The sequence below is a fragment of the Anser anser genome, assembly GCF_964211835.1.
Source record: "Anser anser genome assembly, chromosome: 3".
NCBI lineage: Eukaryota > Metazoa > Chordata > Aves > Anseriformes > Anatidae > Anser > Anser anser.
Genome location: NC_139722.1, coordinates 124201130 through 124271230, shown reverse-complemented (window position 1 = coordinate 124271230; position 70101 = coordinate 124201130). Strand labels below are relative to the sequence as shown.

At 51.0% G+C, this 70101-nt stretch overlaps 2 protein-coding genes and 3 long non-coding RNA genes across 14 annotated transcripts; 1 reads left to right on the top strand and 4 right to left on the bottom strand.

The window, feature by feature from the left end:
• The first annotated feature begins 17402 nt into the window (after nt 1-17402).
• Nucleotides 17403-19680, top strand: LOC310897916. Its single transcript, XR_014582790.1, has 2 exons — nt 17403-17919; nt 18074-19680. It is a non-coding gene; the product is annotated as an uncharacterized lncRNA (long non-coding RNA).
• Nucleotides 19681-21725: 2045 nt separating this feature from the next.
• Nucleotides 21726-31893, bottom strand: LOC310895936 (uncharacterized protein; the record flags this gene model as incomplete). Its single annotated transcript, XM_083827652.1, has 8 exons — nt 21726-22207; nt 23809-23908; nt 24134-24207; nt 27400-27544; nt 27638-27744; nt 30438-30588; nt 31206-31329; nt 31862-31893. 8 exons carry the CDS (start codon nt 31891-31893, stop codon nt 22071-22073), a joined length of 870 nt encoding a protein of 289 aa, XP_083683778.1. The 3' UTR covers nt 21726-22070.
• Nucleotides 31894-32973: 1080 nt separating this feature from the next.
• Nucleotides 32974-38724, bottom strand: LOC310897910. Its single transcript, XR_014582784.1, has 2 exons — nt 37982-38724; nt 32974-36415 (listed from the first exon to the last, which is right to left on the bottom strand). It is a non-coding gene; the product is annotated as an uncharacterized lncRNA (long non-coding RNA).
• A 2078-nt stretch (nt 38725-40802) lies between these two features.
• Nucleotides 40803-49393, bottom strand: LOC310897907 (uncharacterized protein). 10 transcript variants are annotated; one of them, XR_014582771.1, is made up of 7 exons: nt 45381-49393; nt 44665-44815; nt 43079-43225; nt 42029-42106; nt 41647-41715; nt 41499-41572; nt 40803-41069 (listed from the first exon to the last, which is right to left on the bottom strand). XR_014582771.1 is itself a non-coding variant. In XM_083832066.1 (6 exons), the coding sequence occupies exons 1-6, from the start codon at nt 45594-45596 to the stop codon at nt 41562-41564; spliced, it is 672 nt and encodes a 223-aa protein (XP_083688192.1). In that variant the 5' UTR covers nt 45597-49393; the 3' UTR covers nt 40803-41561. The 10 variants fall into 10 exon arrangements, 4 of the variants coding, with proteins under 4 accessions (XP_083688192.1, XP_083688194.1, XP_083688193.1 ...); XR_014582772.1 differs by having other exon boundaries at nt 40803-41044; XR_014582773.1 differs by having other exon boundaries at nt 40803-40965.
• A 14889-nt stretch (nt 49394-64282) lies between these two features.
• Nucleotides 64283-69231, bottom strand: LOC310897912. The gene is made up of 3 exons (XR_014582786.1): nt 68852-69231; nt 66509-68795; nt 64283-65891 (listed from the first exon to the last, which is right to left on the bottom strand). It is a non-coding gene; the product is annotated as an uncharacterized lncRNA (long non-coding RNA).
• Between the last annotated feature and the right edge of the window lie 870 nt (nt 69232-70101).

Here is a 70101-nt window from a genome sequence, read left to right as displayed (position 1 = left end):
GGCCCGGACTTCTATTTCAGAAGCGTCCTACAGAAATTGCCAGAGCAGGAATTCCCACGTTAAGGAAAATAACAGGAGGTAAGAAAAGAACTAGCGGACACTTGATTAAGAAGGCTTAATTAAGGAGCGTTAAAACAGCTTTTTAAAGCGAGGTCATACTTTATAAAGTAGAGCGTATTTTCGTGTTCTTTGAAAAAAAGTGACACACGCGAGGAGATAAGAGTTCATTTTAAAAAGTTACCTGACTATTTCAAGTGTGTTTTGGAAGACAGAAGACAAAAGAAAGAATGGGAGTAACCACGTTCCATGGTAGAGGAAGGGTCGCAGTAAGATTTCACCTTTACTTTTGCTGTTCACCATACTTGTAATTGTCTGAGACGTGGGGTTACAAGATGAAAAGCTTTATAGCTGATACAAATTTATTGCAGTAGGACAAAGTGAAAAGCGCTGATATCGCACTTTTTCCCAGAAAGGAACTTCTCGGAAAAGGAGCTAAGTTTCCTGGTGGACGCCAACTTGAACACGAAACAGCAATGTGCCTTTGCTGCAAAAGCAGCTGAGGGTATCCTGGGTGGCATTAGGCAAAGTATTGCCAGCAGGTCAAGAAAGGCGATCCTCCGCCTCTGCTCAGGAACGGTGAGGCCGCACCTGGCGTGCTGGGCCTGGGCCTCCCAGTACAGGAGAGACCTGGACACACTGCGAAGAGTCCAACGGAGGGCCACGAGGACGGTAAGGGACTGAAGCACCTTTCCTATGAGGACAGGCTGGGAGAGCTGGGACCGTTCGGCCTGGAGAAGAGGAGGCTTGGAGGGGATCTCATCGATGTCTGTAAATACACGAAGGGAGGGTGGAAGGAAGACAAAGTCAGACTTTTCTAACTGGTACCCAAGGAACAAAAAAGGAGGCAACAGACACAGGCCGAAACATAGGATGTTCCCCTCCTGTGGTTTCCTGAACATCAGTAAATACTTTTTCGCTGTGAGGGTGACTGAGCACTAGCGTAGGCTGCCCAGGGAGGTCGTGGAGTCACAGTCTTTGTGAGGTTTCAAAACCTGTCTGGACGTGGTCCTGGAAAACCAGATCTGGGTGGCTCTGCTTGAGCAGGGGTGTTGGACCGGGTGACCTCTGGAGGTCCTTCCGACCTCAACCAGCCTGTGATTCCTTTGCAGCCGCTATGCAACCAAATAGCAAGCACAATTCAAAGCAGATAAACGTGAAGAAATGCAGAGGCAAAAGGGGAAATCAGGCCTCGGTACTGCACATAATCCTATGAAAACATCACCTCAGTGCTCATCAGCGTCGAAGAGCAACTTACACGTTTAAGCTTTTGGAAAAGGCCTAGGAAAGGCAACAAGAAACATCACCAGTCTAATCAAAACTCAAAGTTAGCCTTGCTATCTCATAAACTGAAGGTTCATTTGCATCTTGGATGCTACACAGAATTTTATTTTTGCCTATCTTAAAAAGGTCACAGTAGAATAAAAACAGTTTCAGCCAAGAGAAACAGGGATCGCCAAACTTTTGGAACAGTTTCTATCATTTTTGTTGTTTTTTTTTCCTGAGGCAGTCATTTCAACTAGAATCAACCATGAAATCCATCTGAAACAGCTGGAAGAAACTGTGGTTATGAAAAGCCAACCTCCTCCTTCCTTCTCGGGGCCTACAATATGGACCAAAGTCCAGAAGCCACCGAAGGAAACACGTCTGGAGATGATAAAAAGAGTACGTGATTTTGTTGATGGCCTGGTGTGAAACTGTACCAACCACCTTCCTCTTTCTAGAAAAGTACCTTCAGCATCAACAGGTGACAGACTTCACGGCAGCACAGCTCACAAGACTAGACCACTACCAGCCACACGTCTGGGAGACAGAAAAGCTAGCAAGCTCCAGGTATCTGGAAAGCAATATCCAGGACATGTAAAGTACCCATAAATCACTGAAAGACAGAATCCACTGCCGGAAGAAGCGAACGATTGTAGAATAGCGTTCGGCTTATATGCAGGGAAAGACTATGTATTTAGAATCAGGAGTGTTACTCGTGACTATATACAATTCCGAGGAGCTAGCAGAAGTACCGTAGCGTCCACACAGGGCGTGCCTTCCAATCCTTTTACCGGCTTTGTTGCCCTCCTCTGTACGCTTTCAGGGATCTTAACGTTCTTTTTATATCGTAGAGCCCAGAATCGCACACAATATTGAAGGAGAGGCTTCGCCAACGCTAAATACAGTGGGAGAATCACCTCTTTTGACCAGCTGGCTACGCTGTGTTTAATATATCCCAAAATGCTAGACGATAACCCGTGCTTCTGAATCCTTTAGCTATCTTCCCAGGGCCCTGAAATTTATTTTGATTGAACACAGACTTCTTGCTGCAACTTTGTTGGTACCCACGTGAAAGAGCAGAAGTAGGGAATAATCTGAAGTTTGAACTAAGCTCGTAAGCTCGCTAGCAATGTCCCTGATCCAAGCCCCAGGCAGGTAGAAAAGCTCAGCTGTAGAGTCACGTGTATTTGTACCCGCTCATTTCTTCACCTGCCAGTTTATTGTGCTACAGACGTTACAGAACACACAAACTGCAAGGTTACTACTACCTTTTGTAACCGATGCGACCTTTGGTAGGGCTAGCCGTCTAAGAGAGCCACCAAAATCCCCTTCACGCCCGGATTTCACCCGGAGGTCGCTGCGACTTACCCGGACAGCTGGGACAGACGGGCTGCTCTTTCTCCTGGGAAACCTGCGACTGCAGCACGCCAGCTGCAGCTTTCCTCCCTTCAGCTGCCGCGCCACCTTCGCTCGGCGACAAACCCCGCGGGGGTCCCAGCGGCGGGGAGCTGCTTCTGCCCTGGTGAGCCGCAGGGAAAGGAGAGAGCCGGCCGTCAGCGCGCGGGGGGAGGAAAACCTCCGAGGCGCAGCCCGACGATCGGGCGCAGCGAGGACCCGCGCCCGGCCGCCGCAGCCCCCACCCCTCCCGGCCCGACGCTCCGGGGAAGCGCCCCCGAAGGCTCTCGCTCGCCTCACCGCCGGCAGCCGCGCTCGCAGCCAGCGGCAACCTGCGCCTCCCGGCCGCGGCCCCGGCTCGGGGAAAGACCGGCCGCGCACCACAGAACTACAGCTCCCAGCATGCCGCGGGACGGAGCAGTCCATCCGCCCCAGAGGGGAGTCGGCCAAGCGCACGCAACCGCCCGCCCCCCGCGCCGCTTCGCCCCCCTCTCCCCCAGCCCTCCGAAGCCCCGCGCAGTGCAGACCCCGCCGCACGCCCGCTCCGCTCCGCCCGCTCCGGCGCGGCGCCGCCCCCGCCCCGCACAAGGGCCGTTTCCGCAGAAGCCGCCGACCGCGTGGCGCCCCAACCGCCCGCCGCCTCGCCCCCTCCCGGCCCGGCCCGGCCCGGGGCGGCACCGACCACCAACCTCGTTGCGGCACCGCGCCGCGGCGGCCCGGCGCGGCCGCTGCCGCCCATAGCGCCGGCAAGCCCTGCACGGCACCTCCGCCCTGGGCTCCTCCGAGCCAATCACGGAGCGTTTCCGCCCTGAGTTAAGGCTAGCCGTGACGCCGCTTCCGCCCTGGGTTCCCAGCCAATCACGGAATGCTCCCGCCCTCACTGACGGCTCGCTCGGACACCGCATCCGCCCTCACGGTCCAGCCAATCACGGAGCCGTTTTGGCCCTCAGTGAGGGCACGCCCTGACGTCACTTCCGCCCTCGGTTCCCTCGCAGGTAACGGGTCTCAAGGCAGTTTGTTCCCTTTAAACAATAACGGAGCGCGGCTGTGCTTCAGAACGATTGCATTTCTTGAAATCTCTAGGAAGCAGTCCGTGAAATGTGATCTCGGACCCTCGCCTTTTAAGCATCAGAGGCAAACGTGCTATCTGTAGATGCTCCTTAGAAGCTAAACTGTCAGTCTGCAATTGTTTTACCTTTACTGCAACTCAGGACCGCACTCGGAGCGCTGACTCAATGCCGTGTGTGCTGTCTCCAGCTAGCTGTCAGGCACACGCTGCTCCACGGAGAAGTCAAATTTCCTCTGAAATTGCTTACCCAAACCAGTATGGGACGCAATAGGAAACCAGGGAGGAAGCAACCTCTCCTCTGCACTCAGAGTCCGTCCTGCCGTCAGCTACAGCATGGGACAGAAACCGTATTATTCAGATGCGGAGGTATCAAAGATGATCCTCTGAAGTCGCATCGGAGAACTTGAGGCTGGGGGCTGGCAGGAAAAAAAGTAACTAACAAGACAAGCCATCCTAAGTCTGTAAAAAAAAATAGAATAAAAGGAAAAAAAAGAAAAAGGTCGGAGGGTGGGGGTGGGAAGCCAGTAAGAATCAGCCTGATAAAAGGTTTACAAATGAGATGAAGAAGAAGAGGAGAAGGGGAGAGATTGTCTATGCAAGGCAAGAGACCCAGGAGGCAAAGGCTGAAGTCTAGGCAGGCAGACTAGAATGTGACGAGGAAACATACTGGCTTTCTATGAAGAACAGAGCTAGCAGCAAGGAAGTAATAATGGCAGACGAGGGAGACTAGTGCCTTTTCCTTTCACGTGAACATACTCCCTTCACTAGAGCCTACTCCCCTTCAGTATGAAACGAGGACCAACGCTCACAAAATTCAGTTATAAAATAGGAAGCTGCCCTTTGGCAGTCTCTTTCTAAGTGCCCATACCCATCACTTGCTCCTCAAACACTTGCTCATATGTTAGAGAAATGCTCAATCAGTCTTGCTAAAAATACTAGCAGTGAGAGCCTAGACTCATCGCTCCACAAGCGAGTGAAAGCAATCATTCTGCCTCGGTGCAAACATGCAGTATCAGTATGGGACAGACCACTCACAGCCTAGAGCTTCTACTTTCTGTGCTAATTTTTTTTAGCATATATTCTTAACAGTTGCGATTTGCTATTAGCAATCTATATCAAACATTTGATGTTTAATGGTAGCCTGCAACTCAGCTGCGTTCGGCATGGACAGGAAAGTGCTCATTGGTAGGAACCTCATAAATTGCAAGTTAAGCAGGGAACCTACGTTATAAGACACGTGCAGAAACCGCAGCACCTGAACGTAAGCTAACTCCTTCTCTACGCTGGGTATCAAAAACCAACCCTGAATAACTCTCGACATTGCAGAAGCAAGTCCCAAGAATGTGCCCGTAGGAAAAAAAAAACTGGGATGGCAACAGAATTCATTTCAGAAGAGTCTTTTGAGGCAAGACTTCTTGCAGCCTTCCAGTAACTCACCAACAGAAATACACTTTTGTTATCAAAGATCTCTCTGCATTACAGTTTGCGACGTGCCAGTTTCACACATTTTCTAACCCAAGACCAGCTTCTCGATGCACCCCTCGAACGCAAAAGAACGGATTTAGTCTATGCTGCCTGAACTGTACTTTCCTCGGTCAGAAGGTAATATGGTTCGTTCCGGAAAGCATCATTTTTCAGTAACAACCTTCCCCACAGGGGCCAAACATCACGTTAACCAGCCCGGGAGATACTCATGCTATTTCATACATGACGATAACAGGGCAGATACTTGCTATATTCAATTCCTAAAGCGAGCCTCCTTTGGCAAAAGGAAACGCTATTTATTTATTTATTTAGATTTTTTTTTTTTTTTTTAAACAATGCCGTGGGTTGCTGTTTTCAAAGGCCTCTCTGTCTTCTCTGATGAAGACATCTCTCATGTAATTATGGAAGCTGCAGCTGTTTCCACCGACAAGCTCTCAAAGTCCTGGGCTCACTAACCTGTGACAGCCGTAATATCCAATTGCAGGTGACGGAATATTCTAGTTCTGCTCATTTCCTTTGAGGCCCAGAAAAGCTCACGACAACAGGAGTACCATGAAAGGACCCATAATATTACCTTTATTTTCAGCTTCTTCTAAGTCCTTCTCGTTTGCCAAGAGAATTTCTTCTCTCTGATCAGGTAACAAGTCAGCAAGACGATAATCAATCTCCGCTCTCTGAAAGAGAAAAGTTTCTGAACTGCATCCTTATATGAAGTCCGTGGTGTTTGACATCTGGCTCACTTCAGCTCATTTCTACTGACACATCTTCCCGCCGTCTTGACTCCCTGGATGCTTGGAGCCAGCTGATTTTTTCCAGGACCCATTTGTGTTATAAACCTGTATTTTAAGGCTTGCCACGTGTTCCCAACCTTAAAGAGTGAGCACATACTGTTCTCTCACCTGCTCAGGCTGCAGAGCTGCCAGGGTCCTGCCACCAGCTCGAGCCCTTTCACCCTGCTGCTCTGCTGGAGGGCCTGCCAAAACAAACAAACAAACAAACAAAACACAACCACAAGACACGCAGACAAAGGTTACAGCCCATGTGGGAGGAGACGAACGCTAACCTTTCATCTTCCAACTCTTTACTCAAAGCAGGAAAACAGGTACGGTCCTAATAGACATATCAAAGAAATTCACTGTATGCCAGAACAGGAAAATCTGTATCAGATACCAAAATGCTGCCACGGTCCCCGAGCACAGCCCTTTTCAAGGCATCACGGAGATTCAGCAAGATCATCCAGGTCACAGGGGACAAACAAGCTCGTATCAAAGCTGCACACAGCTTGTATCAAAGAGACTTGACAAAGAGCAAAAGAATACAAGGACGGCTAAATCTCAGGAGAGATTTAGGAGAAAACTGAAAACAGGGAGGCATCCTTTGAAAAAGTTTAATTAGACAACTAACGAAAAGAGAAAAGATTGCAAAACAACACGGGAATGTACAAACAGCGCTGGAAGCCAAAAGCGGCCTGAGTAACAGCTTGCAGAATAGCTGCTCTCTCCACGCCTCTCCCTGTGCACACTGAAGGGTTCCTACAGAAGAAAGGTTTTCTTCTTGGCGTGGATATCAAAGAACCTGTCTCAAACTGAAACGATACAGAACAAGTTTTGAAACAGAAGCAGAAGTAACAAGTCAAAAGGCTCACGCAGCATTTCACTAAGGAGTTCTCAAGTAGCTCACGGATAAGCTACGTTTTCATTTTTAACTCTCTTGAAATTGTCTGTAGGACAGATGACTTGAAATGTGACTAATAGGCCCGGACTTCTATTTCAGAAGCGTCCTACAGAAATTGCCAGAGCAGGAATTCCCACGTTAAGGAAAATAACAGGAGGTAAGAAAAGAACTAGCGGACACTTGATTAAGAAGGCTTAATTAAGGAGCGTTAAAACAGCTTTTTAAAGCGAGGTCATACTTTATAAAGTAGAGCGTATTTTCGTGTTCTTTGAAAAAAAGTGACACACGCGAGGAGATAAGAGTTCATTTTAAAAAGTTACCTGACTATTTCAAGTGTGTTTTGGAAGACAGAAGACAAAAGAAAGAATGGGAGTAACCACGTTCCATGGTAGAGGAAGGGTCGCAGTAAGATTTCACCTTTACTTTTGCTGTTCACCATACTTGTAATTGTCTGAGACGTGGGGTTACAAGATGAAAAGCTTTATAGCTGATACAAATTTATTGCAGTAGGACAAAGTGAAAAGCGCTGATATCGCACTTTTTCCCAGAAAGGAACTTCTCGGAAAAGGAGCTAAGTTTCCTGGTGGACGCCAACTTGAACACGAAACAGCAATGTGCCTTTGCTGCAAAAGCAGCTGAGGGTATCCTGGGTGGCATTAGGCAAAGTATTGCCAGCAGGTCAAGAAAGGCGATCCTCCGCCTCTGCTCAGGAACGGTGAGGCCGCACCTGGCGTGCTGGGCCTGGGCCTCCCAGTACAGGAGAGACCTGGACACACTGCGAAGAGTCCAACGGAGGGCCACGAGGACGGTAAGGGACTGAAGCACCTTTCCTATGAGGACAGGCTGGGAGAGCTGGGACCGTTCGGCCTGGAGAAGAGGAGGCTTGGAGGGGATCTCATCGATGTCTGTAAATACACGAAGGGAGGGTGGAAGGAAGACAAAGCCAGACTTTTCTAACTGGTACCCAAGGAACAAAAAAGGAGGCAACAGACACAGGCCGAAACATAGGATGTTCCCCTCCTGTGGTTTCCTGAACATCAGTAAATACTTTTTCGCTGTGAGGGTGACTGAGCACTAGCGTAGGCTGCCCAGGGAGGTCGTGGAGTCACAGTCTTTGTGAGGTTTCAAAACCTGTCTGGACGTGGTCCTGGAAAACCAGATCTGGGTGGCTCTGCTTGAGCAGGGGTGTTGGACCGGGTGACCTCTGGAGGTCCTTCCGACCTCAACCAGCCTGTGATTCCTTTGCAGCCGCTATGCAACCAAATAGCGAGCACAATTCAAAGCAGATAAACGTGAAGAAATGCAGAGGCAAAAGGGGAAATCAGGCCTCGGTACTGCACATAATCCTATGAAAACATCACCTCAGTGCTCATCAGCGTCGAAGAGCAACTTACACGTTTAAGCTTTTGGAAAAGGCCTAGGAAAGGCAACAAGAAACATCACCAGTCTAATCAAAACTCAAAGTTAGCCTTGCTATCTCATAAACTGAAGGTTCATTTGCATCTTGGATGCTACACAGAATTTTATTTTTGCCTATCTTAAAAAGGTCACAGTAGAATAAAAACAGTTTCAGCCAAGAGAAACAGGGATCGCCAAACTTTTGGAACAGTTTCTATCATTTTTGTTGTTTTTTTTTCCTGAGGCAGTCATTTCAACTAGAATCAACCATGAAATCCATCTGAAACAGCTGGAAGAAACTGTGGTTATGAAAAGCCAACCTCCTCCTTCCTTCTCGGGGCCTACAATATGGACCAAAGTCCAGAAGCCACCGAAGGAAACACGTCTGGAGATGATAAAAAGAGTACGTGATTTTGTTGATGGCCTGGTGTGAAACTGTACCAACCACCTTCCTCTTTCTAGAAAAGTACCTTCAGCATCAACAGGTGACAGACTTCACGGCAGCACAGCTCACAAGACTAGACCACTACCAGCCACACGTCTGGGAGACAGAAAAGCTAGCAAGCTCCAGGTATCTGGAAAGCAATATCCAGGACATGTAAAGTACCCATAAATCACTGAAAGACAGAATCCACTGCCGGAAGAAGCGAACGATTGTAGAATAGCGTTCGGCTTATATGCAGGGAAAGACTATGTATTTAGAATCAGGAGTGTTACTCGTGACTATATACAATTCCGAGGAGCTAGCAGAAGTACCGTAGCGTCCACACAGGGCGTGCCTTCCAATCCTTTTACCGGCTTTGTTGCCCTCCTCTGTACGCTTTCAGGGATCTTAACGTTCTTTTTATATCGTAGAGCCCAGAATCGCACACAATATTGAAGGAGAGGCTTCGCCAACGCTAAATACAGTGGGAGAATCACCTCTTTTGACCAGCTGGCTACGCTGTGTTTAATATATCCCAAAATGCTAGACGATAACCCGTGCTTCTGAATCCTTTAGCTATCTTCCCAGGGCCCTGAAATTTATTTTGATTGAACACAGACTTCTTGCTGCAACTTTGTTGGTACCCACGTGAAAGAGCAGAAGTAGGGAATAATCTGAAGTTTGAACTAAGCTCGTAAGCTCGCTAGCAATGTCCCTGATCCAAGCCCCAGGCAGGTAGAAAAGCTCAGCTGTAGAGTCACGTGTATTTGTACCCGCTCATTTCTTCACCTGCCAGTTTATTGTGCTACAGACGTTACAGAACACACAAACTGCAAGGTTACTACTACCTTTTGTAACCGATGCGACCTTTGGTAGGGCTAGCCGTCTAAGAGAGCCACCAAAATCCCCTTCACGCCCGGATTTCACCCGGAGGTCGCTGCGACTTACCCGGACAGCTGGGACAGACGGGCTGCTCTTTCTCCTGGGAAACCTGCGACTGCAGCACGCCAGCTGCAGCTTTCCTCCCTTCAGCTGCCGCGCCACCTTCGCTCGGCGACAAACCCCGCGGGGGTCCCAGCGGCGGGGAGCTGCTTCTGCCCTGGTGAGCCGCAGGGAAAGGAGAGAGCCGGCCGTCAGCGCGCGGGGGGAGGAAAACCTCCGAGGCGCAGCCCGACGATCGGGCGCAGCGAGGACCCGCGCCCGGCCGCCGCAGCCCCCACCCCTCCCGGCCCGACGCTCCGGGGAAGCGCCCCCGAAGGCTCTCGCTCGCCTCACCGCCGGCAGCCGCGCTCGCAGCCAGCGGCAACCTGCGCCTCCCGGCCGCGGCCCCGGCTCGGGGAAAGACCGGCCGCGCACCACAGAACTACAGCTCCCAGCATGCCGCGGGACGGAGCAGTCCATCCGCCCCAGAGGGGAGTCGGCCAAGCGCACGCAACCGCCCGCCCCCCGCGCCGCTTCGCCCCCCTCTCCCCCAGCCCTCCGAAGCCCCGCGCAGTGCAGACCCCGCCGCACGCCCGCTCCGCTCCGCCCGCTCCGGCGCGGCGCCGCCCCCGCCCCGCACAAGGGCCGTTTCCGCAGAAGCCGCCGACCGCGTGGCGCCCCAACCGCCCGCCGCCTCGCCCCCGCCCGGCCCGGCCCGGCCCGGGGCGGCACCGACCACCAACCTCGTTGCGGCACCGCGCCGCGGCGGCCCGGCGCGGCCGCTGCCGCCCATAGCGCCGGCAAGCCCTGCACGGCACCTCCGCCCTGGGCTCCTCCGAGCCAATCACGGAGCGTTTCCGCCCTGAGTTAAGGCTAGCCGTGACGCCGCTTCCGCCCTGGGTTCCCAGCCAATCACGGAATGCTCCCGCCCTCACTGACGGCTCGCTCGGACACCGCATCCGCCCTCACGGTCCAGCCAATCACGGAGCCGTTTTGGCCCTCAGTGAGGGCACGCCCTGACGTCACTTCCGCCCTCGGTTCCCTCGCAGGTAACGGGTCTCAAGGCAGTTTGTTCCCTTTAAACAATAACGGAGCGCGGCTGTGCTTCAGAACGATTGCATTTCTTGAAATCTCTAGGAAGCAGTCCGTGAAATGTGATCTCGGACCCTCGCCTTTTAAGCATCAGAGGCAAACGTGCTATCTGTAGATGCTCCTTAGAAGCTAAACTGTCAGTCTGCAATTGTTTTACCTTTACTGCAACTCAGGACCGCACTCGGAGCGCTGACTCAATGCCGTGTGTGCTGTCTCCAGCTAGCTGTCAGGCACACGCTGCTCCACGGAGAAGTCAAATTTCCTCTGAAATTGCTTACCCAAACCAGTATGGGACGCAATAGGAAACCAGGGAGGAAGCAACCTCTCCTCTGCACTCAGAGTCCGTCCTGCCGTCAGCTACAGCATGGGACAGAAACCGTATTATTCAGATGCGGAGGTATCAAAGATGATCCTCTGAAGTCGCATCGGAGAACTTGAGGCTGGGGGCTGGCAGGAAAAAAAGTAACTAACAAGACAAGCCATCCTAAGTCTGTAAAAAAAAAATAGAATAAAAGGAAAAAAAAGAAAAAGGTCGGAGGGTGGGGGTGGGAAGCCAGTAAGAATCAGCCTGATAAAAGGTTTACAAATGAGATGAAGAAGAAGAGGAGAAGGGGAGAGATTGTCTATGCAAGGCAAGAGACCCAGGAGGCAAAGGCTGAAGTCTAGGCAGGCAGACTAGAATGTGACGAGGAAACATACTGGCTTTCTATGAAGAACAGAGCTAGCAGCAAGGAAGTAATAATGGCAGACGAGGGAGACTAGTGCCTTTTCCTTTCACGTGAACATACTCCCTTCACTAGAGCCTACTCCCCTTCAGTATGAAACGAGGACCAACGCTCACAAAATTCAGTTATAAAATAGGAAGCTGCCCTTTGGCAGTCTCTTTCTAAGTGCCCATACCCATCACTTGCTCCTCAAACACTTGCTCATATGTTAGAGAAATGCTCAATCAGTCTTGCTAAAAATACTAGCAGTGAGAGCCTAGACTCATCGCTCCACAAGCGAGTGAAAGCAATCATTCTGCCTCGGTGCAAACATGCAGTATCAGTATGGGACAGACCACTCACAGCCTAGAGCTTCTACTTTCTGTGCTAATTTTTTTTAGCATATATTCTTAACAGTTGCGATTTGCTATTAGCAATCTATATCAAACATTTGATGTTTAATGGTAGCCTGCAACTCAGCTGCGTTCGGCATGGACAGGAAAGTGCTCATTGGTAGGAACCTCATAAATTGCAAGTTAAGCAGGGAACCTACGTTATAAGACACGTGCAGAAACCGCAGCACCTGAACGTAAGCTAACTCCTTCTCTACGCTGGGTATCAAAAACCAACCCTGAATAACTCTCGACATTGCAGAAGCAAGTCCCAAGAATGTGCCCGTAGGAAAAAAAAAAACTGGGATGGCAACAGAATTCATTTCAGAAGAGTCTTTTGAGGCAAGACTTCTTGCAGCCTTCCAGTAACTCACCAACAGAAATACACTTTTGTTATCAAAGATCTCTCTGCATTACAGTTTGCGACGTGCCAGTTTCACACATTTTCTAACCCAAGACCAGCTTCTCGATGCACCCCTCGAACGCAAAAGAACGGATTTAGTCTATGCTGCCTGAACTGTACTTTCCTCGGTCAGAAGGTAATATGGTTCGTTCCGGAAAGCATCATTTTTCAGTAACAACCTTCCCCACAGGGGCCAAACATCACGTTAACCAGCCCGGGAGATACTCATGCTATTTCATACATGACGATAACAGGGCAGATACTTGCTATATTCAATTCCTAAAGCGAGCCTCCTTTGGCAAAAGGAAACGCTATTTATTTATTTATTTAGATTTTTTTTTTTTTTTTTAAACAATGCCGTGGGTTGCTGTTTTCAAAGGCCTCTCTGTCTTCTCTGATGAAGACATCTCTCATGTAATTATGGAAGCTGCAGCTGTTTCCACCGACAAGCTCTCAAAGTCCTGGGCTCACTAACCTGTGACAGCCGTAATATCCAATTGCAGGTGACGGAATATTCTAGTTCTGCTCATTTCCTTTGAGGCCCAGAAAAGCTCACGACAACAGGAGTACCATGAAAGGACCCATAATATTACCTTTATTTTCAGCTTCTTCTAAGTCCTTCTCGTTTGCCAAGAGAATTTCTTCTCTCTGATCAGGTAACAAGTCAGCAAGACGATAATCAATCTCCGCTCTCTGAAAGAGAAAAGTTTCTGAACTGCATCCTTATATGAAGTCCGTGGTGTTTGACATCTGGCTCACTTCAGCTCATTTCTACTGACACATCTTCCCGCCGTCTTGACTCCCTGGATGCTTGGAGCCAGCTGATTTTTTCCAGGACCCATTTGTGTTATAAACCTGTATTTTAAGGCTTGCCACGTGTTCCCAACCTTAAAGAGTGAGCACATACTGTTCTCTCACCTGCTCAGGCTGCAGAGCTGCCAGGGTCCTGCCACCAGCTCGAGCCCTTTCACCCTGCTGCTCTGCTGGAGGGCCTGCCAAAACAAACAAACAAACAAACAAAACACAACCACAAGACACGCAGACAAAGGTTACAGCCCATGTGGGAGGAGACGAACGCTAACCTTTCATCTTCCAACTCTTTACTCAAAGCAGGAAAACAGGTACGGTCCTAATAGACATATCAAAGAAATTCACTGTATGCCAGAACAGGAAAATCTGTATCAGATACCAAAATGCTGCCACGGTCCCCGAGCACAGCCCTTTTCAAGGCATCACGGAGATTCAGCAAGATCATCCAGGTCACAGGGGACAAACAAGCTCGTATCAAAGCTGCACACAGCTTGTATCAAAGAGACTTGACAAAGAGCAAAAGAATACAAGGACGGCTAAATCTCAGGAGAGATTTAGGAGAAAACTGAAAACAGGGAGGCATCCTTTGAAAAAGTTTAATTAGACAACTAACGAAAAGAGAAAAGATTGCAAAACAACACGGGAATGTACAAACAGCGCTGGAAGCCAAAAGCGGCCTGAGTAACAGCTTGCAGAATAGCTGCTCTCTCCACGCCTCTCCCTGTGCACACTGAAGGGTTCCTACAGAAGAAAGGTTTTCTTCTTGGCGTGGATATCAAAGAACCTGTCTCAAACTGAAACGATACAGAACAAGTTTTGAAACAGAAGCAGAAGTAACAAGTCAAAAGGCTCACGCAGCATTTCACTAAGGAGTTCTCAAGTAGCTCACGGATAAGCTACGTTTTCATTTTTAACTCTCTTGAAATTGTCTGTAGGACAGATGACTTGAAATGTGACTAATAGGCCCGGACTTCTATTTCAGAAGCGTCCTACAGAAATTGCCAGAGCAGGAATTCCCACGTTAAGGAAAATAACAGGAGGTAAGAAAAGAACTAGCGGACACTTGATTAAGAAGGCTTAATTAAGGAGCGTTAAAACAGCTTTTTAAAGCGAGGTCATACTTTATAAAGTAGAGCGTATTTTCGTGTTCTTTGAAAAAAAGTGACACACGCGAGGAGATAAGAGTTCATTTTAAAAAGTTACCTGACTATTTCAAGTGTGTTTTGGAAGACAGAAGACAAAAGAAAGAATGGGAGTAACCACGTTCCATGGTAGAGGAAGGGTCGCAGTAAGATTTCACCTTTACTTTTGCTGTTCACCATACTTGTAATTGTCTGAGACGTGGGGTTACAAGATGAAAAGCTTTATAGCTGATACAAATTTATTGCAGTAGGACAAAGTGAAAAGCGCTGATATCGCACTTTTTCCCAGAAAGGAACTTCTCGGAAAAGGAGCTAAGTTTCCTGGTGGACGCCAACTTGAACACGAAACAGCAATGTGCCTTTGCTGCAAAAGCAGCTGAGGGTATCCTGGGTGGCATTAGGCAAAGTATTGCCAGCAGGTCAAGAAAGGCGATCCTCCGCCTCTGCTCAGGAACGGTGAGGCCGCACCTGGCGTGCTGGGCCTGGGCCTCCCAGTACAGGAGAGACCTGGACACACTGCGAAGAGTCCAACGGAGGGCCACGAGGACGGTAAGGGACTGAAGCACCTTTCCTATGAGGACAGGCTGGGAGAGCTGGGACCGTTCGGCCTGGAGAAGAGGAGGCTTGGAGGGGATCTCATCGATGTCTGTAAATACACGAAGGGAGGGTGGAAGGAAGACAAAGCCAGACTTTTCTAACTGGTACCCAAGGAACAAAAAAGGAGGCAACAGACACAGGCCGAAACATAGGATGTTCCCCTCCTGTGGTTTCCTGAACATCAGTAAATACTTTTTCGCTGTGAGGGTGACTGAGCACTAGCGTAGGCTGCCCAGGGAGGTCGTGGAGTCACAGTCTTTGTGAGGTTTCAAAACCTGTCTGGACGTGGTCCTGGAAAACCAGATCTGGGTGGCTCTGCTTGAGCAGGGGTGTTGGACCGGGTGACCTCTGGAGGTCCTTCCGACCTCAACCAGCCTGTGATTCCTTTGCAGCCGCTATGCAACCAAATAGCGAGCACAATTCAAAGCAGATAAACGTGAAGAAATGCAGAGGCAAAAGGGGAAATCAGGCCTCGGTACTGCACATAATCCTATGAAAACATCACCTCAGTGCTCATCAGCGTCGAAGAGCAACTTACACGTTTAAGCTTTTGGAAAAGGCCTAGGAAAGGCAACAAGAAACATCACCAGTCTAATCAAAACTCAAAGTTAGCCTTGCTATCTCATAAACTGAAGGTTCATTTGCATCTTGGATGCTACACAGAATTTTATTTTTGCCTATCTTAAAAAGGTCACAGTAGAATAAAAACAGTTTCAGCCAAGAGAAACAGGGATCGCCAAACTTTTGGAACAGTTTCTATCATTTTTGTTGTTTTTTTTTCCTGAGGCAGTCATTTCAACTAGAATCAACCATGAAATCCATCTGAAACAGCTGGAAGAAACTGTGGTTATGAAAAGCCAACCTCCTCCTTCCTTCTCGGGGCCTACAATATGGACCAAAGTCCAGAAGCCACCGAAGGAAACACGTCTGGAGATGATAAAAAGAGTACGTGATTTTGTTGATGGCCTGGTGTGAAACTGTACCAACCACCTTCCTCTTTCTAGAAAAGTACCTTCAGCATCAACAGGTGACAGACTTCACGGCAGCACAGCTCACAAGACTAGACCACTACCAGCCACACGTCTGGGAGACAGAAAAGCTAGCAAGCTCCAGGTATCTGGAAAGCAATATCCAGGACATGTAAAGTACCCATAAATCACTGAAAGACAGAATCCACTGCCGGAAGAAGCGAACGATTGTAGAATAGCGTTCGGCTTATATGCAGGGAAAGACTATGTATTTAGAATCAGGAGTGTTACTCGTGACTATATACAATTCCGAGGAGCTAGCAGAAGTACCGTAGCGTCCACACAGGGCGTGCCTTCCAATCCTTTTACCGGCTTTGTTGCCCTCCTCTGTACGCTTTCAGGGATCTTAACGTTCTTTTTATATCGTAGAGCCCAGAATCGCACACAATATTGAAGGAGAGGCTTCGCCAACGCTAAATACAGTGGGAGAATCACCTCTTTTGACCAGCTGGCTACGCTGTGTTTAATATATCCCAAAATGCTAGACGATAACCCGTGCTTCTGAATCCTTTAGCTATCTTCCCAGGGCCCTGAAATTTATTTTGATTGAACACAGACTTCTTGCTGCAACTTTGTTGGTACCCACGTGAAAGAGCAGGAGTAGGGAATAATCTGAAGTTTGAACTAAGCTCGTAAGCTCGCTAGCAATGTCCCTGATCCAAGCCCCAGGCAGGTAGAAAAGCTCAGCTGTAGAGTCACGTGTATTTGTACCCGCTCATTTCTTCACCTGCCAGTTTATTGTGCTACAGACGTTACAGAACACACAAACTGCAAGGTTACTACTACCTTTTGTAACCGATGCGACCTTTGGTAGGGCTAGCCGTCTAAGAGAGCCACCAAAATCCCCTTCACGCCCGGATTTCACCCGGAGGTCGCTGCGACTTACCCGGACAGCTGGGACAGACGGGCTGCTCTTTCTCCTGGGAAACCTGCGACTGCAGCACGCCAGCTGCAGCTTTCCTCCCTTCAGCTGCCGCGCCACCTTCGCTCGGCGACAAACCCCGCGGGGGTCCCAGCGGCGGGGAGCTGCTTCTGCCCTGGTGAGCCGCAGGGAAAGGAGAGAGCCGGCCGTCAGCGCGCGGGGGCAGGAAAACCTCCGAGGCGCAGCCCGACGATCGGGCGCAGCGAGGACCCGCGCCCGGCCGCCGCAGCCCCCACCCCTCCCGGCCCGACGCTCCGGGGAAGCGCCCCCGAAGGCTCTCGCTCGCCTCACCGCCGGCAGCCGCGCTCGCAGCCAGCGGCAACCTGCGCCTCCCGGCGCGCACGGCCCGGCCCCGGCCGCGGCCCCGGCTCGGGGAAAGACCGGCCGCGCGCCACAGAACTACAGCTCCCAGCATGCCGCGGGACGGAGCAGTCCATCCGCCCCAGAGGGGAGTCGGCCAAGCGCACGCAGCCGCCCCCCCCCCCGCCGCCCTCTCTGCGCCCGCCCGCCCCCCCCCCCCGCGCCGCTTCGCCCCCCTCTCCCCCAGCCCTCCGAAGCCCCGCGCAGTGCGGACCCCGCCGCACGCCCGCTCCGCTCCGCTCCGGCGCGGCGCCGCCCCCGCCCCGCACAAGGGCCGTTTCCGCAGAAGCCGCCGACCGCGTGGCGCCCCAACCGCCCGCCGCCTCGCCCCCTCCCGGCCCGGCCCGGCCCGGGGCGGCACCGACCACCAACCTCGTTGCGGCACCGCGCCGCGGCGGCCCGGCCCGGCCCGACAGCTTCCGCCCATAGTGCCGGCAAGCCCTGCACGGCACCTCCGCCCTGCGTTCCTCCGAGCCAATCACGGAGCGTGTCCGCCCTGAGTTAAGGCTAGCCGTGACGCCACATCCGCCCTCGCGGTCCAGCCAATCACGGCGCCGCTTCCCTGTGGGAAGGCGACCCTGAGGCTGCCCCTGTGCTGCCTTTTTTTTTGTTTGTTTGTTTATTTTTTTTTTAAAGAAGGCGCGGGTGTTCTTGGTCCTCTCTCGTCAAGTCTGTCTGCGAGAAACATCTCAAATAATTTTCTTGACACGCGATCTTCTCTGAGGCTATTTTATTCGCGGTTGCAGTGGCGGGCGTCCTGCCGATCAGGAGCGCATTGCAGTAAGCACAGCATCAACTTTTATTCCCTGTTCCCCGACACCTGATCCCCTCCCCTGTATGTACCATGTATGTACAATTTTACTTCTTTTTCAACCCTTTAATTTCTCCCTTCTTATTTCCTTTTTTTTTTTTTTTCCCCTTTCTTATGTTTCAGGAACCTGTGATCTTTGTTTTACCGTGCCCACGCTGCTCAACCTGTTTTTCCTCAAGCTTCTGCCTTATTTCGGAACAGTGAGGCCGCCTACTGTCCGCTTACCCACGTGGCGTTTCTCCTCATTATGACTGCACAACTACCTCGGAATACAGAAAATTAGTTCTCTACTGCAAAAACACAACTTAGTTTCTCACAGCTCCCTCCTCTCCTTTCCTTACTCCTACTGTTGTTTTTGCACCTCTTCACGTACCGCGCTCTTGAGTTTCTCCAACGTTAAGGCGCAATAGTCTTCTTCGGATGTCACGGGGGATGGGAGGCGTACAACGCCATTATTTTTACAATACCAACAAATAGTTGTTTGAGCCAATTCTGTTCAGGTAACCACGAAGTTAGTTTCTCCCACATGTTTCTAAATGCCCAGGAACTGTCACATTGAGCTACTCTATGTAGGATCTTTCCCCCCCCCCCCCCACGCCCCCCCAGTATACCTTTTTTTCCCCCCAAATATCAGTCAAATCCGTCCCGTTTGATCTACATCTATACAGCAACTAGCATTAATTACAGTGCACGCTCCTCCTTATGAGGTTATTAATGAATCTAATACTATTCGATTCTACGGTGCTATTTTTGCAAACTTATCAAACTTATTTTCTAGTTCTTCAGTTATAGCGGAGATATTTGCAATAGCTTTTTCTAATTCACCCACCCCTCACCGAGGTAAAAACCACCTTGCAAAGCTGTGAAATACTAGAGAATTTTACTAGAGAATTGTCTGGAGTCCGCTTAATCCTGCGTGTGGTCTCAAGGGGGCTTTGGCTTTGTGGGTCTTCAATAATAGTCACGTTTGGAATTACTGCCTCCAGGGTGCAAGCTCCCTTCCATCCCAGGGGCAACACCTTCCTGGCTTTATTGCCACGTAGCCAGTACCACCTCTCGCCATTTGGGACAGGCCATCCAGTTGCAGGATTCTCACGTCGCATCTGGCACGCGCTATGTATATTAGCGTTCCTGTGGCTACCATATTTGGTGCAGCGTGGATTATTCCCTGCGTGGATAATTCCACACCCAGGGTCAGTACTATCGCCCCCTGAGTTTCTATCACTGTTGTTTAAAAGGCACCTTCGATAACGCGGTATATTGTAGCCAGGATTACGCGCAGGGAGCGTGAGAAACACTCCGTAGCCAGTAGCTTAGGCTCAGGCGAGGATCTCAGTGAAGTAGTAATTTATTCGCGATCGCAATGGCACGCGTCCCACAAGCAGGAGCGCGCCTACTAGTCACACAGTACGGTTTGTGTACTTTCTTTCTCGACGACCGGGACCCTCCCCTGTTTCCCCACTGACTGGGTATTCCGGGTTCACAACCTATCCGACGCTTCACAGACACTACGTGGCCTTCAGTTGCCGGCCTGTTCAATTTCAAATTTCTTTTGACTTTTTTACTGTTTGAAGCGGTAATGTTTCTTCACTGATCTGACTTGACGCCGTGATTTTCACCTAGCTGCTCTGAGGGGTCCGGTTGTCTGCATTTTACAAGGTTGTCCGTTAAGCTTTCTTATCACTGCGAGCCTATCTCAACACCGCATTCCTTCCCTCTAAACAACGTAACTCTGCAAAAACAACATTTTTATTCCCACAATTCCCCCCTTTTCTTCTTTATAAACTGTTGATTTTTGCAAAACTTTTCTCTGCGGTGTAATTTGGTAGATCTCTTCCTCTTCTTCACCTTCTTTGCTTTCCATCCCCTCTAATATCATTGGTAGATCTCTTCCTCTTCTTCACCTTCTTTGCTTTCCATCCCCTCTAATATCATCGCCTTACGTGAGTAAGGTGGTGGCTCCACGGTCATTTGTTTCAACAGCGCAGTTTCAGTGAGCCGCTGTACCAGTCCTTTTACACAGGGGATAATGCAACAACCAAGGGCCGTCAAAACTCCTGCTACTACGATCAAGGATGCAGATACGGACGCCAGGGTCCCTTTCCGTCTAGCCAACCAAAACTGCGAACATCCCGTGACGGAAGGGCCCGGTCCTAATTACTCTGCCGATTCACCGGCAGGCGCCGGAAGCCCCTGCAACGCCCCGCTTACTGCGCCACCCTCCGCGCCACTACTGCCGGCCCTTGAAGCGCAGCGGCGCTCACTCACCCTCGCACACACGCACCCCCTCCCGCGCCCACCGCCCCCACCTCACGGCCGCTGCTCCACCGCCCGCCCCCGCCCTCCCGGGGCTCAACCCGCCGCCCTCGCCCACTCTCGGGCGCTCCGCTCGCAGCCGCGACCCCCGAGCGCCCCGCCGCCGCGTCGCCGGGGCCTCCCAGCGGCCCCTTCGGGCCCCCGCGCGCCCGATTCGCTCGGCCCCGCGCGGAATTTGCATGCCCCGCCCCCGGCACCGCCTCTCCCTCCCCGCGGCTCGCCGCCCGCGTGCCCCGCCCACCGAGCCCCTGCGCCCGACCTCCGCTCCGCGCTGATTGGCGCAGCTCGGCCTCCTCTGGGCGTTCGCCCCGCCCCTTCGCCCGCCCGCCCTCCCTCCCCTCCCCTCCCCTCCGGCGTGATTTGCATGCCCCGCCCCTCTCCCCGGAGCCGCGCCGCCGCCCGCCGCCTCATTGGCCGGGGCCCCGGGCCGCCCGCCCCGGCGGCACCGAGCAGCGCCGCGGGACCTGCGCGCGGCCGGCCGGGCCGGGCCGCTCTCGTCGGCAAGGAAGGCCCGGGCGGCCGGCCGGGCGCGGCAGAAGGGGGAGCGGAGCCGCCGCACGAGGAGGGGCTGCGAGCGCTGAGCGCGCTCGGGCCGGAGGGGAGACGCTTTGTCTGCTCCGGGAGCCGGGAGGAGACGCGACCGGGACGGCGACCCGAGCTGGCCGCGAAGGGGCGTCCGGAACTGGGAAGGACGGCCGCTGCTCAGGAACCGGCCGGGCAACCGGACACGCGCGCGGCGGTAGCTTTGCGTGTGCGTACACGCTGTTGTCGTTACTTTCTCTTAATTTGCTGTCCTATTAAACTGTCTTTATCTCAACCCGCACGCTTTACCCACCCCACCCCCGATTCTCCCGCCTTTCCCGGAGGGGGGGGACTCAGGCGGCGAGGAAACGGCTGCGCGGCGCTGAGCTGAGCTGTGCGGCAGGTTGAAGCTCGGCAGCCGGAGAGGCTCCCGCTGCCCCGGCATCGCGGCCAGACCCCGTCGCCTTCCCCTCCCCCGACAGCTGAAGCTGTTCTGTGTTATGTAGCCCCGCTACATAACCTGCTCCCGTAAAGCTGGCAAGCGCCGTGTGCTCGGGGTGCGCGCTACTCCGTGCCCGGGGCGGCACCGGCACCGCGCCTCGGCGGCCCGACCCGGCCGCTGCCGCCCATAGCGCCGGCAAGCCCTGCACGGCACCTCCGCCCTGGGTTCCTCCGAGCCAATCACGGAGCGTTTCCGCCCTGAGTGAAGGCTAGCCGTGACGCCGCTTCCGCCCTGGGTTCCCAGCCAATCACGGAATGCTCCCGCCCTCACTGACGGCTCGCTCGGACACCGCATCCGCCCTCACGGTCCAGCCAATCACGGAGCCGTTTTGGCCCTCGGTGAGGGCACGCCCTGACGTCACTTCCGCCCCCGGTTCCCTCCCAGGTAACGGGTCTCAAGGCAGTTTGTTCCCTTTAAACAATAACGGAGCGCGGCTGTGCTTCAGAACGATTGCATTTCTTGAAATCTCTAGGAAGCAGTCCGTGAAATGTGATCTCGGACCCTCGCCTTTTAAGCATCAGAGGCAAACGTGCTATCTGTAGATGCTCCTTAGAAGCTAAACTGTCAGTCTGCAATTGTTTTACCTTTACTGCAACTCAGGACCGCACTCGGAGCGCTGACTCAATGCCGTGTGTGCTGTCTCCAGCTAGCTGTCAGGCACACGCTGCTCCACGGAGAAGTCAAATTTCCTCTGAAATTGCTTACCCAAACCAGTATGGGACGCAATAGGAAACCAGGGAGGAAGCAACCTCTCCTCTGCACTCAGAGTCCGTCCTGCCGTCAGCTACAGCATGGGACAGAAACCGTATTATTCAGATGCGGAGGTATCAAAGATGATCCTCTGAAGTCGCATCGGAGAACTTGAGGCTGGGGGCTGGCAGGAAAAAAAGTAACTAACAAGACAAGCCATCCTAAGTCTGTAAAAAAAAAATAGAATAAAAGGAAAAAAAAGAAAAAGGTCGGAGGGTGGGGGTGGGAAGCCAGTAAGAATCAGCCTGATAAAAGGTTTACAAATGAGATGAAGAAGAAGAGGAGAAGGGGAGAGATTGTCTATGCAAGGCAAGAGACCCAGGAGGCAAAGGCTGAAGTCTAGGCAGGCAGACTAGAATGTGACGAGGAAACATACTGGCTTTCTATGAAGAACAGAGCTAGCAGCAAGGAAGTAATAATGGCAGACGAGGGAGACTAGTGCCTTTTCCTTTCACGTGAACATACTCCCTTCACTAGAGCCTACTCCCCTTCAGTATGAAACGAGGACCAACGCTCACAAAATTCAGTTATAAAATAGGAAGCTGCCCTTTGGCAGTCTCTTTCTAAGTGCCCATACCCATCACTTGCTCCTCAAACACTTGCTCATATGTTAGAGAAATGCTCAATCAGTCTTGCTAAAAATACTAGCAGTGAGAGCCTAGACTCATCGCTCCACAAGCGAGTGAAAGCAATCATTCTGCCTCGGTGCAAACATGCAGTATCAGTATGGGACAGACCACTCACAGCCTAGAGCTTCTACTTCCTGTGCTAATTTTTTTTAGCATATATTCTTAACAGTTGCGATTTGCTATTAGCAATCTATATCAAACATTTGATGTTTAATGGTAGCCTGCAACTCAGCTGCGTTCGGCATGGACAGGAAAGTGCTCATTGGTAGGAACCTCATAAATTGCAAGTTAAGCAGGGAACCTACGTTATAAGACACGTGCAGAAACCGCAGCACCTGAACGTAAGCTAACTCCTTCTCTACGCTGGGTATCAAAAACCAACCCTGAATAACTCTCGACATTGCAGAAGCAAGTCCCAAGAATGTGCCCGTAGGAAAAAAAAAAACTGGGATGGCAACAGAATTCATTTCAGAAGAGTCTTTTGAGGCAAGACTTCTTGCAGCCTTCCAGTAACTCACCAACAGAAATACACTTTTGTTATCAAAGATCTCTCTGCATTACAGTTTGCGACGTGCCAGTTTCACACATTTTCTAACCCAAGACCAGCTTCTCGATGCACCCCTCGAACGCAAAAGAACGGATTTAGTCTATGCTGCCTGAACTGTACTTTCCTCGGTCAGAAGGTAATATGGTTCGTTCCGGAAAGCATCATTTTTCAGTAACAACCTTCCCCACAGGGGCCAAACATCACGTTAACCAGCCCGGGAGATACTCATGCTATTTCATACATGACGATAACAGGGCAGATACTTGCTATATTCAATTCCTAAAGCGAGCCTCCTTTGGCAAAAGGAAACGCTATTTATTTATTTATTTAGATTTTTTTTTTTTTTTTAAACAATGCCGTGGGTTGCTGTTTTCAAAGGCCTCTCTGTCTTCTCTGATGAAGACATCTCTCATGTAATTATGGAAGCTGCAGCTGTTTCCACCGACAAGCTCTCAAAGTCCTGGGCTCACTAACCTGTGACAGCCGTAATATCCAATTGCAGGTGACGGAATATTCTAGTTCTGCTCATTTCCTTTGAGGCCCAGAAAAGCTCACGACAACAGGAGTACCATGAAAGGACCCATAATATTACCTTTATTTTCAGCTTCTTCTAAGTCCTTCTCGTTTGCCAAGAGAATTTCTTCTCTCTGATCAGGTAACAAGTCAGCAAGACGATAATCAATCTCCGCTCTCTGAAAGAGAAAAGTTTCTGAACTGCATCCTTATATGAAGTCCGTGGTGTTTGACATCTGGCTCACTTCAGCTCATTTCTACTGACACATCTTCCCGCCGTCTTGACTCCCTGGATGCTTGGAGCCAGCTGATTTTTTCCAGGACCCATTTGTGTTATAAACCTGTATTTTAAGGCTTGCCACGTGTTCCCAACCTTAAAGAGTGAGCACATACTGTTCTCTCACCTGCTCAGGCTGCAGAGCTGCCAGGGTCCTGCCACCAGCTCGAGCCCTTTCACCCTGCTGCTCTGCTGGAGGGCCTGCCAAAACAAACAAACAAACAAACAAAACACAACCACAAGACACGCAGACAAAGGTTACAGCCCATGTGGGAGGAAACGAACGCTAACCTTTCATCTTCCAACTCTTTACTCAAAGCAGGAAAACAGGTACGGTCCTAATAGACATATCAAAGAAATTCACTGTATGCCAGAACAGGAAAATCTGTATCAGATACCAAAATGCTGCCACGGTCCCCGAGCACAGCCCTTTTCAAGGCATCACGGAGATTCAGCAAGATCATCCAGGTCACAGGGGACAAACAAGCTCGTATCAAAGCTGCACACAGCTTGTATCAAAGAGACTTGACAAAGAGCAAAAGAATACAAGGACGGCTAAATCTCAGGAGAGATTTAGGAGAAAACTGAAAACAGGGAGGCATCCTTTGAAAAAGTTTAATTAGACAACTAACGAAAAGAGAAAAGATTGCAAAACAACACGGGAATGTACAAACAGCGCTGGAAGCCAAAAGCGGCCTGAGTAACAGCTTGCAGAATAGCTGCTCTCTCCACGCCTCTCCCTGTGCACACTGAAGGGTTCCTACAGAAGAAAGGTTTTCTTCTTGGCGTGGATATCAAAGAACCTGTCTCAAACTGAAACGATACAGAACAAGTTTTGAAACAGAAGCAGAAGTAACAAGTCAAAAGGCTCACGCAGCATTTCACTAAGGAGTTCTCAAGTAGCTCACGGATAAGCTACGTTTTCATTTTTAACTCTCTTGAAATTGTCTGTAGGACAGATGACTTGAAATGTGACTAATAGGCCCGGACTTCTATTTCAGAAGCGTCCTACAGAAATTGCCAGAGCAGGAATTCCCACGTTAAGGAAAATAACAGGAGGTAAGAAAAGAACTAGCGGACACTTGATTAAGAAGGCTTAATTAAGGAGCGTTAAAACAGCTTTTTAAAGCGAGGTCATACTTTATAAAGTAGAGCGTATTTTCGTGTTCTTTGAAAAAAAGTGACACACGCGAGGAGATAAGAGTTCATTTTAAAAAGTTACCTGACTATTTCAAGTGTGTTTTGGAAGACAGAAGACAAAAGAAAGAATGGGAGTAACCACGTTCCATGGTAGAGGAAGGGTCGCAGTAAGATTTCACCTTTACTTTTGCTGTTCACCATACTTGTAATTGTCTGAGACGTGGGGTTACAAGATGAAAAGCTTTATAGCTGATACAAATTTATTGCAGTAGGACAAAGTGAAAAGCGCTGATATCGCACTTTTTCCCAGAAAGGAACTTCTCGGAAAAGGAGCTAAGTTTCCTGGTGGACGCCAACTTGAACACGAAACAGCAATGTGCCTTTGCTGCAAAAGCAGCTGAGGGTATCCTGGGTGGCATTAGGCAAAGTATTGCCAGCAGGTCAAGAAAGGCGATCCTCCGCCTCTGCTCAGGAACGGTGAGGCCGCACCTGGCGTGCTGGGCCTGGGCCTCCCAGTACAGGAGAGACCTGGACACACTGCGAAGAGTCCAACGGAGGGCCACGAGGACGGTAAGGGACTGAAGCACCTTTCCTATGAGGACAGGCTGGGAGAGCTGGGACCGTTCGGCCTGGAGAAGAGGAGGCTTGGAGGGGATCTCATCGATGTCTGTAAATACACGAAGGGAGGGTGGAAGGAAGACAAAGCCAGACTTTTCTAACTGGTACCCAAGGAACAAAAAAGGAGGCAACAGACACAGGCCGAAACATAGGATGTTCCCCTCCTGTGGTTTCCTGAACATCAGTAAATACTTTTTCGCTGTGAGGGTGACTGAGCACTAGCGTAGGCTGCCCAGGGAGGTCGTGGAGTCACAGTCTTTGTGAGGTTTCAAAACCTGTCTGGACGTGGTCCTGGAAAACCAGATCTGGGTGGCTCTGCTTGAGCAGGGGTGTTGGACCGGGTGACCTCTGGAGGTCCTTCCGACCTCAACCAGCCTGTGATTCCTTTGCAGCCGCTATGCAACCAAATAGCGAGCACAATTCAAAGCAGATAAACGTGAAGAAATGCAGAGGCAAAAGGGGAAATCAGGCCTCGGTACTGCACATAATCCTATGAAAACATCACCCCAGTGCTCATCAGCGTCGAAGAGCAACTTACACGTTTAAGCTTTTGGAAAAGGCCTAGGAAAGGCAACAAGAAACATCACCAGTCTAATCAAAACTCAAAGTTAGCCTTGCTATCTCATAAACTGAAGGTTCATTTGCATCTTGGATGCTACACAGAATTTTATTTTTGCCTATCTTAAAAAGGTCACAGTAGAATAAAAACAGTTTCAGCCAAGAGAAACAGGGATCGCCAAACTTTTGGAACAGTTTCTGTAGAAAAGGACTAAGAAAAAACCTTTTTCATGTGACAAAGAGACGATGAGGGAAAAGACGATGTCTCATATCATAGAAGTTGAACAGAGATCGATCACCCGTGTTCTCTTTCCATACAGAAGGCGGGGGCATCAAAAGCTAGCAGGAAGCAAACTTCAACGCTCCTCCTGCCCACAAACACACACAAAATAAAGGAAGCAGTTCTCCACATAGTGCTAGCTCCAGAGTTTACGCACAATACCTAGTTAAGGCTCGTGACTGCTGTGACCCACGGGTGCTAAGTGTTTACATGGGTTCAAAGGATATGGCCGATTTTTACAAGAAACACATTAAGCGTTTTTATACTCAAAGGCATTGGCTTGTCTTAAAGTGCAAGTCACAAGTATCGCTCTATACTCGTTCCATTCTGCTAAGACCACCGATCTTTGGTCTGACTTTCTGCGGCCCTTGTTACATTGTCACAGCAACACAGAGGCAGGAAAACATTCCTGCATACGGTAACAAAAGACCGAGTCATTAAAAGAACTTACGACAAAAACCCAAACTACACACTATCTTAGTTCAGCCGTACATTCTATATGCACGCTTTCACCCTGGAATCTTCAATAATAGATGATAACCTCTAAGACTAAAAGCAATACAAATTCTACCTAGTTCTTTGAATGCAAGTCTGATGCAGCAAGTCATCAGCTGGAAGGAACCCGAGCAGAGGATTCAAGATGTTCTATTCCAACATTAAAAGTTACCTTTCAAAAGCCGTTTGTCAAGCAGAGCGTAGTTTCCCATTTGTTGAACAGGCAGGCCTAGCCAAATTTTGACCCTAAACTTCCAGGAAATCTCTACAGCTCCCAATGTACATGTTACTTCCGTACTCACCTGCAGGTTTTACCTCTGAAAAAAAAGTTCCAACTTTCTTCCCTTCCACAACACCTGTGATGACATGACCCGAGATCTTTGGGTGGGTTCCACTTGCAATCACTGCAGAGGTGCCTCCTTGGAGGGCCCACAGAGCTGCTTTCACCTGCGATGAAGGATAGAGCCAGTTCCCGAAAATGCACTTGTTATTTGAATCCCCATGCTCAACACGAATTCTTGCTCCACTTTGATCACTTACGTTTCCCACCTGGGATTTGGTTCCAAACGTCACCGATTGTTGGTCTCCTGGGTAGGATATGTCAGTGAGCTTTGCATCATCGGATCCAGGAGGGCTGTCAAAGAGTCCTGAAATGAATAATAAAAAACTGTTAATGTTACATATCTTCTGTTCCAAAGCTCACCAGGGAAAAAGAACTAAAGCCTTTGAGGCTAAAAACCTGTATTCCACTCTACAGGATTCAAAACTTCCACTGAACCCTCCTTTTGTGGAACTGAAAGGATGAAACACTAACATGCAGGCTCAAGATGCGTAACTTCACCGGAATTGTAGCTAGTGTGAGGAAACAGAATATCCACATGCTGAATAGCATCACGTACGCTGGGAAGTACCCACACTTCAGTGAGGTTAGAGAGAAAACCGGAAAGAAGTTTCCAGCTTTTATACGGTTCAGAATCAGGGCTGACACACAAGAGTGCACAACTGAACAAAGGACAGTCCTCTTCACCTAAAATCTCAGATGATATTCCCGAATGCTGTGTTGTACACTGATAAACCGGGCAACTTAGAAATATGTATAAAGGCTAACTATTGAGTTCTGCAAAGAAAGGACACAAGACTATAGACACACACTTATTCATTTTAAGTAAATATTGTACTTTTATTTAACTATGTTCTGAGTTGAGCGATACTTCTGTTTACCTAACATGTAAACCCTAAACTCTACCGCCAAACTTCCCAGAAGTTCTATGCGAACAAACACGTCACAGATTAAAGCGCACAAGTGAAGAGTACCTGAACTCTTCCTTTACAGCTTGGGAAGGAAAGGACACTTCTTTCCATAAAGAAGATACCACAGCAAATGAATAAGCTGTGAGGAAATGGGAGCGGTGTTTTCGTTTGTTTTTTATTTTTATTTTTTTATAAGTTGTTTGGACTACCATTTTTGTTATTTTTTTTTCCTGAGGCAGTCATTTCAACTAGAATCAACCATGAAATCCATCTGAAACAGCTGGAAGAAATTGTGGTTATGAAAAGCCAACCTCCTTCCTTCTCGGGGCCTACAATATGGACCAAAGTCCAGAAGCCACCGAAGGAAACACGTCTGGAGATGATAAAAAGAGTACGTGATTTTGTTGATGGCCTGGTGTGAAACTGTACCAACCACCTTCCTCTTTCCAGAAAAGTACCTTCAACATCAACAGGTGACAGACTTCACGGCAGCACAGCTCACAAGACTAGACCACTATCAGCCACACGTCTGGGAGACAGAAAAGCTAGCAAGCTCCAGGTATCTGGAAAGCAATATCCAGGACATGTAAAGTACCCATAAATCACTGAAAGACAGAATCCACTGCCGGAAGAAGCAAACGATTGTAGAATAGCGTTCGGCTTATATGCAGGGAAAGACTATGTATTTAGAATCAGGAGCGTTACTCATGACTATATACAATTCCGAGGAGCTAGCAAAAGTACCGTAGCGTCCACACAGGGCGTGCCTTCCAATCCTTTTACCGGCTTTGTTGCCCTCCTCTGTACGCTTTCAGGGATCTTAACGTTCTTTTTATATCGTAGAGCCCAGAATCGCACACAATATTGAAGGAGAGGCTTCGCCAACGCTAAATACAGTGGGAGAATCACCTCTTTTGACCAGCTGGCTACGCTGTGTTTAATATATCCCAATATGCTAGACGATAACCCGTGCTTCTGAATCCTCTAGCTATCTTCCCAGGGCCCTGAAATTTATTTTGATTGAACACAGACTTCTTGCTGCAAACTTGTTGGTACCCACGTGAAAGAGCAGGAGTAGGGAATAATCTGAAGTTTGAACTAAGCTCGTAAGCTCGCTAGCAATGTCCCTGATCCAAGCCCCAGGCAGGTAGAAAAGCTCTCGGTAAAGATGGTCTGGTCTGCAGATGGGAGCCTCTGTTCCCTTCAGAAGGCAGTCACCTGTGACTATAACCTGGCACTATTTCTTCACAACGCTGGCCTTGATCTCTCGATCACTCTACAATTCCACGAAAGGAATTGCCTCCCAAGTCGTTCTTGACTGACCACAACTAGCGTTCCATAAAGCCCTGCAAGCACTTGTTCATTGTTTCTAGGATAATTCTTAAAGCTGAAGCGGGACAAAGTTTTGTCCACAAAGGCCTTCGGGGAGACTTCTGAAAGGAAAACCAGGCCAAACCAAAAAACTAGGAACAGCAAGCGGCGTGTACGTCGGTTTTGCTAACAGAGTAACACTAACGTACTAGGAATTTCCACGTTCTTTGCCCTCTACCTTGAAAGTGTCACCCAATTCTGTCAGTGTTCACCATCAGCTTCTTTTTTTTTTTTTTTTTAAATTTTCACATGGACATCTGAGAAAAACATTTCGAGTCCCCGTCATCGAGGGAGAAGAGGAGAGGAAAAAAAAAGAAAAAGAGAGGGGGGTGGGGAAGAAGCACAGCCATTCCTTTCTTCAGTAATGTGAGCAAAAAGCTCAGGCGCTCGGCAACAACAGAATCGTAGAATATCCTGAGTTGGAAGGGACCACCGAGGATCATCGTTAAGGACCACCGAGTCAAACAACGCGCTTTGAAAGACAAAACACAGAAGAACCTGCACGTTATTTAATCTCAGCTGTAGAGTCACGTGTATTTGTACCCGCTCATTCCTTCACCTGCCAGTTTATTGTGCTACAGACGCTACGGAACACACAAACTGCAAGGTTACTACTACCTTTTGTAACCGATGCGACCTTTGGTAGGGCTAGCCGTCTAAGAGAGCCACCAAAATCCCCTTCACGCCCGGATTTCACCCGGAGGTCGCTGCGACTTACCCGGACAGCTGGGACAGACGGGCTGCTCTTTCTCCTGGGAAACCTGCGACTGCAGCACGCCAGCTGCAGCTTTCCTCCCTTCAGCTGCCGCGCCACCTTCGCTCGGCGACAAACCCCGCGGGGGTCCCAGCGGCGGGGAGCTGCTTCTGCCCTGGTGAGCCGCAGGGAAAGGAGAGAGCCGGCCGTCAGCGCGCGGGGGGAGGAAAACCTCCGAGGCGCAGCCCGACGATCGGGCGCAGCGAGGACCCGCGCCCGGCCGCCGCAGCCCCCACCCCTCCCGGCCCGACGCTCCGGGGAAGCGCCCCCGAAGGCTCTCGCTCGCCTCACCGCCGGCAGCCGCGCTCGCAGCCAGCGGCAACCTGCGCCTCCCGGCGCGCACGGCCCGGCCCCGGCCGCGGCCCCGGCTCGGGGAAAGACCGGCCGCGCGCCACAGAACTACAGCTCCCAGCATGCCGCGGGACGGAGCAGTCCATCCGCCCCAGAGGGGAGTCGGCCAAGCGCACGCAGCCGCCCCCCCCCCCGCCGCCCTCTCTGCGCCCGCCCGCCCCCCCCCCCCGCGCCGCTTCGCCCCCCTCTCCCCCAGCCCTCCGAAGCCCCGCGCAGTGCGGACCCCGCCGCACGCCCGCTCCGCTCCGCTCCGGCGCGGCGCCGCCCCCGCCCCGCACAAGGGCCGTTTCCGCAGAAGCCGCCGACCGCGTGGCGCCCCAACCGCCCGCCGCCTCGCCCCCGCCCGGCCCGGCCCGGCCCGGGGCGGCACCGACCACCAACCTCGTTGCGGCACCGCGCCGCGGCGGCCCGGCCCGGCCCGACAGCTTCCGCCCATAGTGCCGGCAAGCCCTGCACGGCACCTCCGCCCTGCGTTCCTCCGAGCCAATCACGGAGCGTTTCCGCCCTGAGTTAAGGCTAGCCGTGACGCCACATCCGCCCTCGCGGTCCAGCCAATCACGGCGCCGCTTCCCTGTGGGAAGGCGACCCTGAGGCTGCCCCTGTGCTGCCTTTTTTTTTGTTTGTTTGTTTATTTTTTTTTAAAGAAGGCGCGGGTGTTCTTGGTCCTCTCTCGTCAAGTATATCTGCGAGAAACATCTCAAATAATTTTCTTGACACGCGATCTTCTCTGAGGCTATTTTATTCGCGGTTGCAGTGGCGGGCGTCCTGCCGATCAGGAGCGCATTGCAGTAAGCACAGCATCAACTTTTATTCCCTGTTCCCCGACACCTGATCCCCTCCCCTGTATGTACCATGTATGTACAATCTTACTTCTTTTTCAACCATTTAATTTCTCCCTTCTTATTTCCTTTTTTTTTTTTTTTTTTTTCCCTTTCTTATGTTTCAGGAACCTGTGATCTTTGTTTTACCGTGCCCACGCTGCTCAACCTGTTTTTCCTCAAGCTTCTGCCTTATTTCGGAACAGTGAGGCCGCCTACTGTCCGCTTACCCACGTGGCGTTTCTCCTCATTATGACTGCACAACTACCTCGGAATACAGAAAATTAGTTCTCTACTGCAAAAACACAACTTAGTTTCTCACAGCTCCCTCCTCTCCTTTCCTTACTCCTACTGTTGTTTTTGCACCTCTTCACGTACCGCGCTCTTGAGTTTCTCCAACGTTAAGGCGCAATAGTCTTCTTCGGATGTCACGGGGGATGGGAGGCGTACAACGCCATTATTTTTACAATACCAACAAATAGTTGTTTGAGCCAATTCTGTTCAGGTAACCACGAAGTTAGTTTCTCCCAAATGTTTCTAAATGCCCAGGAACTGTCACATTGAGCTACTCTATGTAGGATCTTCCCCCCCCCCCCACGCCCCCCCAGTATACCTTTTTTCCCCCCAAATATCAGTCAAATCCGTCCCGTTTGATCTACATCTATACAGCAACTAGCATTAATTACAGTGCACGCTCCTCCTTATGAGGTTATTAATGAATCTAATACTATTCGATTCTACGGTGCTATTTTTGCAAACTTATCAAACTTATTTTCTAGTTCTTCAGTTATAGCGGAGATATTTACAATAGCTTTTTCTAATTCACCCACCCCTCACCGAGGTAAAAACCACCTTGCAAAGCTGTGAAATACTAGAGAATTTTACTAGAGAATTGTCTGGAGTCCGCTTAATCCTGCGTGTGGTCTCAAGGGGGCTTTGGCTTTGTGGGTCTTCAATAATAGTCACGTTTGGAATTATTGCCTCCAGGGTGCAAGCTCCCTTCCATCCCAGGGGCAACACCTTCTTGGCTTTATTGCCACGTAGCCAGTACCACCTCTCGCCATTTGGGACAGGCCATCCAGTTGCAGGATTCTCACGTCGCATCTGGCACGCGCTATGTATATTAGCGTTCCTGTGGCTACCATATTTGGTGCAGCGTGGATTATTCCCTGCGTGGATAATTCCACACCCAGGGTCAGTACTATCGCCCCCTGAGTTTCTATCACTGTTGTTTAAAAGGCACCTTCGATAACGCGGTATATTGTAGCCAGGATTACGCGCAGGGAGCGTGAGAAACACTCCGTAGCCAGTAGCTTAGGCTCAGGCGAGGATCTCAGTGAAGTAGTAATTTATTCGCGATCGCAATGGCACGCGTCCCACAAGCAGGAGCGCGCCTACTAGTCACACAGTACGGTTTGTGTACTTTCTTTCTCGACGACCGGGACCCTCCCCTGTTTCCCCACTGACTGGGTATTCCGGGTTCACAACCTATCCGACGCTTCACAGACACTACGTGGCCTTCAGTTGCCGGCCTGTTCAATTTCAAATTTCTTTTGACTTTTTTACTGTTTGAAGTGGTAATGTTTCTTCACTGATCTGACTTGACGCCGTGATTTTCACCTAGCTGCTCTGAGGGGTCCGGTTGTCTGCATTTTACAAGGTTGTCCGTTAAGCTTTCTTATCACTGCGAGCCTATCTCAACACCGCATTCCTTCCCTCTAAACAACGTAACTCTGCAAAAACAACATTTTTATTCCCACAATTCCCCCCTTTTCTTCTTTATAAATTGTTGATTTTTGCAAAACTTTTCTCTGCGGTGTAATTTGGTAGATCTCTTCCTCTTCTTCACCTTCTTTGCTTTCCATCCCCTCTAATATCATCGCCTTACGTGAGTAAGGTGGTGGCTCCACGGTCATTTCTTTCGATAGTGCAGTTTCAGTGAGCCGCTGTACTAGTCCTTTTACACAGGGGATAATGCAACAACCAAGGGCCGTCAAAACTCCTGATACTACGATCAAGGACGCAGATACGGACGCTAGGATCCCTTTCCATTTACCAAACCAAGATTCCGAACATCCCGCGAAGGAAGGGCCGGTTCCTAATTACTCTGCCAATTCACTGGCAAGGGCGGGAAGCCCTTGCAACGCTCTAGTTACTGTGCCATCTGGGGCAGTATTGTTGGGTATAAAAGTGCAACAATGGTTGCTCAGTATCACACACACACACACACCTCCTTTCTCCGCGATCAACATATCTAATGCTATTCTGTTTTCCCAAGCCATTTTGCTGGTGGCATCTAGTTGTTCAGCGATTTCTCTTATCACATCCCTTGTATGATTTATGAATATCTGCTGACTATAATAAATACTCTTATTGATTGTTACCCACCAGAACAGCGACTCAAACCCTGCAGCAATGTGATTCCTGGCTTTCTGTTCATCGGGAACTCCTCTAGGCACCCCAACAGAATCTATGTACACTCTATCATCAAATGACATTCCTAAGCCTCTTTTACTTCTTCTGTGTATTTGTGATGTTTCTCTTTCAAATGCCAGGGTGAAGGGTATAGCTAATTGAACAAGTGCAAAAGTGCCTCCCCAATTAGATGGTAGGGTGGACCATAAGATCTTCCCTCTGCAGTACCACCACAGATCTGCCCTGGGGATCTCAAGTCTTGAGCAGTTTCCCATCAGGTCCTTGGTAGCATTCAAGGTCCTCGTGCACAAGGCAAATTCTCCCAGATGCCGGGTAGCGCTCACACCCTGCCGTGAGAGGCAAGCTGCATGGTCACCTGTAGCTGTAGAGAATGCAGGGGGAACCCTGATATTGCTATCACGCAAGGAAGGGAACAGCAAAGAGAGAGACTTACAGGCCTCATTTCCCCAGGCAGTCTTTTCTTGGTACAATGCAATCATACATCGCATCCCCTGGGAATCCCTGGTCCACCCCAATGGGAAGGGCACTATCCGGGCAATCCGTCGTCCCGAGGCACAAGCATAGCAAGTGCTACGGTTGAGACTCTGGACAGCATATTTGACCCATTCTATCCAGGCATTCACATCCCCATACCCTGTTTCAATCTCAAATGTTTGAACTGCCACATTTCAAAGAGAGCCTCCTGTTTTCTCTCCTGTTTTCTCCTTGAGTTTCTCCCTTTCTCTGATGGCAATAGAGGATCGTTTCCATACAGCTGCTCTCAATCTGGCTGTTGGGTGTCTCCCAGTTACTTGTTCTCTCTGCTCAGTTGTCATTGGGCATTTAAATCTCCACAAGCTAACACCTCACAAGCATCAAACATGACAGATTGTGGTACATAACCCTCTGTCACATTCACCCCTATTTTGACGGGGTATCCCATCTTACTATTATCTGGTCATGCCTTTTCCAAGTTGCCAATTGACCAAGGCCTTCTCTGAGGCCTACAGTCACTAGAAACAAAATTAATAGTTGATTTTTCCCGGTCATTATTTTTAACCCTTAGGTTTCCAAATAATTACCAATACAAAGAGTAAGATATATGTACCCTACTACTAGAACAAAAACCCCTTGGGAGCACTTTGATTCGCTATAGGCCAGTCCTTTCTCTCAATCACAAGTCACACTCATTAGTTACCTGTGAAAATAAAAGGTTAGTTTACAACTGTAAGCTTTTATCCTGCTCACAGTCCACTACAAGATTTTTCTCTTCGATTTCAACTTCCAACAAGTCTTCTGTAGGAACAGCTTCCCAGGTATTAGGGTCGACGGATGCCTTCACTCGAGTATAGTGAGTCCAGCCTTTTTGTGCAGTTCTTACGGCTGTTTCAGTGGTTAGTAGTACTTGGAATAGTCCTTCCCATTCAGGCTGGAGTTTTGATTCTTTCCAGGTCCGAATCAGGACCCAATTTCCTGGTTGATGGTGGAGAATGGGGAATTCCAAAGGTGGGGTTTGAGCCAACAACCCACGGGTCCTGAGAGATGACAAAGAAGAGGACAACCCCAGAATACAGTTCTTAGGAAACTTCTCTTGTTTTGAATTGTGGTATCTCATCCCTTCTGCCCAGATAGGGGAATCCGAACAACATCTCATACGGTGAAATTCCTATATCGTTTCTTGGTGCTGTTTGAACCTGGAGGAGTGCTAAAGGTAATCATTCTACCCAAGGAAGTTGGGTTTCTAACACTAACTTAGTTAATTGCTTCTTTAATGTCTGGTTCATTCACTCTACCTTCCCAGAAGAGGAGGGGTGCCAGGGGGTGTGAAAATTCCATTGAATCTCTAAGGCCTGCATTAGCCCTTGCAGTACTCGTGAAGCGAGATGACTTCCGTGACCTGAATCAATGTTTTCAACTATCCCATATCTAGGGACTATTTGCTCCAGTGATACCTTAGCCACCGTGTTCGCAGTGGCAGATACTGAGGGGAAAGCTTACACCCATCCGGTCAACTAGGACAAACAAGTACTTTAGTCTCCCTACTTTAGGTAACTCGGTAAAGTCTACCTGTATGCTTTGGAAAGGTCAAATCCCTGGCTCCCGTCCCCCTCTAGATGGGTTACGGATGACCTTTTTATTTACCTTTTGACATACGGTACATCCTCTGCATATTTGCTTCGCTACAGTGTATACTCCTACACAGACATACTTTCTTAGCACAACATCACACATTGCTTGCACCTCCCAGTGACTCTCTTGATGTAAAACAGTTAATATTTGCCTCATTGGTGCTTTATTCAGCATTTCTCTCCCATCAGGGAGTATCCATTTTCCCTCAGACTTCGTGGTGCCTGATTCCTTAAAAAAAAAAAAAAATCTCTCAAAACTTTTTAATTCTTTCTCAGTTTTCAACAATTCCCTGAATCCTCTCTGGATTTATTCTTTGTTTTCCCTCAGACATTAGATGCCTTAAATACCTGACTTCTCCTTCTACATATTGTAATTTCTTTTTCAATACTCCCGAGCCGAATAGCTTGTCAGTAGCTTCCTTCACAACTCTTTTCTCCTGTCCTGACAATAAATGATCATCTACATATTTGTAACAGTAATACCTCCTCGGGAGGTTGTAATTGCTCCAAAATCTGTTCTAGAACTTGCCCAAATAAATTGGTGGCCCTGTAAACCCCTGAGGTAAAACTGTCCATCTGTATTGTTGCTTCCGCCCCCATTTCAGGGTCTTTCCAGTCAGAGGTGAATAGATCTTTGCTCTCAGGGCCTGAGAGCACTCCATTAATAACACTGTTATTCCAGTCTAACAATTTGCTATTTGAATGCCCAATTTCATCATCAAATCCCTTCCCTACAAGTTAGTCCCTGCCTTTGGTACATACAGTAATTGCCCAGTAATCATTTTATCCCCTACTCTCAGCCTGGTATCCCCCAAAAGTGGGGCTGTTATCCCAGCCCCTTCTACCCCCATCACTTTTAGGGTTTCATTAGTTAATTTAATCCCTGATACTTTACAAGCCAGTAATGATCTAGCTGCCCCAGTGTATTGGGTTCACATACCAAGGTTTGGGGGGGGAGAGGGGGGGTGGAGCAGGCTGCCCCCCCCCCCCCCCCATACTTGGGAAACTGACCAAACATCACAGCAAATATACCAAAACTTCTAGACTGTTACTTAGATAATGCCTTCATCCTCTTTCCCTGCTCATTCAACTTCAAACAGCTCTGTCAAACACTACATACCCCACCTTTAACACCTTCAATAACCCTTTTTAACACTTCTATCTTTCTCCAGCCTGTACTTTCCCATTTTCCTTCTCTCCTCCTTCTTCCACTCTGGATATTCCTATTTGAAACGGCCAGCCTGGCCACACTTCAAAGCCTGTCTTTCCTTGCCTGCTATTCCTTCATCTCTCTTCCTCTCCTTTCCATCCTGGCCCTGACTCCCCCAGATGATTTTCTTCCTCTCTCTCCAACCCTCTGCCTCACTACCTGCTACACTGTCAATACCATTAGTTTCGCTCTCTGCTTTTCCTTCTCATCTCCCCTCCCGATATACACCTCCAGGGCCTCCCGCAGGAGGGCCCCCCACAGTGACTGTTCACTACAACCCCCACCTTCTGGAGCTTTTTCTGTGTATCTTGCCAGGCTTTAATCACAAAATGAACTTTCAAGAGACCTTGGGATACCAGGTCCTTGGGATTCATCCACGAGTACTTTCCCATTCTGACCCCAAATCTCTCATATGATTTCGGTGTTGTGCATTATTATTATTCCAGCCAGGATCAGCAAGGATCCTACTAGTTGTTACCTCACAAAGAAGGACGTACCTATCTCTACTTGGAAACGCATCAGTCCGTAGACTCTGACCCACCTAAAGACCCCTGCAACTGACTGAAGCAAAAACAAAGCACTTACCCCAAACTGCAGCCCAGGCAGAATGAGCTCTCTGATGGGATGCCTGTGACTCAATTACCATTAGGCCCTCCCTGGAACCCAAAGCCAATCACCTGGGAAAGGGGAGGGGCAAAGCACAAGAAAGTAGAAAGCAGAAAGAGAGCAGGAGAAGCAGCAGCTGTTTTTCTTTTCCTTTATTTTTTTCTAGCTTATCTGAACAGCATGCAGAGTGCAGACCGGAGAACTGGCGTCTCTCTAGAAGCAACAATACCAATGCTTTTGCTTCAGCTTTGAATATTGAAATGACAATATGAGAAAGCAAGTTACTGAAGCTAACTGGAATTAGCTCAACTTTTCTTCTGCACAGGAAGAAAAATCTAGCAGCATAACAGATTACACCCCAAAACCAAAATCAATGTAGTAACATCACTCGCAGGAAAAAATGTAGCAAATGATGTAGTAACATCACTCGTGGCCCCGAGGCGCCTGCAGTACCCACTTTTCGCCACCAGGTGGCGAAGAGGGCGCCAGGGGGAGCCACAGGGTATGCGCTGACCGAAGGCGCCTGCAGTACCGGATTTTCACCAGCAGGTGGCGGAAGAGGGCATTGAAAGGCGGCACCGCGCATGCGCGGCGCCGGGGCGCCTGCAGTACCCACTTTTCGCCACCAGGCGGCGGCAGAGGGCGCCAGGGGGCGCCACCGCGCATGCGCGGCCCCGGGGCGCCTGCAGTACCCACTTTTCGCCACCAGGCGGCGGCAGAGGGCGCCACCGCGCATGCGCGGCCCCGGGGCGCCTGCAGTACCCACTTTTCGCCACCAGGCGGCGGCAGAGGGCGCCAGGGGGCGCCAACGCGCTTGCGCGGCCCCGGGGCGCCTGCAGTACCCACTTTTCGCCACCAGGCGGCGGCAGAGGGCGCCACAGCGTATGCACGGCCCCGGGGCTCCTGCAGTACCCACTTTTGGCCACCAGGCGGCGGCAGAGGGCGCCAGGGGGCGCCACCGCGCATGCGCGGCCCCGGGGCGCCTGCAGTACCCACTTTTGGCCACCAGGCGGCGGCAGAGGGCGCCAGGGGGCGCCACCGCGCATGCGCGGCGCCGGGGCGCCTGCAGTACCCACTTTTGGCCACCAGGCGGCGGCAGAGGGCGCCAGGGGGCGCCACCGCGCATGCGCGGCCCCGGGGCGCCTGCAGTACCCACTTTTCGCCACCAGGCGGCGGCAGAGGGCGCCAGGGGGCGCCACCGCGCATGCGCGGCCCCGGGGCGCCTGCAGTACCCACTTTTCGCCACCAGGCGGCGGCAGAGGGCGCCAGGGGGCGCCACCGCGCATGCGCGGCCCCGGGGCGCCTGCAGTACCCACTTTTCGCCACCAGGCGGCGGCAGAGGGCGCCAGGGGGCGCCACCGCGCATGCGCGGCCCCGGGGCGCCTGCAGTACCCACTTTTCGCCACCAGGCGGCGGCAGAGGGCGCCACCGCGCATGCGCGGCCCCGGGGCGCCTGCAGTACCCACTTTTCGCCACCAGGCGGCGGCAGAGGGCGCCAGGGGGCGCCACCGCGCATGCGCGGCCCCGGGGCGCCTGCAGTACCCACTTTTCGCCACCAGGCGGCGGCAGAGGGCGCCTGGGGGCGCCACCGCGCATGCGCGGCCCCGGGGCGCCTGCAGTACCCACTTTTGGCCACCAGGCGGCGGCAGAGGGCGCCAGGGTGCGCCAACGCGCTTGCAAGGCCCCGGGGCGCCTGCAGTACCCACTTTTCGCCACCAGGCAGCGGCAGAGGGCGCCACCGCGCATGCGCGGCCCCGGGGCGCCTGCAGTACCCACTTTTCGCCACCAGGCGGCGGCAGAGGGCGCCAGGGGGCGCCAACGCGCTTGCGCGGCCCCGGGGCGCCTGCAGTACCCACTTTTCGCCACCAGGCGGCGGCAGAGGGCGCCACAGCGTATGCACGGCCCCGAGGCGCCTGCAGTACCCACTTTTGGCCACCAGGTGGCGCAGAGGGCGCCAGGGGGCACCACAGCATATGCGCTGACCCAAGGCGCCTGCAGTACCGGATTTTCACCAGCAGGTGGCGGAAGGGGGCATCCAAAGGCGCCACCGCGCATGCGTGGCCCCGCCGCCTGCAGTACCCGCTTCTCGCCGGCAGGATGCGTCCTGAGGGCAGCAGGGACGGCTTCCCAGACCATTTTCCCAGAGAAAGCACAAACGAAAACAGCAGAAATTTGCACCCCGCGCCGCCTCAGGGAGGAAGGGTCTGCCTTGAGCAACGTGCCGCTCACGGCTGGGAAGCTGAGCGGCGGCAAGCTGTAACAGTACATTTTTTATCGGGACAAAAAAGGCAGGGAGATAATAACAACGAACCCAACGCGGGCAACGGGATGCTCTGAGCCCAACGACCACAACTCCCGGCTTGCTGGGGGAATGGTGCTCCTGGCGGCTTGACACTGCAGACACCATGGAGCCAGCCCCAGGCTTCCCCACCTGCAGCCCAGCACCCGCAGACCTGTGCCTGCCACCCCATGCCACCCCCGCCTGGGCTTTCCTTGCCCCAGCCGGCAATCCCCCGGGACCCGGCCTCCACAACGCCATCGCCTGCCCTGGGGGTCCTGCCGGGAACCCCCAGCCCCCTCCCCACTTGCGCCTCTGCAAGCAGCCCCCACCCCACAGAGCAGTCTCCCCACCCCAGGGAGCAAAGACAGCAGCGAGCCGCCCTCCCCGTCCCACAATAGGCAGCTGCCCCCCCACCTGGCAGGGCTGGCCCCGCACTCCGGCCGACAGACACGGGGCCACCCCCCCTCCATACCCACCCCGCTACGGAACCTGCACCCACACACAGACGGCGAAAGCCACTTCCTGGGATGGCAACCACCAAAGGGGGCACGGGCCGGAAAGCAAACTTTATTAAACTGCTGTGCAGGACTCCGGGGAGGGGGGCTGCGGTGGGGCTCCCTGCCCGGTCGTTCTCCCCTTCCCCTGGCGGGCAAGGCAAAGAGCGGCGTCCGTCTGTCCGTCCCTGCGTGGGGAGCGGATGCTGGAAGTGGGCTTCTCACTGTCGCTGCTTTGGGTAGTTGCAGAGTAATTGCCTGAAGTAACTAGGCAAATTAAACTCATATTCACCTTTTAAAGAAAGCGTACAGCATCGAAGCTTTCAGGGTGGAGGGCAGCTGCGCTACCTAAGCGTTCCCTAGGCCTCCAACTTTACGTGCTATCGCACTAGGGGAACTCGGTGTGCTGACTCCAAGGAAGGGGAGGGAGCGTAAAGCGGAGTGGAAACACCACGGATAGGCTCTGCAACCAGATGGGGATCCGATGCTCTCGTGCACACTGAGACCCACTGATAAGCTGAGACACACTGATAAGCTGCACCTTTGCTACCCTGAGCCAACGACCTGTCATGTTTTTAACAAAACACTGTACTCTAGGGAACTTTTGCTCATTCTAGTATCATCATAATACCAAAACACACCTCCATCCCAAAAGGTCCGTGCCTCCAAGGGACGACCACCCCTCACTGAGGGCGTGCTATGAATTTCTCAGACCCCTTACCTTTAAACAAAAGCAAGAAAACTTTTCACCAATCATAACCAAGGTATGCCTGACGAGAGTCACTCAAGCCCCACCTAAAGGAGAGAAAATAATGTAAACTGTCTGAAGTGAAAGGGGATGTTAGGGAAGATACCATCACGAAGGATACCTTTCTGACTTCTGGGATCAGTCGACGGGCTGAGCCTCTCTTCCCCCTGCCACCCTCCGCACTGGGACTCTGTGGGGTAACATTTGAACACTGCCCTTCATTGCATTGTTCCCAGCCGTGACAGTTCTCATTAAACGTGACTAGACCAAGGGCGTGCTACATTATTTAGGTGAATCCGTGACCATGATAGGTCAGTACCCTGAATCCGACCGCAACTGTAACAGTTACTCAGCTATGCCCCTTAACGTGACAGTATTTCATAGGGAAAAACATTAAGCCTAAGATTTCCCATGCCTAAGGCCCTAGGGGTCAGGCAGAGAAGGAACCCGAGACTCTTAGCTATGCAACTCCTGAGAATCGCAGCTTACAGTTAGTCACTCACTGTCTTCCGGTCTCACAGAATGAGGCAGAGGTATAATTAATTCCTTCTCCATCTCTCTGGAAAGAGCTTTTCTCCTATCTGTGACAAAGGAAAAAAAAAAAGTTGCGATCATGGGAGTCATTACACAAAGCCACAATCTGTGAATTCACTACTACAGTTAAGATCATTTTTAGTCAAAAAACACCTCGGCAGCAATGTTACCACTGCAAACAGCGCGGCAAGAAAAATTCCACTCAAGGTAAAGGAAAGGGCGAGCTAAAAGGACGAATGACGTGACCAAAGGCAACTGCAACAACCATCTGGTAGATGGTTGTCCACAGCCCTTGGATTTCATGGTTGTCTTTCCTGACAAATGAATCCTGGAAGAACAGAAAAGATACACAAGGTGTCCTTTGTGGAGCCTTTGGGGAGACTACTGAAAGGAAAACCAAACCAAAAAACTAGGGACAGCAAGCGGCGTGTACGTTGGTTCTGTTAACAGAGTGACACTAACATACTAGAAATTTCCACGTTCTTTGCCCTCTGCCTTAAAAAAGTCACCCAATTCTGTCAGTGTTCACCGTCGCCTTTTTTTTTTTTTTTTTAAATTTTCACGTGGACATCCGAGGAAAACATTTTGAGTCCCTGTCATCAAGGGAGAGGAGGAGAAAAAAAAAAAAGAGAGGGATGAGGGGGGAAGAAGCACAGCCATTCCTTGCCTCGGTAACACGAGCAAAAAGCTCAGGCGCTCGGCAACAATGCGCTTTGAAAGACAAAACACAGAAGAAACAGCACGTTATTTAATCTCAGCTGTAGAGTCACGTGTATTTGTACCTGCTCATTTATTCATCTGCCAGTTTATTTTGCTACAGACGCTACAGAACGTAGAGACTGCGAGGTTACTACAACCTTTTGTAACCGATGCAATCTTTGGTAGGAATAGCTATCTAAAAGAGCCAACAAAATCCCCTTCGTCGACAGCCATTTGAACAGCCTGGTTCGATACGCTCACAGAGAGACCCATGAAAAATCCACCCTTTCTTTCAGAAAAGTAAATAAATACATACATACATACGAGACGGTAAGGAAGAAAAGCTGAACACACGGGATACAGTCCTTTGCCAAGGGGCAGATCCAACATCAGCACAAGGAGCTTTGGGGCATGTGAGTGATCATCTACACCAGCCATCGGGACAAGCCAAACGCACGCACACGAGCCTCGATTAAAAAACAAACAAACAAACAAAAAAACCCAACACGTTAAGTTCCTTTATAGCTTATGGAAGTACCAACCTACAGCTTAGATGCAGTTGGATTGCATCAGCTTAGGGACTGCCTCCTTCAAAACGCACAGGGCGGTGGGAAAACCAGTCTCGAAAACCTGTTGCCTAACAGGAGACTGTTGCCTGCTCCTCCACAGGTTACATTCTTCCAAGCATCGTCCTGTTCCTGGATTTTACCAGCCACAACAGGATGGTCCCACTGGCATGAGTCGGGGACGCTTCGCACGGGGTTTATTTGACGCTGAAGTAAGTCTTCTGTGGGTATAAGTAACGCAGCACGAGATGGAAAGTAAGCTAAGGTACCGTCTGCGGCACAACGCTTGTGCGATATTGGACCTGAGGGGACCAGTCAAAGCCTGCAATAATCGCTGAGCGGGTGGGTAAGTAGGGAGCCCTACGGGAAACAGAGCTTGTGTTCTGCAAAGCTCTTTTCCCGTCAAGAAGAGGACCTTTTCTATTCAGCGTCTTTACCGAACTTTAGGCTACTTCCTATTCGCTTTGGCAAGTTAGCCTCCATAGAAGCCAAGAGATTTTAAACTGCCAAGCACCATTTATAGTTCCTGTCCTCCGATGACAGGGAATTTCAATCGGGGCGCTAGTTAATAGGAAAGTCTGGCTCTGTTTCACGCAAATCAAGTACCTAACCACAGACAGGAGTCTGCAGAAAGAACGCTTTAAAAGATGAATTTAAAGAGAGGGATGATACTCACTTTTCCAACATTTCTGCAATGACTGTGGCAAAAAAGGCTGAACCAGGGACGTCTCTATCATCCCCTCTAGGATTTAGCAGCTCCATACAGTTATGGGTCAAATACCACAGCTTCAACGCAAGGCAGACCTCGAAGGTCACGTTTCTGTCTGCGTACCGAGTTCTGCTGGAAAGCCCCCAGCCGCTCAATTCCCAAGCAACTTTGCCACGGCCAGCGCTTACCTGGAGTTTTGCTTTCTCTCGCTGCTCAGTACGGGCTCAAGGCCTCTTTTGTTGCACACAGTTCAAGCAAAACTCTCGGGACATAACCAACAGACAGACAGACAGGCAGAAATCACCTCTCACGTCTGTCTTGACCGACCACAACCAGCGTTCTGGAAAGCCCCGCAAGCACCGGTGTATTTCTAGGACAACTCTGAAAGCTGAGGCAGGACAAAGGTTAGCCTCTTGTACCACAGACTGAGCAACAAAGAGACAGAGCTCAACAGGCCAATTCGTTCTAGGTCTAAGAAGCTACTACAGCTTGGCAGGCACTACGTGGCTTTCCTTTAAGCTTCCCACACCGAGCAGTTCGCGCTTCTGCAAATTTGATTAAGCCTTTGAGCCTGGGCTGCAGGAAGTTTACGAGCACGCCTCGGTTTCACCCGGAGGTCGCTGCGACTTACCCGGACAGCTGGGACAGACGGGCTGCTCTTTCTCCTGGGAAACCTGCGACTGCAGCACGCCAGCTGCAGCTTTCCTCCCTTCAGCTGCCGCGCCACCTTCGCTCGGCGACAAACCCCGCGGGGGTCCCAGCGGCGGGGAGCTGCTTCTGCCCTGGTGAGCCGCAGGGAAAGGAGAGAGCCGGCCGTCAGCGCGCGGGGGGAGGAAAACCTCCGAGGCGCAGCCCGACGATCGGGCGCAGCGAGGACCCGCGCCCGGCCGCCGCAGCCCCCACGCCCCCCGGCCCGACGCTCCGGGGAAGCGCCCCCGAAGGCTCTCGCTCGCCTCACCGCCGGCAGCCGCGCTCGCAGCCAGCGGCAACCTGCGCCTCCCGGCCGCGGCCCCGGCTCGGGGAAAGACCGGCCGCGCACCACAGAACTACAGCTCCCAGCATGCCGCGGGACGGAGCAGTCCATCCGCCCCAGAGGGGAGTCGGCCAAGCGCACGCAACCGCCCGCCCCCCGCGCCGCTTCGCCCCCCTCTCCCCCAGCCCTCCGAAGCCCCGCGCAGTGCAGACCCCGCCGCACGCCCGCTCCGCTCCGCCCGCTCCGGCGCGGCGCCGCCCCCGCCCCGCACAAGGGCCGTTTCCGCAGAAGCCGCCGACCGCGTGGCGCCCCAACCGCCCGCCGCCTCGCCCCCTCCCGGCCCGGCCCGGCCCGGGGCGGCACCGACCACCAACCTCGTTGCGGCACCGCGCCGCGGCGGCCCGGCGCGGCCGCTGCCGCCCATAGCGCCGGCAAGCCCTGCACGGCACCTCCGCCCTGGGCTCCTCCGAGCCAATCACGGAGCGTTTCCGCCCTGAGTTAAGGCTAGCCGTGACGCCGCTTCCGCCCTGGGTTCCCAGCCAATCACGGAATGCTCCCGCCCTCACTGACGGCTCGCTCGGACACCGCATCCGCCCTCACGGTCCAGCCAATCACGGAGCCGTTTTGGCCCTCAGTGAGGGCACGCCCTGACGTCACTTCCGCCCTCGGTTCCCTCGCAGGTAACGGGTCTCAAGGCAGTTTGTTCCCTTTAAACAATAACGGAGCGCGGCTGTGCTTCAGAACGATTGCATTTCTTGAAATCTCTAGGAAGCAGTCCGTGAAATGTGATCTCGGACCCTCGCCTTTTAAGCATCAGAGGCAAACGTGCTATCTGTAGATGCTCCTTAGAAGCTAAACTGTCAGTCTGCAATTGTTTTACCTTTACTGCAACTCAGGACCGCACTCGGAGCGCTGACTCAATGCCGTGTGTGCTGTCTCCAGCTAGCTGTCAGGCACACGCTGCTCCACGGAGAAGTCAAATTTCCTCTGTAATTGCTTACCCAAACCAGTATGGGACGCAATAGGAAACCAGGGAGGAAGCAACCTCTCCTCTGCACTCAGAGTCCGTCCTGCCGTCAGCTACAGCATGGGACAGAAACCGTATTATTCAGATGCGGAGGTATCAAAGATGATCCTCTGAAGTCGCATCGGAGAACTTGAGGCTGGGGGCTGGCAGGAAAAAAAGTAACTAACAAGACAAGCCATCCTAAGTCTGTAAAAAAAAAAATAGAAAAAAAGGAAAAAATAGAAAAAGGTCGGAGGGTGGGGGTGGGAAGCCAGTAAGAATCAGCCTGATAAAAGGTTTACAAATGAGATGAAGAAGAAGAGGAGAAGGGGAGAGATTGTCTATGCAAGGCAAGAGACCCAGGAGGCAAAGGCTGAAGTCTAGGCAGGCAGACTAGAATGTGACGAGGAAACATACTGGCTTTCTATGAAGAACAGAGCTAGCAGCAAGGAAGTAATAATGGCAGACGAGGGAGACTAGTGCCTTTTCCTTTCACGTGAACATACTCCCTTCACTAGAGCCTACTCCCCTTCAGTATGAAACGAGGACCAACGCTCACAAAATTCAGTTATAAAATAGGAAGCTGCCCTTTGGCAGTCTCTTTCTAAGTGCCCATACCCATCACTTGCTCCTCAAACACTTGCTCATATGTTAGAGAAATGCTCAATCAGTCTTGCTAAAAATACTAGCAGTGAGAGCCTAGACTCATCGCTCCACAAGCGAGTGAAAGCAATCATTCTGCCTCGGTGCAAACATGCAGTATCAGTATGGGACAGACCACTCACAGCCTAGAGCTTCTACTTTCTGTGCTAATTTTTTTTAGCATATATTCTTAACAGTTGCGATTTGCTATTAGCAATCTATATCAAACATTTGATGTTTAATGGTAGCCTGCAACTCAGCTGCGTTCGGCATGGACAGGAAAGTGCTCATTGGTAGGAACCTCATAAATTGCAAGTTAAGCAGGGAACCTACGTTATAAGACACGTGCAGAAACCGCAGCACCTGAACGTAAGCTAACTCCTTCTCTACGCTGGGTATCAAAAACCAACCCTGAATAACTCTCGACATTGCAGAAGCAAGTCCCAAGAATGTGCCCGTAGAAAAAAAAAAAACTGGGATGGCAACAGAATTCATTTCAGAAGAGTCTTTTGAGGCAAGACTTCTTGCAGCCTTCCAGTAACTCACCAACAGAAATACACTTTTGTTATCAAAGATCTCTCTGCATTACAGTTTGCGACGTGCCAGTTTCACACATTTTCTAACCCAAGACCAGCTTCTCGATGCACCCCTCGAACGCAAAAGAACGGATTTAGTCTATGCTGCCTGAACTGTACTTTCCTCGGTCAGAAGGTAATATGGTTCGTTCCGGAAAGCATCATTTTTCAGTAACAACCTTCCCCACAGGGGCCAAACATCACGTTAACCAGCCCGGGAGATACTCATGCTATTTCATACATGACGATAACAGGGCAGATACTTGCTATATTCAATTCCTAAAGCGAGCCTCCTTTGGCAAAAGGAAACGCTATTTATTTATTTATTTAGATTTTTTTTTTTTTAAACAATGCCGTGGGTTGCTGTTTTCAAAGGCCTCTCTGTCTTCTCTGATGAAGACATCTCTCATGTAATTATGGAAGCTGCAGCTGTTTCCACCGACAAGCTCTCAAAGTCCTGGGCTCACTAACCTGTGACAGCCGTAATATCCAATTGCAGGTGACGGAATATTCTAGTTCTGCTCATTTCCTTTGAGGCCCAGAAAAGCTCACGACAACAGGAGTACCATGAAAGGACCCATAATATTACCTTTATTTTCAGCTTCTTCTAAGTCCTTCTCGTTTGCCAAGAGAATTTCTTCTCTCTGATCAGGTAACAAGTCAGCAAGACGATAATCAATCTCCGCTCTCTGAAAGAGAAAAGTTTCTGAACTGCATCCTTATATGAAGTCCGTGGTGTTTGACATCTGGCTCACTTCAGCTCATTTCTACTGACACATCTTCCCGCCGTCTTGACTCCCTGGATGCTTGGAGCCAGCTGATTTTTTCCAGGACCCATTTGTGTTATAAACCTGTATTTTAAGGCTTGCCACGTGTTCCCAACCTTAAAGAGTGAGCACATACTGTTCTCTCACCTGCTCAGGCTGCAGAGCTGCCAGGGTCCTGCCACCAGCTCGAGCCCTTTCACCCTGCTGCTCTGCTGGAGGGCCTGCCAAAACAAACAAACAAACAAACAAAACACAACCACAAGACACGCAGACAAAGGTTACAGCCCATGTGGGAGGAAACGAACGCTAACCTTTCATCTTCCAACTCTTTACTCAAAGCAGGAAAACAGGTACGGTCCTAATAGACATATCAAAGAAATTCACTGTATGCCAGAACAGGAAAATCTGTATCAGATACCAAAATGCTGCCACGGTCCCCGAGCACAGCCCTTTTCAAGGCATCACGGAGATTCAGCAAGATCATCCAGGTCACAGGGGACAAACAAGCTCGTATCAAAGCTGCACACAGCTTGTATCAAAGAGACTTGACAAAGAGCAAAAGAATACAAGGACGGCTAAATCTCAGGAGAGATTTAGGAGAAAACTGAAAACAGGGAGGCATCCTTTGAAAAAGTTTAATTAGACAACTAACGAAAAGAGAAAAGATTGCAAAACAACACGGGAATGTACAAACAGCGCTGGAAGCCAAAAGCGGCCTGAGTAACAGCTTGCAGAATAGCTGCTCTCTCCACGCCTCTCCCTGTGCACACTGAAGGGTTCCTACAGAAGAAAGGTTTTCTTCTTGGCGTGGATATCAAAAAACCTGTCTCAAACTGAAACGATACAGAACAAGTTTTGAAACAGAAGCAGAAGTAACAAGTCAAAAGGCTCACGCAGCATTTCACTAAGGAGTTCTCAAGTAGCTCACGGATAAGCTACGTTTTCATTTTTAACTCTCTTGAAATTGTCTGTAGGACAGATGACTTGAAATGTGACTAATAGGCCCGGACTTCTATTTCAGAAGCGTCCTACAGAAATTGCCAGAGCAGGAATTCCCACGTTAAGGAAAATAACAGGAGGTAAGAAAAGAACTAGCGGACACTTGATTAAGAAGGCTTAATTAAGGAGCGTTAAAACAGCTTTTTAAAGCGAGGTCATACTTTATAAAGTAGAGCGTATTTTCGTGTTCTTTGAAAAAAAGTGACACACGCGAGGAGATAAGAGTTCATTTTAAAAAGTTACCTGACTATTTCAAGTGTGTTTTGGAAGACAGAAGACAAAAGAAAGAATGGGAGTAACCACGTTCCATGGTAGAGGAAGGGTCGCAGTAAGATTTCACCTTTACTTTTGCTGTTCACCATACTTGTAATTGTCTGAGACGTGGGGTTACAAGATGAAAAGCTTTACAGCTGATACAAATTTATTGCAGTAGGACAAAGTGAAAAGCGCTGATATCGCACTTTTTCCCAGAAAGGAACTTCTCGGAAAAGGAGCTAAGTTTCCTGGTGGACGCCAACTTGAACACGAAACAGCAATGTGCCTTTGCTGCAAAAGCAGCTGAGGGTATCCTGGGTGGCATTAGGCAAAGTATTGCCAGCAGGTCAAGAAAGGCGATCCTCCGCCTCTGCTCAGGAACGGTGAGGCCGCACCTGGCGTGCTGGGCCTGGGCCTCCCAGTACAGGAGAGACCTGGACACACTGCGAAGAGTCCAACGGAGGGCCACGAGGACGGTAAGGGACTGAAGCACCTTTCCTATGAGGACAGGCTGGGAGAGCTGGGACCGTTCGGCCTGGAGAAGAGGAGGCTTGGAGGGGATCTCATCGATGTCTGTAAATACACGAAGGGAGGGTGGAAGGAAGACAAAGCCAGACTTTTCTAACTGGTACCCAAGGAACAAAAAAGGAGGCAACAGACACAGGCCGAAACATAGGATGTTCCCCTCCTGTGGTTTCCTGAACATCAGTAAATACTTTTTCGCTGTGAGGGTGACTGAGCACTAGCGTAGGCTGCCCAGGGAGGTCGTGGAGTCACAGTCTTTGTGAGGTTTCAAAACCTGTCTGGACGTGGTCCTGGAAAACCAGATCTGGGTGGCTCTGCTTGAGCAGGGGTGTTGGACCGGGTGACCTCTGGAGGTCCTTCCGACCTCAACCAGCCTGTGATTCCTTTGCAGCCGCTATGCAACCAAATAGCAAGCACAATTCAAAGCAGATAAACGTGAAGAAATGCAGAGGCAAAAGGGGAAATCAGGCCTCGGTACTGCACATAATCCTATGAAAACATCACCTCAGTGCTCATCAGCGTCGAAGAGCAACTTACACGTTTAAGCTTTTGGAAAAGGCCTAGGAAAGGCAACAAGAAACATCACCAGTCTAATCAAAACTCAAAGTTAGCCTTGCTATCTCATAAACTGAAGGTTCATTTGCATCTTGGATGCTACACAGAATTTTATTTTTGCCTATCTTAAAAAGGTCACAGTAGAATAAAAACAGTTTCAGCCAAGAGAAACAGGGATCGCCAAACTTTTGGAACAGTTTCTATCATTTTTGTTGTTTTTTTTTCCTGAGGCAGTCATTTCAACTAGAATCAACCATGAAATCCATCTGAAACAGCTGGAAGAAACTGTGGTTATGAAAAGCCAACCTCCTCCTTCCTTCTCGGGGCCTACAATATGGACCAAAGTCCAGAAGCCACCGAAGGAAACACGTCTGGAGATGATAAAAAGAGTACGTGATTTTGTTGATGGCCTGGTGTGAAACTGTACCAACCACCTTCCTCTTTCTAGAAAAGTACCTTCAGCATCAACAGGTGACAGACTTCACGGCAGCACAGCTCACAAGACTAGACCACTACCAGCCACACGTCTGGGAGACAGAAAAGCTAGCAAGCTCCAGGTATCTGGAAAGCAATATCCAGGACATGTAAAGTACCCATAAATCACTGAAAGACAGAATCCACTGCCGGAAGAAGCGAACGATTGTAGAATAGCGTTCGGCTTATATGCAGGGAAAGACTATGTATTTAGAATCAGGAGTGTTACTCGTGACTATATACAATTCCGAGGAGCTAGCAGAAGTACCGTAGCGTCCACACAGGGCGTGCCTTCCAATCCTTTTACCGGCTTTGTTGCCCTCCTCTGTACGCTTTCAGGGATCTTAACGTTCTTTTTATATCGTAGAGCCCAGAATCGCACACAATATTGAAGGAGAGGCTTCGCCAACGCTAAATACAGTGGGAGAATCACCTCTTTTGACCAGCTGGCTACGCTGTGTTTAATATATCCCAAAATGCTAGACGATAACCCGTGCTTCTGAATCCTTTAGCTATCTTCCCAGGGCCCTGAAATTTATTTTGATTGAACACAGACTTCTTGCTGCAACTTTGTTGGTACCCACGTGAAAGAGCAGGAGTAGGGAATAATCTGAAGTTTGAACTAAGCTCGTAAGCTCGCTAGCAATGTCCCTGATCCAAGCCCCAGGCAGGTAGAAAAGCTCAGCTGTAGAGTCACGTGTATTTGTACCCGCTCATTTCTTCACCTGCCAGTTTATTGTGCTACAGACGTTACAGAACACACAAACTGCAAGGTTACTACTACCTTTTGTAACCGATGCGACCTTTGGTAGGGCTAGCCGTCTAAGAGAGCCACCAAAATCCCCTTCACGCCCGGATTTCACCCGGAGGTCGCTGCGACTTACCCGGACAGCTGGGACAGACGGGCTGCTCTTTCTCCTGGGAAACCTGCGACTGCAGCACGCCAGCTGCAGCTTTCCTCCCTTCAGCTGCCGCGCCACCTTCGCTCGGCGACAAACCCCGCGGGGGTCCCAGCGGCGGGGAGCTGCTTCTGCCCTGGTGAGCCGCAGGGAAAGGAGAGAGCCGGCCGTCAGCGCGCGGGGGGAGGAAAACCTCCGAGGCGCAGCCCGACGATCGGGCGCAGCGAGGACCCGCGCCCGGCCGCCGCAGCCCCCACCCCTCCCGGCCCGACGCTCCGGGGAAGCGCCCCCGAAGGCTCTCGCTCGCCTCACCGCCGGCAGCCGCGCTCGCAGCCAGCGGCAACCTGCGCCTCCCGGCCGCGGCCCCGGCTCGGGGAAAGACCGGCCGCGCACCACAGAACTACAGCTCCCAGCATGCCGCGGGACGGAGCAGTCCATCCGCCCCAGAGGGGAGTCGGCCAAGCGCACGCAACCGCCCGCCCCCCGCGCCGCTTCGCCCCCCTCTCCCCCAGCCCTCCGAAGCCCCGCGCAGTGCAGACCCCGCCGCACGCCCGCTCCGCTCCGCCCGCTCCGGCGCGGCGCCGCCCCCGCCCCGCACAAGGGCCGTTTCCGCAGAAGCCGCCGACCGCGTGGCGCCCCAACCGCCCGCCGCCTCGCCCCCGCCCGGCCCGGCCCGGCCCGGGGCGGCACCGACCACCAACCTCGTTGCGGCACCGCGCCGCGGCGGCCCGGCGCGGCCGCTGCCGCCCATAGCGCCGGCAAGCCCTGCACGGCACCTCCGCCCTGGGCTCCTCCGAGCCAATCACGGAGCGTTTCCGCCCTGAGTTAAGGCTAGCCGTGACGCCGCTTCCGCCCTGGGTTCCCAGCCAATCACGGAATGCTCCCGCCCTCACTGACGGCTCGCTCGGACACCGCATCCGCCCTCACGGTCCAGCCAATCACGGAGCCGTTTTGGCCCTCAGTGAGGGCACGCCCTGACGTCACTTCCGCCCTCGGTTCCCTCGCAGGTAACGGGTCTCAAGGCAGTTTGTTCCCTTTAAACAATAACGGAGCGCGGCTGTGCTTCAGAACGATTGCATTTCTTGAAATCTCTAGGAAGCAGTCCGTGAAATGTGATCTCGGACCCTCGCCTTTTAAGCATCAGAGGCAAACGTGCTATCTGTAGATGCTCCTTAGAAGCTAAACTGTCAGTCTGCAATTGTTTTACCTTTACTGCAACTCAGGACCGCACTCGGAGCGCTGACTCAATGCCGTGTGTGCTGTCTCCAGCTAGCTGTCAGGCACACGCTGCTCCACGGAGAAGTCAAATTTCCTCTGAAATTGCTTACCCAAACCAGTATGGGACGCAATAGGAAACCAGGGAGGAAGCAACCTCTCCTCTGCACTCAGAGTCCGTCCTGCCGTCAGCTACAGCATGGGACAGAAACCGTATTATTCAGATGCGGAGGTATCAAAGATGATCCTCTGAAGTCGCATCGGAGAACTTGAGGCTGGGGGCTGGCAGGAAAAAAAGTAACTAACAAGACAAGCCATCCTAAGTCTGTAAAAAAAAATAGAATAAAAGGAAAAAAAAGAAAAAGGTCGGAGGGTGGGGGTGGGAAGCCAGTAAGAATCAGCCTGATAAAAGGTTTACAAATGAGATGAAGAAGAAGAGGAGAAGGGGAGAGATTGTCTATGCAAGGCAAGAGACCCAGGAGGCAAAGGCTGAAGTCTAGGCAGGCAGACTAGAATGTGACGAGGAAACATACTGGCTTTCTATGAAGAACAGAGCTAGCAGCAAGGAAGTAATAATGGCAGACGAGGGAGACTAGTGCCTTTTCCTTTCACGTGAACATACTCCCTTCACTAGAGCCTACTCCCCTTCAGTATGAAACGAGGACCAACGCTCACAAAATTCAGTTATAAAATAGGAAGCTGCCCTTTGGCAGTCTCTTTCTAAGTGCCCATACCCATCACTTGCTCCTCAAACACTTGCTCATATGTTAGAGAAATGCTCAATCAGTCTTGCTAAAAATACTAGCAGTGAGAGCCTAGACTCATCGCTCCACAAGCGAGTGAAAGCAATCATTCTGCCTCGGTGCAAACATGCAGTATCAGTATGGGACAGACCACTCACAGCCTAGAGCTTCTACTTTCTGTGCTAATTTTTTTTAGCATATATTCTTAACAGTTGCGATTTGCTATTAGCAATCTATATCAAACATTTGATGTTTAATGGTAGCCTGCAACTCAGCTGCGTTCGGCATGGACAGGAAAGTGCTCATTGGTAGGAACCTCATAAATTGCAAGTTAAGCAGGGAACCTACGTTATAAGACACGTGCAGAAACCGCAGCACCTGAACGTAAGCTAACTCCTTCTCTACGCTGGGTATCAAAAACCAACCCTGAATAACTCTCGACATTGCAGAAGCAAGTCCCAAGAATGTGCCCGTAGGAAAAAAAAAACTGGGATGGCAACAGAATTCATTTCAGAAGAGTCTTTTGAGGCAAGACTTCTTGCAGCCTTCCAGTAACTCACCAACAGAAATACACTTTTGTTATCAAAGATCTCTCTGCATTACAGTTTGCGACGTGCCAGTTTCACACATTTTCTAACCCAAGACCAGCTTCTCGATGCACCCCTCGAACGCAAAAGAACGGATTTAGTCTATGCTGCCTGAACTGTACTTTCCTCGGTCAGAAGGTAATATGGTTCGTTCCGGAAAGCATCATTTTTCAGTAACAACCTTCCCCACAGGGGCCAAACATCACGTTAACCAGCCCGGGAGATACTCATGCTATTTCATACATGACGATAACAGGGCAGATACTTGCTATATTCAATTCCTAAAGCGAGCCTCCTTTGGCAAAAGGAAACGCTATTTATTTATTTATTTAGATTTTTTTTTTTTTTTTTAAACAATGCCGTGGGTTGCTGTTTTCAAAGGCCTCTCTGTCTTCTCTGATGAAGACATCTCTCATGTAATTATGGAAGCTGCAGCTGTTTCCACCGACAAGCTCTCAAAGTCCTGGGCTCACTAACCTGTGACAGCCGTAATATCCAATTGCAGGTGACGGAATATTCTAGTTCTGCTCATTTCCTTTGAGGCCCAGAAAAGCTCACGACAACAGGAGTACCATGAAAGGACCCATAATATTACCTTTATTTTCAGCTTCTTCTAAGTCCTTCTCGTTTGCCAAGAGAATTTCTTCTCTCTGATCAGGTAACAAGTCAGCAAGACGATAATCAATCTCCGCTCTCTGAAAGAGAAAAGTTTCTGAACTGCATCCTTATATGAAGTCCGTGGTGTTTGACATCTGGCTCACTTCAGCTCATTTCTACTGACACATCTTCCCGCCGTCTTGACTCCCTGGATGCTTGGAGCCAGCTGATTTTTTCCAGGACCCATTTGTGTTATAAACCTGTATTTTAAGGCTTGCCACGTGTTCCCAACCTTAAAGAGTGAGCACATACTGTTCTCTCACCTGCTCAGGCTGCAGAGCTGCCAGGGTCCTGCCACCAGCTCGAGCCCTTTCACCCTGCTGCTCTGCTGGAGGGCCTGCCAAAACAAACAAACAAACAAACAAAACACAACCACAAGACACGCAGACAAAGGTTACAGCCCATGTGGGAGGAGACGAACGCTAACCTTTCATCTTCCAACTCTTTACTCAAAGCAGGAAAACAGGTACGGTCCTAATAGACATATCAAAGAAATTCACTGTATGCCAGAACAGGAAAATCTGTATCAGATACCAAAATGCTGCCACGGTCCCCGAGCACAGCCCTTTTCAAGGCATCACGGAGATTCAGCAAGATCATCCAGGTCACAGGGGACAAACAAGCTCGTATCAAAGCTGCACACAGCTTGTATCAAAGAGACTTGACAAAGAGCAAAAGAATACAAGGACGGCTAAATCTCAGGAGAGATTTAGGAGAAAACTGAAAACAGGGAGGCATCCTTTGAAAAAGTTTAATTAGACAACTAACGAAAAGAGAAAAGATTGCAAAACAACACGGGAATGTACAAACAGCGCTGGAAGCCAAAAGCGGCCTGAGTAACAGCTTGCAGAATAGCTGCTCTCTCCACGCCTCTCCCTGTGCACACTGAAGGGTTCCTACAGAAGAAAGGTTTTCTTCTTGGCGTGGATATCAAAGAACCTGTCTCAAACTGAAACGATACAGAACAAGTTTTGAAACAGAAGCAGAAGTAACAAGTCAAAAGGCTCACGCAGCATTTCACTAAGGAGTTCTCAAGTAGCTCACGGATAAGCTACGTTTTCATTTTTAACTCTCTTGAAATTGTCTGTAGGACAGATGACTTGAAATGTGACTAATAGGCCCGGACTTCTATTTCAGAAGCGTCCTACAGAAATTGCCAGAGCAGGAATTCCCACGTTAAGGAAAATAACAGGAGGTAAGAAAAGAACTAGCGGACACTTGATTAAGAAGGCTTAATTAAGGAGCGTTAAAACAGCTTTTTAAAGCGAGGTCATACTTTATAAAGTAGAGCGTATTTTCGTGTTCTTTGAAAAAAAGTGACACACGCGAGGAGATAAGAGTTCATTTTAAAAAGTTACCTGACTATTTCAAGTGTGTTTTGGAAGACAGAAGACAAAAGAAAGAATGGGAGTAACCACGTTCCATGGTAGAGGAAGGGTCGCAGTAAGATTTCACCTTTACTTTTGCTGTTCACCATACTTGTAATTGTCTGAGACGTGGGGTTACAAGATGAAAAGCTTTATAGCTGATACAAATTTATTGCAGTAGGACAAAGTGAAAAGCGCTGATATCGCACTTTTTCCCAGAAAGGAACTTCTCGGAAAAGGAGCTAAGTTTCCTGGTGGACGCCAACTTGAACACGAAACAGCAATGTGCCTTTGCTGCAAAAGCAGCTGAGGGTATCCTGGGTGGCATTAGGCAAAGTATTGCCAGCAGGTCAAGAAAGGCGATCCTCCGCCTCTGCTCAGGAACGGTGAGGCCGCACCTGGCGTGCTGGGCCTGGGCCTCCCAGTACAGGAGAGACCTGGACACACTGCGAAGAGTCCAACGGAGGGCCACGAGGACGGTAAGGGACTGAAGCACCTTTCCTATGAGGACAGGCTGGGAGAGCTGGGACCGTTCGGCCTGGAGAAGAGGAGGCTTGGAGGGGATCTCATCGATGTCTGTAAATACACGAAGGGAGGGTGGAAGGAAGACAAAGCCAGACTTTTCTAACTGGTACCCAAGGAACAAAAAAGGAGGCAACAGACACAGGCCGAAACATAGGATGTTCCCCTCCTGTGGTTTCCTGAACATCAGTAAATACTTTTTCGCTGTGAGGGTGACTGAGCACTAGCGTAGGCTGCCCAGGGAGGTCGTGGAGTCACAGTCTTTGTGAGGTTTCAAAACCTGTCTGGACGTGGTCCTGGAAAACCAGATCTGGGTGGCTCTGCTTGAGCAGGGGTGTTGGACCGGGTGACCTCTGGAGGTCCTTCCGACCTCAACCAGCCTGTGATTCCTTTGCAGCCGCTATGCAACCAAATAGCGAGCACAATTCAAAGCAGATAAACGTGAAGAAATGCAGAGGCAAAAGGGGAAATCAGGCCTCGGTACTGCACATAATCCTATGAAAACATCACCTCAGTGCTCATCAGCGTCGAAGAGCAACTTACACGTTTAAGCTTTTGGAAAAGGCCTAGGAAAGGCAACAAGAAACATCACCAGTCTAATCAAAACTCAAAGTTAGCCTTGCTATCTCATAAACTGAAGGTTCATTTGCATCTTGGATGCTACACAGAATTTTATTTTTGCCTATCTTAAAAAGGTCACAGTAGAATAAAAACAGTTTCAGCCAAGAGAAACAGGGATCGCCAAACTTTTGGAACAGTTTCTATCATTTTTGTTGTTTTTTTTTCCTGAGGCAGTCATTTCAACTAGAATCAACCATGAAATCCATCTGAAACAGCTGGAAGAAACTGTGGTTATGAAAAGCCAACCTCCTCCTTCCTTCTCGGGGCCTACAATATGGACCAAAGTCCAGAAGCCACCGAAGGAAACACGTCTGGAGATGATAAAAAGAGTACGTGATTTTGTTGATGGCCTGGTGTGAAACTGTACCAACCACCTTCCTCTTTCTAGAAAAGTACCTTCAGCATCAACAGGTGACAGACTTCACGGCAGCACAGCTCACAAGACTAGACCACTACCAGCCACACGTCTGGGAGACAGAAAAGCTAGCAAGCTCCAGGTATCTGGAAAGCAATATCCAGGACATGTAAAGTACCCATAAATCACTGAAAGACAGAATCCACTGCCGGAAGAAGCGAACGATTGTAGAATAGCGTTCGGCTTATATGCAGGGAAAGACTATGTATTTAGAATCAGGAGTGTTACTCGTGACTATATACAATTCCGAGGAGCTAGCAGAAGTACCGTAGCGTCCACACAGGGCGTGCCTTCCAATCCTTTTACCGGCTTTGTTGCCCTCCTCTGTACGCTTTCAGGGATCTTAACGTTCTTTTTATATCGTAGAGCCCAGAATCGCACACAATATTGAAGGAGAGGCTTCGCCAACGCTAAATACAGTGGGAGAATCACCTCTTTTGACCAGCTGGCTACGCTGTGTTTAATATATCCCAAAATGCTAGACGATAACCCGTGCTTCTGAATCCTTTAGCTATCTTCCCAGGGCCCTGAAATTTATTTTGATTGAACACAGACTTCTTGCTGCAACTTTGTTGGTACCCACGTGAAAGAGCAGAAGTAGGGAATAATCTGAAGTTTGAACTAAGCTCGTAAGCTCGCTAGCAATGTCCCTGATCCAAGCCCCAGGCAGGTAGAAAAGCTCAGCTGTAGAGTCACGTGTATTTGTACCCGCTCATTTCTTCACCTGCCAGTTTATTGTGCTACAGACGTTACAGAACACACAAACTGCAAGGTTACTACTACCTTTTGTAACCGATGCGACCTTTGGTAGGGCTAGCCGTCTAAGAGAGCCACCAAAATCCCCTTCACGCCCGGATTTCACCCGGAGGTCGCTGCGACTTACCCGGACAGCTGGGACAGACGGGCTGCTCTTTCTCCTGGGAAACCTGCGACTGCAGCACGCCAGCTGCAGCTTTCCTCCCTTCAGCTGCCGCGCCACCTTCGCTCGGCGACAAACCCCGCGGGGGTCCCAGCGGCGGGGAGCTGCTTCTGCCCTGGTGAGCCGCAGGGAAAGGAGAGAGCCGGCCGTCAGCGCGCGGGGGGAGGAAAACCTCCGAGGCGCAGCCCGACGATCGGGCGCAGCGAGGACCCGCGCCCGGCCGCCGCAGCCCCCACCCCTCCCGGCCCGACGCTCCGGGGAAGCGCCCCCGAAGGCTCTCGCTCGCCTCACCGCCGGCAGCCGCGCTCGCAGCCAGCGGCAACCTGCGCCTCCCGGCCGCGGCCCCGGCTCGGGGAAAGACCGGCCGCGCACCACAGAACTACAGCTCCCAGCATGCCGCGGGACGGAGCAGTCCATCCGCCCCAGAGGGGAGTCGGCCAAGCGCACGCAACCGCCCGCCCCCCGCGCCGCTTCGCCCCCCTCTCCCCCAGCCCTCCGAAGCCCCGCGCAGTGCAGACCCCGCCGCACGCCCGCTCCGCTCCGCCCGCTCCGGCGCGGCGCCGCCCCCGCCCCGCACAAGGGCCGTTTCCGCAGAAGCCGCCGACCGCGTGGCGCCCCAACCGCCCGCCGCCTCGCCCCCGCCCGGCCCGGCCCGGCCCGGGGCGGCACCGACCACCAACCTCGTTGCGGCACCGCGCCGCGGCGGCCCGGCGCGGCCGCTGCCGCCCATAGCGCCGGCAAGCCCTGCACGGCACCTCCGCCCTGGGCTCCTCCGAGCCAATCACGGAGCGTTTCCGCCCTGAGTTAAGGCTAGCCGTGACGCCGCTTCCGCCCTGGGTTCCCAGCCAATCACGGAATGCTCCCGCCCTCACTGACGGCTCGCTCGGACACCGCATCCGCCCTCACGGTCCAGCCAATCACGGAGCCGTTTTGGCCCTCAGTGAGGGCACGCCCTGACGTCACTTCCGCCCTCGGTTCCCTCGCAGGTAACGGGTCTCAAGGCAGTTTGTTCCCTTTAAACAATAACGGAGCGCGGCTGTGCTTCAGAACGATTGCATTTCTTGAAATCTCTAGGAAGCAGTCCGTGAAATGTGATCTCGGACCCTCGCCTTTTAAGCATCAGAGGCAAACGTGCTATCTGTAGATGCTCCTTAGAAGCTAAACTGTCAGTCTGCAATTGTTTTACCTTTACTGCAACTCAGGACCGCACTCGGAGCGCTGACTCAATGCCGTGTGTGCTGTCTCCAGCTAGCTGTCAGGCACACGCTGCTCCACGGAGAAGTCAAATTTCCTCTGAAATTGCTTACCCAAACCAGTATGGGACGCAATAGGAAACCAGGGAGGAAGCAACCTCTCCTCTGCACTCAGAGTCCGTCCTGCCGTCAGCTACAGCATGGGACAGAAACCGTATTATTCAGATGCGGAGGTATCAAAGATGATCCTCTGAAGTCGCATCGGAGAACTTGAGGCTGGGGGCTGGCAGGAAAAAAAGTAACTAACAAGACAAGCCATCCTAAGTCTGTAAAAAAAAAATAGAATAAAAGGAAAAAAAAGAAAAAGGTCGGAGGGTGGGGGTGGGAAGCCAGTAAGAATCAGCCTGATAAAAGGTTTACAAATGAGATGAAGAAGAAGAGGAGAAGGGGAGAGATTGTCTATGCAAGGCAAGAGACCCAGGAGGCAAAGGCTGAAGTCTAGGCAGGCAGACTAGAATGTGACGAGGAAACATACTGGCTTTCTATGAAGAACAGAGCTAGCAGCAAGGAAGTAATAATGGCAGACGAGGGAGACTAGTGCCTTTTCCTTTCACGTGAACATACTCCCTTCACTAGAGCCTACTCCCCTTCAGTATGAAACGAGGACCAACGCTCACAAAATTCAGTTATAAAATAGGAAGCTGCCCTTTGGCAGTCTCTTTCTAAGTGCCCATACCCATCACTTGCTCCTCAAACACTTGCTCATATGTTAGAGAAATGCTCAATCAGTCTTGCTAAAAATACTAGCAGTGAGAGCCTAGACTCATCGCTCCACAAGCGAGTGAAAGCAATCATTCTGCCTCGGTGCAAACATGCAGTATCAGTATGGGACAGACCACTCACAGCCTAGAGCTTCTACTTTCTGTGCTAATTTTTTTTAGCATATATTCTTAACAGTTGCGATTTGCTATTAGCAATCTATATCAAACATTTGATGTTTAATGGTAGCCTGCAACTCAGCTGCGTTCGGCATGGACAGGAAAGTGCTCATTGGTAGGAACCTCATAAATTGCAAGTTAAGCAGGGAACCTACGTTATAAGACACGTGCAGAAACCGCAGCACCTGAACGTAAGCTAACTCCTTCTCTACGCTGGGTATCAAAAACCAACCCTGAATAACTCTCGACATTGCAGAAGCAAGTCCCAAGAATGTGCCCGTAGGAAAAAAAAAAACTGGGATGGCAACAGAATTCATTTCAGAAGAGTCTTTTGAGGCAAGACTTCTTGCAGCCTTCCAGTAACTCACCAACAGAAATACACTTTTGTTATCAAAGATCTCTCTGCATTACAGTTTGCGACGTGCCAGTTTCACACATTTTCTAACCCAAGACCAGCTTCTCGATGCACCCCTCGAACGCAAAAGAACGGATTTAGTCTATGCTGCCTGAACTGTACTTTCCTCGGTCAGAAGGTAATATGGTTCGTTCCGGAAAGCATCATTTTTCAGTAACAACCTTCCCCACAGGGGCCAAACATCACGTTAACCAGCCCGGGAGATACTCATGCTATTTCATACATGACGATAACAGGGCAGATACTTGCTATATTCAATTCCTAAAGCGAGCCTCCTTTGGCAAAAGGAAACGCTATTTATTTATTTATTTAGATTTTTTTTTTTTTTTTTAAACAATGCCGTGGGTTGCTGTTTTCAAAGGCCTCTCTGTCTTCTCTGATGAAGACATCTCTCATGTAATTATGGAAGCTGCAGCTGTTTCCACCGACAAGCTCTCAAAGTCCTGGGCTCACTAACCTGTGACAGCCGTAATATCCAATTGCAGGTGACGGAATATTCTAGTTCTGCTCATTTCCTTTGAGGCCCAGAAAAGCTCACGACAACAGGAGTACCATGAAAGGACCCATAATATTACCTTTATTTTCAGCTTCTTCTAAGTCCTTCTCGTTTGCCAAGAGAATTTCTTCTCTCTGATCAGGTAACAAGTCAGCAAGACGATAATCAATCTCCGCTCTCTGAAAGAGAAAAGTTTCTGAACTGCATCCTTATATGAAGTCCGTGGTGTTTGACATCTGGCTCACTTCAGCTCATTTCTACTGACACATCTTCCCGCCGTCTTGACTCCCTGGATGCTTGGAGCCAGCTGATTTTTTCCAGGACCCATTTGTGTTATAAACCTGTATTTTAAGGCTTGCCACGTGTTCCCAACCTTAAAGAGTGAGCACATACTGTTCTCTCACCTGCTCAGGCTGCAGAGCTGCCAGGGTCCTGCCACCAGCTCGAGCCCTTTCACCCTGCTGCTCTGCTGGAGGGCCTGCCAAAACAAACAAACAAACAAACAAAACACAACCACAAGACACGCAGACAAAGGTTACAGCCCATGTGGGAGGAGACGAACGCTAACCTTTCATCTTCCAACTCTTTACTCAAAGCAGGAAAACAGGTACGGTCCTAATAGACATATCAAAGAAATTCACTGTATGCCAGAACAGGAAAATCTGTATCAGATACCAAAATGCTGCCACGGTCCCCGAGCACAGCCCTTTTCAAGGCATCACGGAGATTCAGCAAGATCATCCAGGTCACAGGGGACAAACAAGCTCGTATCAAAGCTGCACACAGCTTGTATCAAAGAGACTTGACAAAGAGCAAAAGAATACAAGGACGGCTAAATCTCAGGAGAGATTTAGGAGAAAACTGAAAACAGGGAGGCATCCTTTGAAAAAGTTTAATTAGACAACTAACGAAAAGAGAAAAGATTGCAAAACAACACGGGAATGTACAAACAGCGCTGGAAGCCAAAAGCGGCCTGAGTAACAGCTTGCAGAATAGCTGCTCTCTCCACGCCTCTCCCTGTGCACACTGAAGGGTTCCTACAGAAGAAAGGTTTTCTTCTTGGCGTGGATATCAAAGAACCTGTCTCAAACTGAAACGATACAGAACAAGTTTTGAAACAGAAGCAGAAGTAACAAGTCAAAAGGCTCACGCAGCATTTCACTAAGGAGTTCTCAAGTAGCTCACGGATAAGCTACGTTTTCATTTTTAACTCTCTTGAAATTGTCTGTAGGACAGATGACTTGAAATGTGACTAATAGGCCCGGACTTCTATTTCAGAAGCGTCCTACAGAAATTGCCAGAGCAGGAATTCCCACGTTAAGGAAAATAACAGGAGGTAAGAAAAGAACTAGCGGACACTTGATTAAGAAGGCTTAATTAAGGAGCGTTAAAACAGCTTTTTAAAGCGAGGTCATACTTTATAAAGTAGAGCGTATTTTCGTGTTCTTTGAAAAAAAGTGACACACGCGAGGAGATAAGAGTTCATTTTAAAAAGTTACCTGACTATTTCAAGTGTGTTTTGGAAGACAGAAGACAAAAGAAAGAATGGGAGTAACCACGTTCCATGGTAGAGGAAGGGTCGCAGTAAGATTTCACCTTTACTTTTGCTGTTCACCATACTTGTAATCGTCTGAGACGTGGGGTTACAAGATGAAAAGCTTTATAGCTGATACAAATTTATTGCAGTAGGACAAAGTGAAAAGCGCTGATATCGCACTTTTTCCCAGAAAGGAACTTCTCGGAAAAGGAGCTAAGTTTCCTGGTGGACGCCAACTTGAACACGAAACAGCAATGTGCCTTTGCTGCAAAAGCAGCTGAGGGTATCCTGGGTGGCATTAGGCAAAGTATTGCCAGCAGGTCAAGAAAGGCGATCCTCCGCCTCTGCTCAGGAACGGTGAGGCCGCACCTGGCGTGCTGGGCCTGGGCCTCCCAGTACAGGAGAGACCTGGACACACTGCGAAGAGTCCAACGGAGGGCCACGAGGACGGTAAGGGACTGAAGCACCTTTCCTATGAGGACAGGCTGGGAGAGCTGGGACCGTTCGGCCTGGAGAAGAGGAGGCTTGGAGGGGATCTCATCGATGTCTGTAAATACACGAAGGGAGGGTGGAAGGAAGACAAAGCCAGACTTTTCTAACTGGTACCCAAGGAACAAAAAAGGAGGCAACAGACACAGGCCGAAACATAGGATGTTCCCCTCCTGTGGTTTCCTGAACATCAGTAAATACTTTTTCGCTGTGAGGGTGACTGAGCACTAGCGTAGGCTGCCCAGGGAGGTCGTGGAGTCACAGTCTTTGTGAGGTTTCAAAACCTGTCTGGACGTGGTCCTGGAAAACCAGATCTGGGTGGCTCTGCTTGAGCAGGGGTGTTGGACCGGGTGACCTCTGGAGGTCCTTCCGACCTCAACCAGCCTGTGATTCCTTTGCAGCCGCTATGCAACCAAATAGCGAGCACAATTCAAAGCAGATAAACGTGAAGAAATGCAGAGGCAAAAGGGGAAATCAGGCCTCGGTACTGCACATAATCCTATGAAAACATCACCCCAGTGCTCATCAGCGTCGAAGAGCAACTTACACGTTTAAGCTTTTGGAAAAGGCCTAGGAAAGGCAACAAGAAACATCACCAGTCTAATCAAAACTCAAAGTTAGCCTTGCTATCTCATAAACTGAAGGTTCATTTGCATCTTGGATGCTACACAGAATTTTATTTTTGCCTATCTTAAAAAGGTCACAGTAGAATAAAAACAGTTTCAGCCAAGAGAAACAGGGATCGCCAAACTTTTGGAACAGTTTCTATCATTTTTGTTGTTTTTTTTTCCTGAGGCAGTCATTTCAACTAGAATCAACCATGAAATCCATCTGAAACAGCTGGAAGAAACTGTGGTTATGAAAAGCCAACCTCCTCCTTCCTTCTCGGGGCCTACAATATGGACCAAAGTCCAGAAGCCACCGAAGGAAACACGTCTGGAGATGATAAAAAGAGTACGTGATTTTGTTGATGGCCTGGTGTGAAACTGTACCAACCACCTTCCTCTTTCTAGAAAAGTACCTTCAGCATCAACAGGTGACAGACTTCACGGCAGCACAGCTCACAAGACTAGACCACTACCAGCCACACGTCTGGGAGACAGAAAAGCTAGCAAGCTCCAGGTATCTGGAAAGCAATATCCAGGACATGTAAAGTACCCATAAATCACTGAAAGACAGAATCCACTGCCGGAAGAAGCGAACGATTGTAGAATAGCGTTCGGCTTATATGCAGGGAAAGACTATGTATTTAGAATCAGGAGTGTTACTCGTGACTATATACAATTCCGAGGAGCTAGCAGAAGTACCGTAGCGTCCACACAGGGCGTGCCTTCCAATCCTTTTACCGGCTTTGTTGCCCTCCTCTGTACGCTTTCAGGGATCTTAACGTTCTTTTTATATCGTAGAGCCCAGAATCGCACACAATATTGAAGGAGAGGCTTCGCCAACGCTAAATACAGTGGGAGAATCACCTCTTTTGACCAGCTGGCTACGCTGTGTTTAATATATCCCAAAATGCTAGACGATAACCCGTGCTTCTGAATCCTTTAGCTATCTTCCCAGGGCCCTGAAATTTATTTTGATTGAACACAGACTTCTTGCTGCAACTTTGTTGGTACCCACGTGAAAGAGCAGGAGTAGGGAATAATCTGAAGTTTGAACTAAGCTCGTAAGCTCGCTAGCAATGTCCCTGATCCAAGCCCCAGGCAGGTAGAAAAGCTCAGCTGTAGAGTCACGTGTATTTGTACCCGCTCATTTCTTCACCTGCCAGTTTATTGTGCTACAGACGTTACAGAACACACAAACTGCAAGGTTACTACTACCTTTTGTAACCGATGCGACCTTTGGTAGGGCTAGCCGTCTAAGAGAGCCACCAAAATCCCCTTCACGCCCGGATTTCACCCGGAGGTCGCTGCGACTTACCCGGACAGCTGGGACAGACGGGCTGCTCTTTCTCCTGGGAAACCTGCGACTGCAGCACGCCAGCTGCAGCTTTCCTCCCTTCAGCTGCCGCGCCACCTTCGCTCGGCGACAAACCCCGCGGGGGTCCCAGCGGCGGGGAGCTGCTTCTGCCCTGGTGAGCCGCAGGGAAAGGAGAGAGCCGGCCGTCAGCGCGCGGGGGCAGGAAAACCTCCGAGGCGCAGCCCGACGATCGGGCGCAGCGAGGACCCGCGCCCGGCCGCCGCAGCCCCCACCCCTCCCGGCCCGACGCTCCGGGGAAGCGCCCCCGAAGGCTCTCGCTCGCCTCACCGCCGGCAGCCGCGCTCGCAGCCAGCGGCAACCTGCGCCTCCCGGCGCGCACGGCCCGGCCCCGGCCGCGGCCCCGGCTCGGGGAAAGACCGGCCGCGCGCCACAGAACTACAGCTCCCAGCATGCCGCGGGACGGAGCAGTCCATCCGCCCCAGAGGGGAGTCGGCCAAGCGCACGCAGCCGCCCCCCCCCCCGCCGCCCTCTCTGCGCCCGCCCGCCCCCCCCCCCCGCGCCGCTTCGCCCCCCTCTCCCCCAGCCCTCCGAAGCCCCGCGCAGTGCGGACCCCGCCGCACGCCCGCTCCGCTCCGCTCCGGCGCGGCGCCGCCCCCGCCCCGCACAAGGGCCGTTTCCGCAGAAGCCGCCGACCGCGTGGCGCCCCAACCGCCCGCCGCCTCGCCCCCTCCCGGCCCGGCCCGGCCCGGGGCGGCACCGACCACCAACCTCGTTGCGGCACCGCGCCGCGGCGGCCCGGCCCGGCCCGACAGCTTCCGCCCATAGTGCCGGCAAGCCCTGCACGGCACCTCCGCCCTGCGTTCCTCCGAGCCAATCACGGAGCGTGTCCGCCCTGAGTTAAGGCTAGCCGTGACGCCACATCCGCCCTCGCGGTCCAGCCAATCACGGCGCCGCTTCCCTGTGGGAAGGCGACCCTGAGGCTGCCCCTGTGCTGCCTTTTTTTTTGTTTGTTTGTTTATTTTTTTTTTAAAGAAGGCGCGGGTGTTCTTGGTCCTCTCTCGTCAAGTCTGTCTGCGAGAAACATCTCAAATAATTTTCTTGACACGCGATCTTCTCTGAGGCTATTTTATTCGCGGTTGCAGTGGCGGGCGTCCTGCCGATCAGGAGCGCATTGCAGTAAGCACAGCATCAACTTTTATTCCCTGTTCCCCGACACCTGATCCCCTCCCCTGTATGTACCATGTATGTACAATTTTACTTCTTTTTCAACCCTTTAATTTCTCCCTTCTTATTTCCTTTTTTTTTTTTTTTCCCCTTTCTTATGTTTCAGGAACCTGTGATCTTTGTTTTACCGTGCCCACGCTGCTCAACCTGTTTTTCCTCAAGCTTCTGCCTTATTTCGGAACAGTGAGGCCGCCTACTGTCCGCTTACCCACGTGGCGTTTCTCCTCATTATGACTGCACAACTACCTCGGAATACAGAAAATTAGTTCTCTACTGCAAAAACACAACTTAGTTTCTCACAGCTCCCTCCTCTCCTTTCCTTACTCCTACTGTTGTTTTTGCACCTCTTCACGTACCGCGCTCTTGAGTTTCTCCAACGTTAAGGCGCAATAGTCTTCTTCGGATGTCACGGGGGATGGGAGGCGTACAACGCCATTATTTTTACAATACCAACAAATAGTTGTTTGAGCCAATTCTGTTCAGGTAACCACGAAGTTAGTTTCTCCCACATGTTTCTAAATGCCCAGGAACTGTCACATTGAGCTACTCTATGTAGGATCTTTCCCCCCCCCCCCCCACGCCCCCCCAGTATACCTTTTTTTCCCCCCAAATATCAGTCAAATCCGTCCCGTTTGATCTACATCTATACAGCAACTAGCATTAATTACAGTGCACGCTCCTCCTTATGAGGTTATTAATGAATCTAATACTATTCGATTCTACGGTGCTATTTTTGCAAACTTATCAAACTTATTTTCTAGTTCTTCAGTTATAGCGGAGATATTTGCAATAGCTTTTTCTAATTCACCCACCCCTCACCGAGGTAAAAACCACCTTGCAAAGCTGTGAAATACTAGAGAATTTTACTAGAGAATTGTCTGGAGTCCGCTTAATCCTGCGTGTGGTCTCAAGGGGGCTTTGGCTTTGTGGGTCTTCAATAATAGTCACGTTTGGAATTACTGCCTCCAGGGTGCAAGCTCCCTTCCATCCCAGGGGCAACACCTTCCTGGCTTTATTGCCACGTAGCCAGTACCACCTCTCGCCATTTGGGACAGGCCATCCAGTTGCAGGATTCTCACGTCGCATCTGGCACGCGCTATGTATATTAGCGTTCCTGTGGCTACCATATTTGGTGCAGCGTGGATTATTCCCTGCGTGGATAATTCCACACCCAGGGTCAGTACTATCGCCCCCTGAGTTTCTATCACTGTTGTTTAAAAGGCACCTTCGATAACGCGGTATATTGTAGCCAGGATTACGCGCAGGGAGCGTGAGAAACACTCCGTAGCCAGTAGCTTAGGCTCAGGCGAGGATCTCAGTGAAGTAGTAATTTATTCGCGATCGCAATGGCACGCGTCCCACAAGCAGGAGCGCGCCTACTAGTCACACAGTACGGTTTGTGTACTTTCTTTCTCGACGACCGGGACCCTCCCCTGTTTCCCCACTGACTGGGTATTCCGGGTTCACAACCTATCCGACGCTTCACAGACACTACGTGGCCTTCAGTTGCCGGCCTGTTCAATTTCAAATTTCTTTTGACTTTTTTACTGTTTGAAGCGGTAATGTTTCTTCACTGATCTGACTTGACGCCGTGATTTTCACCTAGCTGCTCTGAGGGGTCCGGTTGTCTGCATTTTACAAGGTTGTCCGTTAAGCTTTCTTATCACTGCGAGCCTATCTCAACACCGCATTCCTTCCCTCTAAACAACGTAACTCTGCAAAAACAACATTTTTATTCCCACAATTCCCCCCTTTTCTTCTTTATAAACTGTTGATTTTTGCAAAACTTTTCTCTGCGGTGTAATTTGGTAGATCTCTTCCTCTTCTTCACCTTCTTTGCTTTCCATCCCCTCTAATATCATTGGTAGATCTCTTCCTCTTCTTCACCTTCTTTGCTTTCCATCCCCTCTAATATCATCGCCTTACGTGAGTAAGGTGGTGGCTCCACGGTCATTTGTTTCAACAGCGCAGTTTCAGTGAGCCGCTGTACCAGTCCTTTTACACAGGGGATAATGCAACAACCAAGGGCCGTCAAAACTCCTGCTACTACGATCAAGGATGCAGATACGGACGCCAGGGTCCCTTTCCGTCTAGCCAACCAAAACTGCGAACATCCCGTGACGGAAGGGCCCGGTCCTAATTACTCTGCCGATTCACCGGCAGGCGCCGGAAGCCCCTGCAACGCCCCGCTTACTGCGCCACCCTCCGCGCCACTACTGCCGGCCCTTGAAGCGCAGCGGCGCTCACTCACCCTCGCACACACGCACCCCCTCCCGCGCCCACCGCCCCCACCTCACGGCCGCTGCTCCACCGCCCGCCCCCGCCCTCCCGGGGCTCAACCCGCCGCCCTCGCCCACTCTCGGGCGCTCCGCTCGCAGCCGCGACCCCCGAGCGCCCCGCCGCCGCGTCGCCGGGGCCTCCCAGCGGCCCCTTCGGGCCCCCGCGCGCCCGATTCGCTCGGCCCCGCGCGGAATTTGCATGCCCCGCCCCCGGCACCGCCTCTCCCTCCCCGCGGCTCGCCGCCCGCGTGCCCCGCCCACCGAGCCCCTGCGCCCGACCTCCGCTCCGCGCTGATTGGCGCAGCTCGGCCTCCTCTGGGCGTTCGCCCCGCCCCTTCGCCCGCCCGCCCTCCCTCCCCTCCCCTCCCCTCCGGCGTGATTTGCATGCCCCGCCCCTCTCCCCGGAGCCGCGCCGCCGCCCGCCGCCTCATTGGCCGGGGCCCCGGGCCGCCCGCCCCGGCGGCACCGAGCAGCGCCGCGGGACCTGCGCGCGGCCGGCCGGGCCGGGCCGCTCTCGTCGGCAAGGAAGGCCCGGGCGGCCGGCCGGGCGCGGCAGAAGGGGGAGCGGAGCCGCCGCACGAGGAGGGGCTGCGAGCGCTGAGCGCGCTCGGGCCGGAGGGGAGACGCTTTGTCTGCTCCGGGAGCCGGGAGGAGACGCGACCGGGACGGCGACCCGAGCTGGCCGCGAAGGGGCGTCCGGAACTGGGAAGGACGGCCGCTGCTCAGGAACCGGCCGGGCAACCGGACACGCGCGCGGCGGTAGCTTTGCGTGTGCGTACACGCTGTTGTCGTTACTTTCTCTTAATTTGCTGTCCTATTAAACTGTCTTTATCTCAACCCGCACGCTTTACCCACCCC

What these genes read in the sequence shown, in the direction of transcription:
- LOC310897907 (XM_083832066.1), bottom strand. Translation starts at nt 45,596, where the DNA reads ATGCGGTGTCCGAGCGAGCCGTCAGTGAGGGCGGGAGCATTCCGTGAT. An exon ending in CGGCGCGGTGCCGCAACGAG is followed by an intron (nt 44,816 to 45,380) that starts GTTGGTGGTCGG and finishes GCGGCTCACCAG; the next exon opens with GGCAGAAGCAGCTCCCCGCC. An exon ending in CGTCTGTCCCAGCTGTCCGG is followed by an intron (nt 43,226 to 44,664) that starts GTAAGTCGCAGC and finishes TTTTTAATCGAG; the next exon opens with GCTCGTGTGCGTGCGTTTGG.